Source organism: Tursiops truncatus, chromosome 20 (assembly GCF_011762595.2).
Source record: "Tursiops truncatus isolate mTurTru1 chromosome 20, mTurTru1.mat.Y, whole genome shotgun sequence".
Classification (NCBI taxonomy): Eukaryota; Metazoa; Chordata; class Mammalia; order Artiodactyla; family Delphinidae; genus Tursiops; species Tursiops truncatus.
In genome coordinates, this window is record NC_047053.1 from 41,364,265 (window position 1) to 41,414,864 (window position 50,600).

At 54.8% G+C, this 50,600-nt stretch overlaps 1 protein-coding gene and 2 long non-coding RNA genes across 13 annotated transcripts; 2 read left to right on the forward strand and 1 right to left on the reverse strand.

Moving 5' to 3' along the window:
* The first annotated feature begins 11,649 nt into the window (after positions 1-11,649).
* On the forward strand, positions 11,650-15,883 carry LOC117309472 (uncharacterized). Of its 2 annotated transcripts, none has more exons than XR_004523811.2 (3): positions 11,650-11,768; positions 12,555-12,686; positions 14,957-15,883. It is a non-coding gene; the product is annotated as an uncharacterized lncRNA (long non-coding RNA). The 2 variants fall into 2 exon arrangements; XR_004523810.2 differs by lacking the exon at positions 11,650-11,768 and adding an exon at positions 12,025-12,352.
* A 2,294-nt stretch (positions 15,884-18,177) lies between these two features.
* On the reverse strand, positions 18,178-50,332 carry ARHGAP27 (Rho GTPase activating protein 27). Of its 10 annotated transcripts, none has more exons than XM_033847304.2 (18): positions 50,023-50,316; positions 48,974-49,091; positions 46,995-47,669; positions 27,291-27,698; positions 26,860-27,042; positions 26,561-26,641; positions 26,403-26,486; positions 25,943-26,010; positions 25,547-25,637; positions 24,912-25,016; positions 22,237-22,335; positions 21,162-21,267; positions 20,901-21,023; positions 20,729-20,827; positions 20,461-20,538; positions 20,240-20,374; positions 19,977-20,082; positions 18,178-19,870 (listed from the first exon to the last, which is right to left on the reverse strand). In XM_033847304.2, exons 3-18 carry the CDS (start codon positions 47,649-47,651, stop codon positions 19,693-19,695), a joined length of 2,601 nt encoding a protein of 866 aa, XP_033703195.1. In that variant the 5' UTR covers positions 47,652-47,669; positions 48,974-49,091; positions 50,023-50,316; the 3' UTR covers positions 18,178-19,692. The 10 variants fall into 10 exon arrangements, with proteins under 10 accessions (XP_033703195.1, XP_033703194.1, XP_033703191.1 ...); XM_033847303.2 differs by having other exon boundaries at positions 46,995-47,731; XM_033847300.2 differs by having other exon boundaries at positions 48,959-49,091; positions 50,023-50,315.
* On the forward strand, positions 32,685-35,738 carry LOC117309473 (uncharacterized). The gene is made up of 2 exons (XR_004523812.1): positions 32,685-32,937; positions 35,059-35,738. It is a non-coding gene; the product is annotated as an uncharacterized lncRNA (long non-coding RNA).
* Positions 50,333-50,600: the final 268 nt, after the last annotated feature.

The window sequence follows — 50,600 nt, forward strand, 5'->3', positions numbered from 1 at the left end:
TTTTACTGAACAGGGTCAAGGCTCAGAGTGGTCAGTCAGAGCTGGGCATGGGCTGGTGGGTCTAAGCCTGAGGTGGTGTCTCTCCCAGATGCTGTCCCTGCAAGACTCTGCCACCCTCTCTGTCCCACCCCCTCTTCTGTCCCTCCTCTGGAAAACTTTCCTTGTCCATCCAACCAAAACCTACTGTCCAACTTGGCAAAGGACCTTCCCCTGTTGGGTCCCAGTGCCCACCACTGATGGGCACTTGTTGGGAAGCAAGAGAGTAGAGAGACTCAGCAGGCTGACCCGAGGCTCCAACTACTCAGGACCTAGCTTTGGTTTGGTCACTTTTCAGCTATGTGACCTCAGGCAGGTTACTCATCCCTTCTGTGCCTCCGTTCCCTCCGTAAAGGAACATGATAATAATACCCCTCCCATAGGGCTGGTGTGAGGACTGGAGGGTGGTCTGGCGAAGGGCTGCCAGATAAAGTGCAGGACACCCATATTGCGTGGGACATACTTATGCTAAAAACTCATTCACTGTTTACCTGAAATTCAAATGTAACTGGGTGTCCTGTATTTTTATTTGCTAGATCTGGCAACTTTAGCCTATATGTTAGCTAGTATATTAATAATAAATGTTGAATGACATGGGAGGCTTTTTAAAAAATTTATTGAAGTATAGTTGATTTACAATGTTGTGGTAATTTCTGCTGTACAGCAAAGTGATTCAGTTACACACACACATACACACACACACACACACACACACACACACATATATATATATATATATATATATATATATATATACTATGAAAGGCTTTTTATCATAGTATTTGTATGTGACTAATCTTCCTTACTAGATTAAAAGCTCTTCAAAAGTATTCATTCATTCAATCATTCACTTTATTTATTGAGCACCTACTATATGCAAGTCACAGTTCTAAGCTTTGGGGATAAAGTATCAAACCAGACTTGGTCCTCATGGAACTTCCAGTCTGGCAAGGAAGATGAAGATTAAATACCAATTACCCAAAATGATTAGTAACCATTGCGACAAGCCCTGAGGAGTCCTAGCTGCAGGGACTGTCTGTGATGGGGGCCTGGACTGGTCAGGGATGGGTGCCCAAGCCTCACACTTTTCCATCATTCTCTCAGTGTCCTGCCTGGTGGGTGGCTGGGTGGTGGTGCTAATGGAGAAGGGCTTAGCGAGGATGCTCTCGATCCCTGGGGAAGGAGGGTTGATGTATCCATCCGTGCTCCTGCAGGGGACCCATGGATGGACACACCCTAAACCATCCACGCTCTCTCCCCATCCTCCCTGTGAATGGAGCAGGTTGGGAGGTGGCAGGTTTAGCTGAGGACCCAGTCTGAGATCCAAGTGGATCTGGGCTGAATCCAGGTCCTTATCTTTAGGCGCGTCTCCTTCCTGTGTGTTTTTCCAGTCATCAGGCTCTGGCTGGGGGCTAAGAGAACAGGTTTGGGGTGAATAAGGTCTGTGGAGGCTGGAGAATCAGCTTGTGATGTTACCAGAGGAGAGCGTCTTAAAGATCAACTGACCTGACATTTGATGGATAAGGAAACTGAGCACTCTAGAGGGAAGTGACTTCTGAAGGTCACGCAGATGTCTCCTGGTGGAGCTGCCACCAAAACCCAGGCTGACTCCCAGCCAGGCCAGAACCCACCCCCTGGCCCCACCCCCACCCTCCACTGCGGTGCTGGAGGAAAAGGGCCCTGTGAGTTTACTGCCCTGCCTCCACCCGGGAATCCCCGCGGGGGTCACCTGGGTACTGTGGCCCCCCTTCTCCCACATCCCCCAGGCAAGTTTCGGTACGTTTCAGGTCCCAGACCTTTGCCTGCTGCTCCAAGCAGGGGAGCCACTGAAAGCCAGCCTCACACAACAGATGAGAAAGTTGACCTTGAAAAAGTTTCACTTCCTAAATTTCATGGTGGTGACTACAATCTGGGCAGCGGGATCTGACATCCCTATGGCTCCCTCACCAGCTCCTTAAAAAAACCCTGAGGAGTTTGGCCCGTGACCGTTCCAGGCTCACTGAGTGCAGGAAGGCCCTCTCCCTTTTCTCCCCGGTGCTAGGTACTGATTCAGGCCCCCTGCCCTGGAGAAGGGGCTCCCCGAGCCCCTGGAACCATCCAACCAGCCCAGCAGTCCCTGAGCCTCTGGGCTGGGATGTCCGCGGGTAGACAGGACAGAGCTCTCACCTTCTTAGCATCACTCCTCTCTGTCTCCTCTCCAAGCCCACATCTACTGCCTTCGTGAAGCCCCTTCTCTTTCCTTCTTGGCAGCCTGGAGTCATGTGAGGTCCTATGGCCTAATGCGTAGACACTGCCATCAGACACCCCAAATTCACCTTCTGGCGCTGCTACTCCTAGCGGTACGTGGCAGTCCTAAAACACGTCCACAAATTCTTTGGCCATCAAGAAGTGGGGTCTATGTCTCCTCCCCTTGGAGGAGAGCCAAACTTATAGAGTATGGCAACAACAGGGTATGGCAGAAGTGATGTGATGTGACGTCCAAGGCTAGGTCTTAAGGACAATCCAGCTTCCTTCAAGTTCTCCAGGGATACTCACCTTTGGAGACCTGAGCTGCCGTGTAAACAGTGCGAGGCTGCCATGTTGTGAAGAAGCCCGGACCGTGTATAGGTGTCTGGCCAACAGTCACAGCCAAGGTCTGTGCTGACCAGTATCAACTGCAGACAGTGAGGGGAGCTGTATTTAGAGAGAGAAGAATGAGCCAGAGGTGTCTGCCAGGGATGCTGGGAGCTTCTCAATCAGGACCCACTAAGAGGTGGAACCTTGACTGGCCCCAAATCTGGGCTTACAGCTCGGAAACTCAATGTCAAGGGTCTCCAGAGATGAATGGGCTCAAGGGGAGAGAAGCCCCCCGCCCCGGACTCATAATTAGAGATACTAGCTTTGGGTGCTATTCCCAGCTCTTAAGCTAGCACCCTCCTCCCTATGGGCTCCAGCCCAGGAGGAGCACGCTCATGAGCGGCATGTTGGAAGGGACCGTTGGTCTGGGCTGTTAAACCACACCAGCTCTCAAATCTCTGTTTCCTTTATTTCTTTGTTTCTTACTTAGCTCTCTCTCTATGAAAGCAGGGGCTACAGGAGTTTATCTGTGTTGTAATCTGCAGCATCTCCGGCGCTTACAGCAGTGCCTGGTATATAGGAGGTGCTCAATAAACATTCACTGAATAAGTAAATGAATGGATGCGTGGATGGTGTGTCTGTCACTGTGAGGCCAGACCAGCTGCAGACTAGGTCCTGCTCCCTCCTCTGTGCAATGGGCGCCATGACGGGACTTACCCATCGGGGGTGTTTGTGGGTGACTGGAGAGGATGGACGAGTGCTCATGCCTGACAGATCACTAACCCTCAAGGGGCAATTGCTGGGACTGTTACCATTATCAGTTGTCACCAGGACATTGGTTGGGTTCCCTCTGACCAGAAAGGCACATTCAGGTTTCCTGACGCCCCTTGGCCCAGGCTCCATGAAGACTCGCAACCTGTGAGCATACTACTGCTTCTGACACTCCAAGCAGCTGAGGCACCTTCTTGGGGCTCCCAGAGCCCCATGTGTACCCAAATCCTAGTTGTGGCACACTGATCACTTGTTGGTCTGTGAAATCCCAGCCTCCCTCCGTACACCGTAAGGATTACTGCTCTGTGACAGCCAAGATGGTGGCTCACAGGGCCAATTTCTTCTCATTTCCCTCCCAGAGCAGGAGCTCCATGTGGACCTGTCAAGACAAAGGCGGTGGTAGTGTCAAAGGGGTCCCCCTACACACACGGATAAGGTAGCCATGGCCTCTGAGAGGCAGCTTCTTTCTCCACAGCAAACACAGCAGGGACACCAGGGGACCTGGAGGCTAATCTGGCACCCCAGGTTCCCCACCAAAGCCCCTCATGGTTGAAGAGCAGTTTCTGTGCCTCTCTGGTGCCCACGGAGATTATCCGCAAAGGAGCAGCGGTGAGGAGATGGGGCCTGTCCTCCCTGTGTCCCTCAGCTACTTTCCCCTGGGTCTGCCCAGCCTCGGGGCCCCAGGCCAGGAGGGAACCCCTCTCCCCAGAGTGAGGGAAGGAGGAAGGGGTCTGGGAAAGACCAGTACTGCTGGCCTGGAAAGACCAGTGGTAGAAGCCACAGTTCTGGCAGTTTTGGGGGTTCAAGGCAGTTCTGCAAAAGAATGGATAGTTAACCTGGTCTACAAGCTAGTTAACTTCTCGCCCTCTTTGGGACCTTCCTTCTTCCACAGCGCCCTCTGCCGCCACGACCCATGGCCTCCGCCCTCTCCGTCCCCACCCGGCCTGCCCGGCTGGCCTGTTTGTTCTTCTACTCCAGCTAGTTGGGAAGTCCACCCAGGGTGACCTCAGCCTGGCCCATCTCCGCATCCGGGACTCTCTCTCAACCCCTTTACAGCCCTTCCTGGGGGCCTCGGGGTTCTCAGGGTGTCCCCCCAACCTCCTGGTCAGGGTGGAGACTTCCCAGCAGCCCTTGCAAAAGGAGGCATCTCAGGGCCAGGAAGTGTGTGTAGGGGTGTGTCCTCCTCTTTCCCTATAGTTTCCAGACCATTCCTCCTTCAACCCCCGGCCCCTCTGAACACACACCAACCGCAGCTGTACCGGCCTCTGCCAGCGCTGGCGTCCACCACCTCCCAGCCACCCCCAACACTCTGGGGGACCCGATGCCTGTCACCCAGCCTGGCCTGGTTCCCAGTGACTCCCACATCCACGCAGATGGTCCTCAGCATCCTGACCTCCTGGCCTCCAGCCGTTGCTCTCCGCTCTGCCAGCTGCCCACTGCCAGGGTCACCCCTTGACCTCGTCCTCATTGCTGCCAGTGCGGTGCCCAGGTCTCCACCCTGACCACCCCTCTCATCCTCCCAGCTCACTTTCTCTCGGGTGGGCACTGTCTAAAACCCCCAACCAGGGACTCTCTCACTTTCTCACTGGCCGTCACCCCTGCCCTTTCCCTTCTGTCTCTACCACCTTGGAGCCCATGGTCTACCATCTTGATTATCCTCTCGCAACGACCCCAACTCCCGTTCCCTCCTCCCTTCATCATCCAAGTCTGCTGGAGCCTCCCTGTGGCTGAAGCCTGCTCTCCACTTTCTCCCCAGAGAGGCAGGAAGCTGCTGAGCCAGTCCCACAGCCAGGCTGTCTGGGTGCAGCCCCTCAGATGGGCACTGGCCTGGCCTGGAGACGGTTCTATTTTCCTGGTGTGAACACGGACCGAACTGAACCTGTGTGGAGGGTGAAAGGAAGAAAGGATGTGCAGGAAGGACTTGGAAATTTCTGGCTGGAGCAGTAGGGTACGCCGTGGGGCCGCTTTTCTGAGATGGGACAGATGGGGAGAAGCAGGTTTGGAAGAGAAACCAAGGCTTCCTGCAGTGGGTTCTGCCTGTTTTACCCCACACACAGACCGTCCATCGTTGCTGATCTCCCACCTCTGCTGCCTCCAGCTTAGCCCCGTGGTCTTGTTCAAGCCTCACTCAGGATACAGCAGCTCACTTCCTTAACACCTTTCCATGGATTCACATCTCACTGCAGAATTAATCCAACGTCTACAAATCTTTTCTAATCTGGCTGCTGGCTTCCGCCTCTGTCTCATCACTTCCACTCTCCACTTCACCCTCATCGAATATTCCAGTTTTCCAGCTACGCAGAGTGCCTTCCTTCTGCGCCTTCAATGCCCCCGGCACTGTCCCACCTCAGCACCTTTGCACTTGCTGTGCACTCGGCCTGCCCTGCTCTTTCCACGGCTGCTAACTTCTCAGATGTCACCTTCTCTGAGAGCCTTCCGCGCACGCACCCAGCGCAGCCCCGCCAGTCACTCCTGGTCACGTCACCCCGTTTGCCGTGTCTTTCTCAGAACTTAGCATCACCTAGCATTACCCTGCTGGTTTGTGTACAAATTTACTCTCCGCCACACACGGATGAGGGGTCTTGCTCGACTTACATTCTTGGCAACTGGCACATACTAAGCTGTCAATATATATTTGCGGAGAGTATGAATGGATGGATAGATGGAGGGGTCCCTCTCTCCAGCGTTGCTGTGAGGATGCGCTGTGATCCTGGCTGATCCTGGCTGATCCTGTGAGGATGCGCTGTGATCCTGGCTGGGCCAGGATCACTCTGGAAACTGCCTAATGCTGCACATGGTGGGTGTTCTGCTCCTGCACCACACCTGGCACGAAGTAGGTGCTCAGTAAGCGCTGATGAATGAACTCATGCAACACGAGGCAGGATTTAGGGTGTAGAGGAAGTGCAGATGCAGTGCCCGGGGCAGAGGGAACTCATCAGAGAAAGCAAGTGGGGGGAGGCAGGGGCTCTGTCTGGCCCTCTCCGCCCTGCCTGTCTCTCCGGCCTCATCCCTCGCCAGTCTCCGCCCCTTCCCACCCCAGCTGCATCTCATTCCCCTCACATGTCCTGCCCTTTCCCACCTCCAGCCCTTTGTTCACAAAGTGCCCCCCTCCTAGAAAGCCTGCAGAAAGGTCAGCTTTCACTCATCCCGCACATCTTAGCTCAGCTCTTGCCCGATTCCTTCACCGATACTCCTGGAACACCTGCTCTATGCCTGTCCCTGTCCCGGACTTTCAGGCATTGGAAAAACAGCTGAGGACAAGGTGTGAGGTCCCTGCCCTCGTGGAGCTTACATTCTAGTGGAACAGAAAGCAAACTGATCAGCAACCAACACATCAACCTCCTCCGGGAAGCCTTCCCCTTCCCCAGCCGCCCCTGCCCAAATCTGATGCCTCTTCTCTGGTCCCCTGTACCCCTCCCCCACTGCACTCACCGCCCTCTTCCGTGAATTTCTGTCTGTATCTGTCTACACTTAGGAGATAGGATAGCTGGGATTCCTGTCTTTTCCATTTCTTATTCCCACGGATCTGGTACTTGGTGATAACGGTACCTTTGAGTTGAATTTCAGACGCTGAAAAGGTGAGGCACGTTGTTCTGGGCTGAGGGGCCGGCAGGGTACAGTGTAAGTGGCTGCATGTTTGGGGAGAGCATGGGGTGCAGGAGGTGGGGTGAAGGCGGCATGACCGTTGTCACCAGATCTTGGAGGGCTGCTCAGGTTTCAAATGGGGGTCTTGCCGAGGGAATGTGTCCCGATTTACTAAACCGCCAAGGGAGCCATGGACTCGATCACGTGTGACGTCACATCGGAATGAGTTGCCCCATTCAGTTACTCTCCTCCCGTCCTGCACAGCGACCTGTAAAAGCTGAAAACTAGGTGTCATTGTCTCAATCAGCAAGTTCCTGGCTTAGGGACCCTGTTAGGCTACCAAGAGGTTAAGTAGAAGTTGGAGTCACTCTCGTGGGTGACCTATCCATATAAGGTGGTAAAGGGAACTGGGATGACTTGGGGACATCCTAACCTTTGAGGCTGACGTCATGGTGATAACCACTCGCCCACAACGCATCGTGTGGTACCCGTTCTCCACAGAGATGGATGAGGTCCCTAACACGGGGCTGAGTGTCTGATGCTCTTACAGGCACGCAAAGGGAACCAGCCCCCGCCCCACCCCACCAGGAAACTGCAGAGAAGTTAGAATCGTTTGAAGTTACAATCATTCTTTCGTTCGGCAAATATGTATCGAGGGTCTCCTCCTATAAGAAGGTGCCAACCACTAAAGGAATAAAAAACCACGTATAGGTACACCTTGGAGATATTACAGATTCAGTTCCACACCACCACAGTAAAGCAAATGTCTTGATAAAAGGGGTCACACAAAGTTTTTGGTTTCCCGGTTCATATAAATTTATGTTTATCCTGTACTGTAGCCTACTAAGTGTGCAATAGCGTTATGTCTAAAAAAATACTTTATTGAGCTTCCCTGGTGGTGCAGTGGTTAAGAATCCGCCTGCCAATGCAAGGGACATGGTTGCGAGCCCTGATCTGGGAAGATCCCACATGCCACAGAGCAGCTAAGCCCGTGCACCACAACTACTGAGCCTGCGCTCTAGAGCCCGCAAGCCACAACTACTGAGCCCACACGCCACAACTACTGAGCCCACGTGCCACAACTATTGAAGCCCGTGTGCCTAGAGCCTGTGCTCTGCAACAAGAGAAGCCCCCGCTCACTGCAACTAAAGAAAGCCTGTGTGCAGCAACGAAGACCCAACGCAGCCAAAAAGAAAATAAGTAAAATAAATAAATAAATAAAAAACACTTTATTGTTAAAAAATGCTAACCATCATCTGAGCCTTCAGAGTCCTAATCTATTTGCAATAGTAACATTAAAGATCACCATAAAAATATAATAATGATGAAAAAGTTTGAAATATTGTGAGAATTACCAAAATGTGACACAGACATGAAGTGAGCAAATTTGTTGGAAAAATGGTGCCTGTAGGCTTGCTTCACATAGGGTTGCCACAAAGCTTCAATTAAAAAAAAAAGCAATGTGTGTGAAGTGCAGTAAAACGATGTATGCCTGGATATTGTATGTGTTCATGGGTGGGATGGCGCAGAGAGGGCGGAGCTAGCCTCTTGTGGGGCCTGGCATCAGGTAGGAAGGTAGGTGCTTGAACTGGGCATTGAAGGATGGGCCAGTGTGATCACCAGATAGAAGGGCGTTCCAGGGGAACAGCATGCACAGACACTTGAGGGTGCAAAAAGGTGTGATACAGCAGGGCTTGGGCAGGGACAGTCAGGCAGTGGGTGTGGCTCCATTTATCAAGGCCATCCTATGTGCCCAGCACTGGACCACGTTGTTCCTCTGATCAAGCCCATCACCCTCTAAGGTGATTTATAGATGAAGACGCTGATGCCCAGAGAGGCTAGGTAACTTGTCTGAAGTCCCACAGCCAGTGGCAGAGCTCAGGTTCCAACTCAGGTTTGTCAGGTTCCCAAATCTGTGCTCCTAACCACCATGCTGAACTGCCCCATGACATGATGCAGGACCAGAGGAGCCAGGTATGACCATTCGGACTTGAGTCCTGAGAACTCCCCGCACGTCGGCCATTTGCACTCCATCTTCAAGAGACCTGTCGTGTCCTCAGACGTTCATTGTCTGAATGCTTGTCTTTATTTTTTAAAATTTTTCTTTATTTTTAAATTTCTTAATTGATTTACAATGTTGTGTTAGTTTCAGATGTACAGCAAAGTGATTCAGTTATATATAAAATTTTTTTTCAGATTCTTTTCCCTTACAGGTTATTACAAAATATTCAATATAGTTCCCTGTGCTATAGGTAGGTCCTTGCTGGTTACCTGTTTTATATATAGCAGTGTGTGTATGTTAATCCCAACCTCCTCATTTATCCTTCCCTAAATGCTTGTCTTTAAATGTTTCACTTTTTAAAAACTTAAATTTAAGTAATTTTTTCTTGACATACAACACATATGAAGAAGTACACAAATCAATTAACTTTCACTCACGTTAAAAAAAAGCGCACTGGTTGAGAGTCCGCCTGCCGATGCAGTGGACATAGGTTCGTGCCCCGGTCCGGGAGGATCCCACATGCCGTGGAGCGGCTGAGCCCGTGAGCCATGGCCGCTGAGCCTGCGCGTCCGGAGCCTGTGCTCCGCAATGGGAGGGGCCACAAGAGTGAGAGGCCCGCGTACCGCAAAAAAAAAAGCAATTTTTCACTCAGGTCAATAACAGAATATTATGAGCCCTCAGCAGCCTGTCTTGTGCCACCTGCCAGACATAGCCCTACAGGTAGCCACTCCCTGAGTTGTAACAGCATAGATTAGTTTTGTTTGCTTTTGAACTTCATGTAAATGGAACCATTCATATAAAGGCTGTTCTTTTAATGTGTCTGGCTCAACATTTGTGTAGTTTAATTTATTCATTCTCACTTTTATACAATATTTCATTATGTGTATATACCAGAATGTTATTTCTCCATTCTATTGACATGTAGCTTGTTTTCAGTTTCTGGCTGTTATGAGTAAAGCTGCTATGAACATTCTTGTGCACGACTCTTGGTGAACACATGTGCTCATATCTGTTGGGATCATACCCAGAAGTTGAATTCCTGGGTCAGAGGGTAGTATGGAAATGCCCAACATGAGTGGATATGGCCAATTTCCCAAAGTAGTTGTCATAAATTACATCCTCACTACCAGTGAGTCAGAGTTCCAATTACTCCACAGTCCTGCCAACATGTGATACTGAAAATCTTTTTCTTTTTAGTCCTGGTGCATGTACAGGGATATCAAACTGTGATTTTAATTCATACTTCTCTGATGACTAATGCAGTTGAGCACTTCTCATCTGTTCATTGGTCACTTATATATGGCCTTTTTTTTTTTTTTTTTTTTTTTTTTTGCGTTGGACGCGCAGGCTCAGCGGCCATGGCTCACGGGCCCAGCCGCTCCGCGGCATGTGGGATCTTCCCGGACCGGGGCACGAACCCGTGTCCCCTGCATCGGCAGGCGGACTCGCAACCACCGCGCCACCAGGGAAGCCCCATGGCCTTTTTTTTTGAAGTGTTTAAGTCTTTTGCTCATTTTTCTATTTGATTTTTAATTTCTATTCCTTTTTTCTTATTGATAAGTAAGAGTTCTTTATATATACTGGATGTTAGTCCTTTGATAGATATATGATTTACAATCTTTTCCCAAGTAAATTTATTTTATGGGCCATTACTACTATAACTAAAAACCCAATATCACGTGTCATAGATAGTAGGCAAAATACATAAAATAAAAATAAGACAATGTTATTACATTCTAGCTAAATATCTCATGGCTGGCAGAATGGATAGAATCCTGTTAAGAGATTAGCAAGTGAAAAGGAGGTGTTAAAGACATTTGTGGAGACTTTCTCCTTGATGTCTTCAGGAGGTTGGAAAAAATTAGAAAAGATATAATTTTCTCATTTTGCAGCTCCATGTTAATTATTACCCCAGTGTACCCTTTGTCCTTGAGCCTCCTATAATTATGCCACCCACTGTGTGAAGTCTGCACAATAGTTAGGAGATGGTGCATGCGAGGAGGGTTTTCTTTTGTTTTTTTTTTTTTTGCGGTACGCGGGCCTCTCACTGTTGTGGCCTCTCCCGTTGCGGAGCACAGGCTTCGGACGCGCAGGCTCAGCGGCCGTGGCTCACGGGCCTAGCCGCTCCGCGACATGTAGGACCCTCCCGGACCGGGGCACGAACCCGCGTCCCCTGCATCGGCAGGCGGAATCTCAACCACTGCGCCACCAGGGAAGCCCAGCGAGGAGGGTTTTAACGAAGGAGGTTAAACTAAGGGGTTGACATAATAAAACTGATGTTTTAGAAAATCGTTCAGATAACAATGTGAATAAAAAAACAAAAATAGAGGTGAGGAACCTAAGTTAGGAGAAGTTGAAGAAGTCCAGGTGGTAAGTGTCAAGGGTCTAAACCAGGGGTGAGCCAGGGGCTGGGGGTGAGTGTGGGGACTGGAAAGACAAGAGGTAGAATCTGGGCAACGTAGTGGCTGATTGACGGGTTAAGAGAGAAAAAGAAGATGTCTGGGGGACATCTGTGGGATTTGTGGGATTTCTGTGGGATTTCTAAGTCGGACTGGGAGGAGGGGGATAGCAAAGACTGGAGAAGCCAATCATGGGAGGGAGGAGGTGGTGAAATCTATCTGGAATGCGTTGAATTTGAACTGTTTGCAGGACCTCACAGGGAGAGTCTCCGTTTTTTTATTCATTTCACAAATATTCACTGAACGCTATGGGTGCCAGGGGTACAGCAGTGGATCAGACAGATAAGATTTCTGCTCTGATGGAGTTTAACATTCATGGGAAAGATGGACGGTGGGAAAGACAGATAAGGACCAGCAAAGTATGCACGTGGCTCAGGGCTCTGGGCCATGGGGTGGATTGGGGGCCTGTGGGAGTCAATGGAGCCATTAAAGCTGTCGGCGTGAGTGAGCTTGCCTAGGGAGAGGGACAGAGTGAACTGTGCGGGGGGGAGGGTGGAATGCCAGCGTTTAGAGGCAGCAGGGGAAGGAACACCCTCAAAGTAAACCACGGAGGAGTCATCAGAGGAGGAGGAGGGTGGAAGTGGGTCACAGGAAGAGGGTTTCAAAGATCTTTCAACTGATGCATTCATTCATTTATTCAATCAAACTTTACTTGGTGTCTTCTGAGTACCAGGCTCTGGGGAATCAGAGATGAATGTGAAGTGTCTGGGGGAGGAAGTTGTGTGAACTACAAATGATTAGGCAAGGCTGCACGAGAAATATTCTATTATGGAAGCACAGTTGACGTATGTCGTGGGAGCTCAGAGGATGGGAACTCCCGCTTTTTGAACCTAGTATGCGCTAGGCTTCCTGGAGGGGTGGGCATGGAGCTAGAGAATGGGGCCAAGGGCCTTGACAGAGAAGGACCAGCCTGAGCAAGGGCGAGGAGGTGGAAAGCTGCTTGGTGAGTTGTGGCAGCCAGGATCCACAAGCACAGGAGGGGTGGAGCAAAGCCAGAGGACCAGAAACCCGGGACAGGCTTAAGCTCATGCCGAGACAGTGGGCTGAATTCAGAAGGCGATGGGGCCAGTGCAGATTTCGAGGAGAATGCCTGCCACCAAGCCCGCGGGAGCCAGAGCCCCTGACAACGCCCCTTCTCTTCCCAGCCCCCAGCCGTTAGGAGGCGCCCGCACGCTGCACAGCCAGTGTCCACTCTGCGCACTCCACGCAGCCCGGAGCGCCCTGGACAAGCCCCGGGAGAAGGGGTAGGCATGTGCTGGAAGACATCTTTCAGAGAGGTATGTGAGAGCCGGGTAGAGTATGGGCGCTCCAGGGTCTTGGGAGCGTTCTCGGAAGAGTGGACGGAGAACTGAGGGCATCTGTCAGAGATGGAGAAGGGTGGATGGGGCAGGAAGTGCCAAGGTCCAGCCCGGTGACCTGAGCTCCGAGCCACCTCCTGATGGGGAGCCCTGGGCTGACGAAGGGCCAGAGCTCTCTCCCTCCGCACCTTCTCCTAGTCCAGGCCTCACCTTGCCTCCTCCCCCACTACGGGTCATCAGCCTCATCTCCCAGCCTTGGAACTCAGGGCTGCACTGAAACTTTGGGGCTGAGGGCTGGAGGGGGTCAAGACTCTAGGTTCTCTTGGCACACGCCCACAGCGGCCCACAGCGCTAGCAAATCCTCCCTGGTGTTCGGGGTTGGGAATCGCCCTTTGGGCAAAAGACCTCTGGCGCCCCCTACTGCCAGCTCAGCTTCAACGACCCCATCCCTCCTCTCTGCTGCCGACCCTGACCCACGTGGCCGGAACACACCGAGGGCCAGTTTCAGTGGCAGGAAGTGATGAGGAGCCCCGTCAGGACACAGGTCTGGCTTGTGATGTTTACCTGGACTCCAGCAGCTTCCTAATTGGTCTCCCTCCCTCCCTCCTCCACCCACAGCTGGGAGAATCTCTTTAAAACATATCTGTGGAATACTACTCCGTGATAACAAGTAATGAACTATCCGTACTTGCAGTGACTTAAATGGCTCTTAAGCACATTATGCTGAGTGCAAAAAGCCAACCTCAAAAGGTTACATACTTTATGATTCCATTATGTAACATTCTTGAAATGACACAATGATAGAGATGGAGAACTGACAAGATTGCCAGGCCTTAAGGAAAGGGAGGGAGGGTGTGGCTATAAAAGGGCAGCAGAAGGGATTTCTTTTAAGGTGATGGAACAGTTCTGTATCTTGATTGTGGTGGTGGTTATATGAATCTATACATGTAATAAAATGTCATAGAATTAAACACAAAGACATACCAAAAAATAAGTGCATGCCCAAAATGGTGAAATTGAGTGAGGTCTGTAGTCTAGTTGTGTCTAATGTCAATCACTTTTCTGGTTTTCGTAACACTACAGTTATGTAAGTTGTCACCACTCGGGGAAGCTAGGTGATGGGTACACGGGACCTCTTGGTACTATTCATGTGACTTCCTGTGAGTCAATAATTCTTTCAAAATAAAAAGCTTACGAAAAGAAAAAAAAAGCATACCTGGCCATATCACCTAGCTTTTGCTTTTGTTTTTTTAAATACATTTATTTATTTATTTATTTTTGTGTTGGGTCTTTGTTGCTGTGCGCGGGCTTTCTCAAGTTGTGGTGAACAGGGGCTACTCTTCATTGTAGTGCACAGGCTTCTCATTGCGGTGGCTTCTCTCGTTGCGGAGCATGGGCTCTAGGCACGCGGACTTCAGTAGTTGTGGTGCATGGGGCTTAGTTGCTCCGCGGCATGTGGGATCTTCCCGGACCAGGGCTCGAACCCGTGTCCCCTGCATTGGCAGGTGGATTCTTAACCACTGCGCCACCAGGGAAGCCTCCGCCTACCTGTTTATCTTGTGGCACCTGGTGGGCCACAGAGGATGAAGTTCATGGAAGGAAAAGTGCCCACTCCTTTAGTATACCAAGCCCTCTTCTGAGGCTGGCAACAGAAAAAGAATATTCCCTCTTGGAGGGCACAGGGGACTGGACCTCACAGCCCCGATTCTACCTGGGGGGACTCGCTTGTTAATCCCAGTGCATCCCCTCCTGTACTGGCCTGAGGGGGCGCTCTTCCACCTCTGATGCTCTGGTCGCCAAGTGGACAAAGTACCCTTCCCTTAACACTGCTGGGCCTCACTTTTGTTTGTTTGTTTTATTGTATTTCTCTTTTTTAAAATTTTTTTAACAATCATGTAAAGTTTTAAATCAGGAAATAAACTTTTTTAGCTTAAAAAAATTTTAAGACACACCAAGCTTCCTATCTGGATATAGTCATGTATGAAAATCGTATCTTAGCACTTTTCTGTATCACTTTTAAAAACGGGATCATTTCAATGGCTGTGATCCTCTATATGAGTTAGAAGGCTAATTAAGCATTGAAAGGCAAGTTTTTCACCAGCTAAATATTTAGTCTTATTTCAGTAAGACGTTTCATTTAGACATAAAATTTCACAAAACTACAGCTTGGGAGTGGTATAGCTATCTATTGACAGAGGCTACTTACATGTGTAACACAATAATAAACCTTTATGAAAATGTTTCTGCAGGTGTGCTGGTGTCCTCCTGGGTATCACAAATACATCTGTGGGGATCAGTCTCGGAAAAAAGGCTGCTCTGGAGCTCCGGGAAACAAAAGCTGAAATAAATTATGTTTTCAGACAATGCAAAGTAAGCTTTTAAGCTTCCACGATGTTGGGTGAGGCATTATAATGAGCTGGTTGGTCCCCATTTTTTAAAGTGCAGCGAAGGATAACCAGAATGAATTTTCAAGATGTCTTATTCACTTTCCCCTTAAAATGAAACTGGTGAATGGTAGTCAGTGCTTGGCTACTGTTAAGTTTACCCCCCAAAATGTTGATGAATAAATGAATAAATAATTTTTACTCTAAAAAAAAAAAAAAAGAAGAAAAGAAGAGGGAGAGATGAGCTCCCTCTCTCCCGCTGTGCCGTGTGAGGTCACAGCAAGAAGGCAGCCATCTGCAAGCCAGGATGAGAGCCCTCACCACAACCCCACTCTGCTGCCACACTGATCTCAGACTTCCAGTTTCCAGAACTGTGAGAAATAATTTCTGTTGTTGAAGCTACCGTCTGTGTTATTTTGTTACAGAAGCCCATGCTGACTAAGACAGTATTTCCCATAAAAACTCGCACCTGAATGTTCACAACAGCATTATTCATAACAGCCCCAAAGTGGAAACAATCCAAACATCCATCAGTTAGTGAATGGATAAAAAAATGTGGCATATCCATACAATGGAATGCTATTTGGCCGTAAGAGTGAGTGACGTACCTCCATGGACTACATGGATGAACCTGGAAGACATGTAGCCCTTAGCCTAGCGGGGAAGTGAAGGCTATGAAAGCACAATTCCGTTACAGCCAGGCAAGTGTGATGAGGGAGAGAGGCACGTATGAGAGATCTGAGGAGGGGTGTGGGGGCAGGTGTGAGCTGAGGCTGAGAGGAGAAGGAGGAATTAGCCAGGAGAAAGGGAGGAAGACAGGGGACTGTGAGCTCAAAGGCATGCAGGCAAGGAACATTCCGGAGTGTGCTGGGAGCTACAGGCATGGGCACAGCTGCTGTGCAGAGAGGTGGGAGGCATGGTTGGGGAGGGCCTCAGAGGCCACACACCAGAGTGCCATGGTCAGATGGCTGCTAAGTGGGCGATGGAACTGGAAGTGGAGGAGTCCATCCAGATGAGAGGCTGAGCAGGGGTGGGAGAGGCAGATCCCGGAAATCTTTAGCGGGTAGAAGACAGGGACTTGGAAGCTGACTGGATACGGAAGGGAAGACGCCCTGGGTGCATGGATGTGCTGTGCCCTGAAATAGTGGGAGGGGCTGGCTTCAGTTTTGTTTTAGGCAGTGCGGTGCCTGGCAGCCACCCGTGCAGGTGGACATTTGCACTTGGAACTCGGAAGTGAGCGGTTCAGGCTGGTGACAGAGATCTGAGTGATGCACGTGCAGGCTTGATGACAGTCCCCAGAGTGGAACAGGTGAGCGCCATCAGGGAGGCGGAGAGGAGAGAGCAGTGGGCCGGGGCATCACCATTTACAGGCTGGGCAAAGACCCATGTTGCTGTGAGCAAAGGACAGCTTGTCTAGGAGGATGACAGGCAGTTCACGAGTCCACTCACATGAAGGCTGGGCGCGTCCACAGGACTTAGCAAACAGGTGGACACCGGAAGCCTCTTCTAGGGCAGCGTCAGGGCAGATGCCTGGCTGTCGGAGGACATGGGGTATCTGCTGGGAGGGGGACAGAGGCTGCCCCCTGGGGCAGCCCTTATCAACTGTGTCACTTATTTTTGTCCATCCCCCAACCAGATGGTACTTCAAGAGGGCAGACACTCTTTCTATATATACGAGTATACGTATACTCTTTCTATGTATCTTTGTGTCTCCAGACAAAATCCAATTCACCCCAAACGTGTTCACTGTGCACCTGCAGTGCTCGCCATGCACTGTGCTCGCCATGCACTGTGCTCGCCATGCACTGTGCTCGCCATGCACTGTGCTCGCAGCTGAGGGTTATGGCTGAGCTCAGCCTTCTGGTGGGGCTCATGTAGGTGCTCAGGCCGTGGGCATGAAGCTCTGGGCAGGCTCTGCCGCCAACCTGCCGTGCGACCTCAGGTGAGTTACAGCTCGTCTCTCCAGGAGTTTACTCTCTGGCAGTAGCTGATTTCTGAAGCTCCTCCTGGGAATAGTATGTGATGATTCTGGGACTTCCGTGCCTGCAGCTGCCCACGTTACTTGCTGCCCACCAAGCTCTTGGCAGGGTCAAAAGCTTGGGGTGGGGTGGGGAGCTGACACTTCCCAAGACCTTCCTGCCCAAGGATCCTCCTGCCACAGGTCCCCATTCATCGTGGTCCACAAGGCCCTGTGCATTCTGCCCCGTCAGCCTCTCCAGCATCACCTCCCCCCCAGGCCTGCTGGCTTTGTGGGCTCCAGTCACGATGGTCTTCGCTCAGATTTTGTTCTCCCCACAAGACTTCTTGCCTCAGAGCCTTTGCACATGCTGTTCCCTCTGACTAGACACCTTTCCCTTAATTCCTCACCTTGTTGACTCCTCCTCATTCTTTAGTGCTTGGCTCAAATGTGGCTTCAGCAGAGACATCTTGGCCCCCTGGGGGACAGTCACACGCCAGTGACACACCTTCAGAGCACCCTGTGCTTTTCTCAGCTCCTGTACCAACATGGTTAACCAAGTAGTTGGGTGTTTAATATCCGTCCAGTTCCGCCCTTAGACCTGTGAGAGGGGTCTCTGCCCTGCCATGGGTCCCACTTTAGCTCTGGACCTTCTCTGTCTGTGCTTCTCCCCCCAGGATGAGGAATCTTTGGCGCCCCCTTGGAGCCCAGGCCCATCCCTTTAGACCATGCTCCTGACACGTGGGACCCCAGGCCCATTCCCTCAGTGGGTGGACCATGTGGGGTGACCAAGGGGCAGCAGATTGCACTGCTGTGTCCACCTCCCCTTGGGCCAGGATGCTCTGAGGGTGGGAAGATATGGTGTGCGTGGCTGAGAGCAGAGCCAGCTCTTCTCATGCCAGCCATCTGGGCATGGAATTCGGAAGAGTCAAAGAAGTTTATGTTAGAACCTGGCCTTTGGGGATTCCCTGGCGGTCCAGTGGTTAGGACTCCTTGCTTTCACTGCCTAGGGCGCAGGTTTGATTCCTGGTTGGGGCACTAAGCTCCCACGAGCCGCATGGCAAGGCAAAACGAAAAAACAAAAAAAAACCCTGGCCCCCCAGGTCATCATGAAAGATATTTGTCAAAGTAGGAGAATAGAACACATTTTATTGAACGCTTGTCAGCTTGATTTATAGCTTTACGATATGCTGACGTATGGTATGAGGCCTCCACTTCTACTCTTGCCCCAGCCCCTCTGGCATTAGGGGTGGGCTTCGGTCAGCCCTGCCCGCCGAACCATACGCTCCACCAGGGAGGCCGTGTGCGGTACCCCCGCCCCAGAGCACAGTGCCTGGCACAGAAGAGCAGATAATAAATATCGGCTGTGAGAAACAAGTGAGATGATATGGTGCAAATGTCAATAAATATTAGCTATTATTGTTTGAACACATGAACGGGCCGGTGGGCCAGGGGGCTGAGACCCATATACTGAGGTCGTTTGTGTACAAGAAGGGAAGGGGGGCTGATGACCGCAGCGTCCACGCTTCCTTTTCTGAGGATGTGCCCTCCTTCCCCCTACCCATCGGGTCTCCCTCCCAGCTCTTCATGGCAAGGTGGGCACCAGGGAGGCCTACCTGACAGGGTAGGAGCTCCTGCCAGTGCTACTTCCCCTCCCCGCAGAGAAGAACAGCTGCGGCAGATTCCCTCTTTGCCTCAGGGACCTCCCCAGGCCCCGACAGAACCCACTCAGCTTCGTTTCCCTGCTTTACCAGAAGGCCATGCTGGGGTTGAGGGGTAGCTGAAAGGACTGATTTCACCCTCACAGGAGGCTGTGCTCTGGTGTGAGAGGAGTCCGATCACCCCCCAGACCCTGAACCAGGCACGTTGCCTTTGTACGCCTCAGTCTCGTCATCTGCAAGACGGCATTACTAGTAGAAATGGTGCAAGTCAAGTGGCAGGTGCAGGGCACACATTTAGTGACCAGGAAGAACCCCTGCACAGAGCACAAGTGGATCAGGGAGGGCAGAGGCCCAGAACCCCAACAGGAAAGTCAATGAAGAGGGTCTACAGCCAGCCAGTGATTGGGCCTGGCAGGAGCTTCAGCCCAGAGGCCCGGGGAAAGGTAGCTTCAGCTGCCCGCCGGAGGCCCGGCTCAGTCCTGTTTCCGCAGCAGGGAGGTTGTCGATTGCTGCTTCATGATGGGCACAGTGCCACGCACGGGCCGGGGACCCACAGGGCCTCCCTGAAGGCCTCCACCAGGTGCAGGCCTGACGAAGCCAGGAAGCCCTTCGGCCAAATTCCTCCTCGCGACAGCGGCCGTCCCAGAAAACTCTCCCCCCACCCCTCGTTCTCGCACACGCACAGTAGGTGGCGCTGTGATAAAGAATAGAGCCCAATTAACCCCCAAACCGGCCAAATCAGAGGAAAAAAAAAAAAAAAAAAAATCACATTTTGCGAACTGCCCACCAGGAGTCACCATACCCTCAGAACCGAGAGGTGCAGAACTCGCACGGGCCTGCGGACTGGCGGGAGGCGGAGGGTCTCAGAGATAGAGTCCAGACGCGTGGCTTCCAGCCGCCCCGCTTCTATGCAGGACCACTGTCGCCGCCCCCACTCCCAGGTCCGCAGCGCCATCAGCGGGGGTAGGGGTGCGGGCCCGCGGTCAGTGCGGCGGGAAGACGTCTGCGCACTGCTGCAGGATGAGCTCCACCACCTGGTTCTGGAACACCATGGTCATGGGCATGCTGGTTTCCTCTGTCTCGGGCCGCAGCAGCGTGGGCCCGAACACTATGGCCACGCTCTGCACGGACATGCGGTTCTGTTCTCCGTGCTCGATCACCCTGCGGTGGGGGTGGGGTGGAATCAGGGCCCAGAGCTGGGGGGAGGCGTGCGGGGGAGGGTCCTATCAGGCCCGCCTCCCCATTCCCCTGCGGCTCCCCGGCTCACCTGCACAGGTGCTGGAAGAGCAGCCGCATTGTGTCGTGGTTGGGGGCGGGCAGCGAGCGCACCAGGCTCTGAATACAGCGGCTGCGCTGGGCCTGGTCCTGCAGCTCTGGGCAGGGGAAGGGTCAGAGGCAGAGAGAAGAGAGGGAGGGAAACAGAGGGGGCTGACTTCCAGTATTTTGCGGGGGCGGTCCCAGCCAGACGGGTGCCTGAGGCAGCCCAGCCCCACCCCTACCCCATCCGCCCCACCTCCCTCAGGCGCTCACTGATGGCTGCGATGAACTGGGGGAAGTGCGAGAAGGGGAAGAGGGGCTCGGGCAGCTCTCGAAAGAAGAGCTTCAGGGCGCCGGTGATTACGTGGACGTCCTCCCAGCGTCCGTCGTCCAGGTCCAGACGTTCATCTGCGGAAAGGGCGGAAGGGAGGAAGAGGAGGTCAGCATCCCTTTGCACCCTCGGGCCTGGGGCAGGGACAGGGGACGGGCCTCACCGTGGTCCACCTTATAGCGCAGCTTCTGGATGGTGGCCAGGTTTCCACTGATGCGGTATAGACCGTCGATGTCCAGCCCTGTAGCGGAGGGAGGCGCTGACCGCGGGTTCGGTGGGATGGCGCTAAAGCCCTTGCTATGATTCCTGCTCAGGAACTCCCGTTTTTTCCCCCTCGACCCTGTGCTCCCCGGGGGTTCCGTCTGGGGTCCTGGAAGGAGGCCTTCAGGCTCCCGGAATGCCAGGCCCAGCCGGCCGGCGCACGTACGTACCCCGGGCCTCGACGGCGCGGATGCACTGCTGCACGAAGCGCGGCACCTGGCTCTTCTCGCGCTCACACAGCACGGCCAGCGCGCAGCCGAACACCTGGTCTGGGGGAAAGGCTCGTCAGCGTCGCCTCGCCCCTGCGCCACCGGCGCCCAGCTCTCCGGGTCCCTCCTGTACCTCTGATGTAGCCCTTCTCCCGCAGCGACTGCAGCGTGGGCCGCTTCAGCAGGAACTTGCGGAGCTTGTTCCGGACCTTGCTCAGGTCGCTCTCCAGACCTCCGTGCCCCGGGGTGGGCACGGCTGCCCAACGGGAATGGGAATGCCAGGGCTGGGTCAGTCAGTGGTGCCGGGGTTGGCCCGGCAGCCCTAGCCCGGTCGTCACCACCCCACCCAAAGGATGCCCACCACCCCCTCCACCAGCCTCACCCCCAAGCACACCTGCACCAGGCCGTGCCTCATCGTCCCGCCAGCTTCCTAGGCGCTCACTCGACCCAAAGTCCACGGTGCTGCTCTCACTTTCCTCCTCGGGGGGTAGGTCTGCAGACTAGAATCACACAGCCTCAGAGAGGCAGAGCCTTGGGCCAGCTGCATGTCCTTCTGGGATGGGGTGAGGGACCCGAAGTGCCCTCCCAGCAGGCCTGGACTGGAGACCCCCAGGCAGGGAGTTTGCTGTTTCCTTATCCAGGCCAACCCCCTTCGCCTCCACCAGAGAACCCCAAACGTTCCCCTCCCTTGACTGCATGGAGCCCTCCAGGTGTTGGAGACAGTCATCCTGTCCTCCCCCACCTTTTCTTATCCTGACTACCCCTACCGACCTCCCAGTTCCTGGTCCACTTTCCCCATAATTTTCCTTAGCTCCTCTGTACACACTCCAGTAGGTCAGTGTTCCTCAGTACGAGGCTCCCAGTTCGAGCTGGCAGTTTGAGCTGGGGCCGGAGCGCTGCCAACAACCTCACTGGCATCACCTCCCTGGATCTGGATCCCTACCTCTATTAATACAGCCAGGCAGGGCATCCAGTGTTGCCTGGTCCCTTAATAGGGACTTAAGGATCAAAAAGCCTCAGGTCGTTTCCAGGTGAAGAGCTGTCAGAGCGGGCCTACCCCATCTCTACGTATGCAATTGATATATTGAACTTCCAAAACAATGCTAGACTCATCAATTCAATCCTTTTAAGTTCTGTCTTCTGGTTTCAGCCTGTCTTTCCAGCCTCAGGCTGTTTAGCAGAGTATTTACTTTTCTCTTGCCTCAGTGTGGAATGGGACACTCCTCTAGGATATGCCCACCTGGAGAGTCCTCCTGTGTGGCCAACCCCAGAGGCTGGATTCACTTCCTTAAGAAAGGCTAATTTCTTCAGCAGCCCATCTGCATCTGCAGAGAGGGCTACTTACCCACCGGTGCCATGGAGCTCCCAGTGCCCGAGTGGAGGGCCCCACCCACAGTGGGCACAGCTGCCCTGCATAATGGCTGCCCATCCCCTCCCCACCAGCCTTGGCGGCCCCCAGCTCTGCCTACCAGCTCCTGGATGCCCTGGGCGATGGCCTTGTGCCAGGTGCTGATGATGGCTTCCGAATCATGCTGGATCAGGTACTCTGAGCCATCTCGGCTCCGCAGCTGGTGGGACACAAATCACTCAGTCATCTCTGGTTCGCTGGGTCTGTCCCAGGGGGGATACAGAGGTAGAGGTGACCTGCTCCTGTCCCCAGGAACTCAGAGCCTAACAGAGCAAGGGCCTCACCCCAAGCCAAGGTATTTCACCTCATTAAAGCGGTAGGTAACAGCACCTCCGTGTTACAGATGGGCAAACTGAGGCACAGTGAGTGTAAGCAACTTCCTCGTGGACACACAGCAAGGATCTGAGTGCAGAAGATCTGCACATCTGTCAACGGTCTGGTGTGCTTTTCCCTGCCCCATCCTGTCTCTCCATGAGCCACAGAACACGGCAGGCCTACCCAGAGCACAGGCCAGCAAAAAAGTCAATGAAAGAAACTCCCAGTGGGAGAGCCCAAAGCCACTCTTTTATACTATTGAGGAGCAAGCAGATATTAACAGCCTGGGCTATTTTTCAGCTGACTGCTGTTTCCCTAACAAAGTCTACAAAGAACAAGGTGAGGCAACTTGGATGGATCTCTCCTCAACCTCTGGCTCTGAGACCCAAACATTCAAGGTCGATGGGAATGGTTGGTGGCCACAGCTTTGGGTCACACGAGAGTCAGAGTCAGCAAAAACTGTCTCAGACAACAGGGTACAAACTTCCAGAATCAGAGAGGGCTGTGTTTTGGCTGTCTACCTATCTAACTCAGACTTGAATGCTACTTAAAATGCTTTCCAAGACAAAACCAAACAAACCTGCAAGTTCTACCCCATCCCCCTCCCTGCAAAGACTAGAGAACCTTCGGTGGGCGCACCTCGTGTGTGCCCACAGATAGCACAACCTCGTGCTAACCTGAACTGACAGGAGCCCTGTCTGTTATCCCAGAGAATGGCCTAACAATGCCTCTGAAACAACAGCCATTACTGTTGGCAGCTGTCTCAAAACATATTCAGTTCCTATTTGAGTTTCATACGGAGGCACATCTGTCTAGTTACATTATCAATATACTGCTCAAGACATTCATTCTGTTTAGTGCACAGGCAAGCCGAGCTCAAACCAGCCATTCTCAGGGGACTGTTACTGAAGTTTTCTGTGACTCTGGGGTGACTAGAAAGACCGGCCATCCTCAACGATATAGAATTTGGGGCGGTCTCTTGAGAAACATCCAAAGTCACCTACAGGTCACCCCTGAGTGGAGGAAGGATGGCTGCCAGCCAGTGGGAAGCAGGGGCCTCCAGGATTTCCATTCAAGACTGTCAGCCTTCCCGTCGCCTGGAGGAGCTCTCAAAAGCACCATCTGCCTTCCAGTCCTTGCCAGAAAAGACAACTCAGAAGCGTCTCCTCTGAAGCTTTCATCCAAAGCCCGGTCAGAGAGGTGACATTCAGAGAGCCCTGTTTGAAGGATGTCCCTCCAGATCAGGAAGGAGCATACCTAGCAAATATGATGTCCCTCCTCAACCTGACGTCCACGGCAGACATTGCTAGTCGGTTACAGCGCTAAGCCTGGGGAAGGCTCCAGACCTACTGATCAGAGCGGCTCATGAGACAAAACAGGTTTCCAGCTCTGCTCTGTGGATACTCTGGTTCTAGAACTGAATGAAGCTGGGTGAATCATCACTAAACGACACACTCAAGCTCCTTGCAGAATTGCTTTTTCTGAGCTGAGATGGAGGGTCATGCGTTTGGGGCTTTCATCAGATGTTAGCTGAAGCAGCCCAAGCGTCCCTTTACTAAACTAGAACGGAGCTGCACACTAGAAACTGATTTCCCTCAAAATCCAGGAAGGTTTCCCCCCGCCCCAATAATAAGAGCCGTGTAACTGATTGCCGTTCTCTTTTCACTCTGGCAACCAGGAAGCCTGGAGGTGATTTTTTTCAGCAACGACAACTTTAGCACCTGTACATCATTCCAATCCCTCTCCGCGCTGCCCTCTTCCTCTAACTTGTTTCGTGCGTCCTGGCTTTCAGTGGCTTTTTCCAGCTCACCATATGCCTTGTTACTGTGAGCTGCCTCAAAACATTCGGGGACTGAGGTGAGGGTAAGAGTAGTTTAAAAACAAGACAACACATGGACAGTGAAGGGAAACACAACAGTGAAGATGGTGAAGACAACACATGGACAGTGGCCTGGGGGGGTCTTGCCTGGGCCCCACCTGGCCTCTCTCTTCCTGCTGCAGAGCCTGAGAAACGTGTCCACTACCCTGGTTTATTCACTGCCAGTTGGAAGCTGGGCTCTGACCAGCTAGAGCAGGTGTCCCAGCCTACCAGAGTAAGTAGCTGGGGACCCAGAGCCTCCTGTCTGTCTCAGGCCAAAGCAGCTAGGATGAGGACTGCGCTTCTAGGCGTGACAGTTTCATTCCCCAAGGACCCCCTGCTTAGGACCAAGGACTCCAGTGAACTCCACTCCTGGAGAGGGAGCTGCAGAATCTGTGATGCCGGAAACACTGTGGATGGATCCCCAAGGTGGAGGCAGTTTTGGTTTTGAGCCCCGAGAATTCCAGCCCTAACTCCCCAGGTCCACCTGCTTGGGGCTTGCTTAGTGAGGGTCCCAAGCCATCAGTAAGCCCCTTCTCCTTCTCCCCCACCCCACCACTCACCTCCAGCACATTCTTCTTGCTGGATTTGTCTTTGGGGGCCCAGGCGAGAGAGGCCCCCTTCAGCTCCACCGTGTACTCGGGGGTGGAGAGCTTGGAAGGCTGCCTCTGCGGGAGAGGGAAGAAGGGTTGGAGAGAGCATGGTTACAGCGCATCCTCAGCTCAGCTTGGGCCCGTCACAGCGTCCTGGCTCCAATATACCAGGCTCCCTTGGCTTCAGGGACAAAATGGGGTCACAGCTCTGGGGGCAGGGGGCCCAAGGGTTCCTGGACCCCAGAGATCCTGGTACTTCTTAACCATGGAGCCTGCAGGCTGGCTGGTTGTTTGCTACCTGCCCACCTAGGAGAGGAAAGGAGAAAGGAGTGCAGCCCCATCTCTGCGAGCGGGTGTGTCCAGTCCCCAGTCTCCCTGCCCACCAGGCTGGAGCTGTCCATCCTCAAGGACTGGTCCCCAGGCCCAAGGTGGCTGGAAGTGCTTGTCCTGGGGTGATCTGCTCTCATCACCCCCTGCCAAGGCCCAGCTCCCTTGACACTCATATTCCACGGTCTCAGACCTAGCCTTTGGCAAGGCTGATGAGATGAAGACCCACAGGAGTCAGGAGCAGACGGGGTGGTCCCTGCTGGGCGCCTGGGCCTTACCAGGCCACCTGCAGTCGAGGTCTTCGAGTCCTTGAAGAATGTCAGGATGCCGCCCTCCAGCACTGTCCACGAGGCACTCCAGTTCTTCTTCCTAGGCGGGGCGGTGGTGGCAGGGCTTGGGTTCAGTCCTGGTCTGAGGCCCCCCTCCCACCCCCAGGAGCAGGGCGCAGAGTTTAAGAACACAGCTTGGGGCACCCAACCGTAAGGGGTGGACTCCCAGCGCTAACACCTGGTAGCCAAGGGACCTGGGGCAAGTCACTTCCTCAGTGCCTCAGGGTCCTCACAGGACCTCATAAAGTCGCTCTGAGGGTTAACAAGAGCCTGGCATACGGGAAGTGCTCAGTGAACGGCATCGTTAAGGCCCACCGTGGAGTCTGGGGGCAGACGGGTTCTCACCGGAGCCGCTTTCCTTTGTCCACCGTCTTGGTTCGATGGAGCACGCCTGCCTTGTCCAGGGTCTTGATCTTAGAGAAAGAAGGGGAAGGAGGAGGCAGTTAAGGGGGGAGCCACGGGGGTGGGGCGGGGGGCGAGAGGCTTGCCTCCCTCTCAGCCAGCCACTCCCCACAGGCTGGGCCTGAGTCTCCCCTGAACCCTCTTTGCCGGCACCTGGCCGCTGCTTGGTGGGGTGCCTGCTCCCACAGCAGGAGCAGCAGCAGGAGAGACTTCCTTCCAGCTCCGAGCCTCGCCCAGCTCTGAGCCTGGGATGACCCAGAACCCAGGTTCATTCAGCCCAGGCTAGTGCTCGGGGCTATGGTGGAGACGTGCCTCCAGACCCAATCCCAGCCTCCAGAACCTCCAGAAACACCCCAGTTTTTCTGCGGGGGTCCTGCCTGGTCCTACATGCCCCCTCCCTCACCTTCTCCTCAGGTGGGCTGGCCTGGGCCGGGGTCTCACTGTCCTGGCTGGATTTGCGGATGCTTCGAGGGGCAGGGACAGGGACCTGGGGAGAAAGACACTGTCGTATATAACCGCCCCCCTCCTCTCCCCGGCACTCTCCCTTCCCCACTTGGTTACCTGGGGCAGCTCCCACTGAACGGAGGCATCATCTGGATTGTAGAAGTAAGGCTTCCCGTGTTGGTCCTCCAACCTCATCCACTGTGGGGAGAGGGATGGTCAGGGACCTAGCTCTCCTCATGATGGGGGAGCAAAAGGTTCCCTCCAACCAGAGGCCAACATAGCCCCGAAGAGTTTACACGGGCAGGTGTGGGTGATTCGGTCTTGGGCTGACTTGGAGCCCGCGCGGGAACTTCAGTTTAGAGTGTTAAGGGGAGCGACCCCGCGGCTGTCTGGGACCATCTGCCCACTGCCCCTACCTGTTCTTGGGTGTAGTTGTTAGTGTACAGCGTCTGCCCATCCTGGCTCACGTGGCAAGACCAGCCTGGAGGTGTGACCAAGGGAGAGGCGGGGCCGGGCTCACCGAAGGAGCCCACGGGGGAATAGTCTTCCTCTGGGTAACTGGTCAGCAACTCGGGGTAGTCCGTCTCAGGGGTGGGGGGCTGCAGGGAGCAGAAGAGTCAGAGGCTCTCAGAGCCAGCAGTGACCCCAGGGGCCCGGCCCTTTCGGTCCAGGCCACGCCCCCTCACCCTAGTTCCCCCGAGCTGTGGGAGACAGAGGCGGGGTCAAAGTCTCTCAGAGATAGCCCCGCCCACCCATGACCACGACTCCTCTCTCTCTGAGGCCCTCAGAGCCAGCCCCGCCCACCCTGGCCAGGCCCCGCCCTTTCAGACGAGGCCCCGCCCCTCACCCTCTGGTCCCTGGGGCTGCCGGGGCTCAGGCCAGGCTGCATCTCCTGCTCGTCCTCCGGCTGGTCCTCGGACTCGTCCTCCCAGGCCGTCTCGCCCGTCAGCGGGTTGTAGAAGAACACCCTGCGGCTCTCCTCATCCCAGTACTGGCCCCACTCGGTCTCGAGGCTCTCGTGGCTGCCCACCGAAGCCGGAGACGTGGCCGGGCTGGCGGCGCCCTCGGCAGCCTCGAAGGGCGACTCCCAGGTGGTCACGCCCGTGTCCGGGTTGTAGTAGTAGGGGCGCCCGGTGCCCGCGTCCGTGTGCGTCTCCCACACCGAGCCGGTGCAGTGGGCTGCGGTGGCGCCAGGCGACGTGGCCCGAGGCTGCCTCTCTACGTTCGCGTACACGGGCTCTGGGAGGTCATCCACCTGCGGCGGGAGGAAGGAGACGTGACCTTCAGGGCAGCCCCGCGGTCACATCGTCCCCACTCGGGCACTCGCCACTTGGGCGACTTTCAGCAAGTCACAGCACCTCTCTGCCTCGGTTCCCCCAGCTGCAAAATGTCTGCCCTCCCCACCCCGGAAATTGTAGTGAAGAGAGAATGAGGAAATGTTCTTGAAAGTGCCTTGTAAAGTATGAAGTGCCCCAGATGCATGGGACAATTAGATTAATTATTTATCAACAGTAGTAAAATATCGATAACGAAGTTCTCCAGCTGCACACTCACAGGTGTGAATCAAAGGTTGTGCGCAGGAACAGAGAAATGGCCTGGGCCCAGTTCCTTCTTGCCTCAGGCCCCAGGACACTGGGGGGCGGGGCCCTGCTCCATTCTACAGCCCCCACAAAGAACCCCCAGCCCTCCTTCCTCCTCTGCCAAGAAAGCTCTGAACTGGAACCAGTACTGCCTCCGGTTCCAGATTTGGAGCCGTTACTTCCCCAATACAGGGTTTGCAGGCCTCAGAATCAATCGCAGACAAGAGAAAGAGAAAGAACCAGATGGGAAGGAGGAAGGAGGGCAAAGAAAAGGTGAGCCCCATGTCCCCCTCCAAAGTAAAGTGAGGTGAGCTGGAGGGTACAGTCACACAGAATATAAGCCTGGTCATGCTTAACACCCTCACGGCTCCCTGCTGGGCAAACTCTAAGCCCTTACCAGGGCCCCAGAGGCCTTCCGTCACCTGCCTGTCTTCCCCCCTATTTCCTGCCACTCCTGGCCCTTGCCTTGAACTTCAAGCTCCAGTAGCACCGGCTTGCTGGAGGCCCCCAGCCTCTCTGCTGTGTCTGCTACAGGCCTCTGCTCCCTCACAACCTGCCCCTCCTGGCTGACTCCTATTCCTTCTTTAGGACTCAGCTCAGGTGTCAGGTTCCAGATCTCTCCCGAGATTTCTCCTGTGTGCCCACCACCCCCAGCCTAGCACCCACCAGAAAGATAACTAATGACACTATCAAACCCCAGGCAGCAGAAGAGCACGAGGAGATTAATACTGTTTTCTAAGAATGCATAATGGTACAAGGGAAAAGCAGATTTCAAAAATGTAAACTCAGTACAATTCCAATTTTGTGTTTTTAGAAACTCTCCAAAATGTTAACGGAGGTCATCTCTGGGTAGGGTAATTATAGGACTTGGATTTGGTCTTGTTTAGTATTTTTCTTTTCTGCAGCATCAAAATTTTGTGCAATAAATCTTTTTTAAAAAATCATAGAGGGACTTCCCTGGTGGTGCAGTGGTTAAGAATCCGCCTGCCAATGCCAGGGACACGGGTTCGAGCCCTGGTCCGGGAAGATCCCACATGCCGTGGAGCAACTAAGCCCATGCGCCACAACTACTGAGCCTGTGCTCTAGAGCCTGCGAGCCCCAACTACTGAGCCCACGTGACACAACTACTGAAGCCCGCGTGCTCTGGGGCCTGCATGCCGCAACTGCTGAAGCTTGTGTGCCTAGAGCCCGTGCTCCGCAGCAAGAGAAGCCACCGCAATGAGAAGCCCGCGCACCACAACGAAGAGCGGCCCCCGCTCGCCGCAGCTAGAGAAAGCCCGCGCGCAGCAACGAAGACCCAACGCAGCCAAAAATAAATAAATTAATTTTAAAAAAATCATAGAGGTTCCTCTGTTGCTGTAACACCTTCACTAAGCTATAAACCAGGGGTCCCCAATCCCCTGGCCACGGACCGGTAGTGGTCCCCAGCCTGTTAGGAACTGGGCCGCACAGCCCAAGGTGAGCGGCGGGCGAGCAAGCGAAGCTTCATCTGCTGCGCCCCACCACTCCCCATAGCTGGCATTACAGCCTGAACCATCCCCCACCTCCCCCCCCTCCTGCCCCGGTCTTCCATGAAACTGGTGCCTGGTGCCAAAAAGTTTGGGGACTGCTGCTATAAACTGCTCGAGAGGGGAAGCACCTCCCGCTCAAGGCAGCCTCTCACTGGGCCTTGGGCAGGCGCCTACAAAAACATTCACTTGGCCAGCAAAGATCTGCCTGCTCTGTGCCAGGCACTGTTCTAGGCACTGGGAATGCAGCCGTGGACAAATGGACACAAATCTGCCCTGGCGGAGCTGACACTCTAGCGCATATGTGTGTAAATGGTGGTGGGGTGAGGAGGGCACCAAGCAGGGTGATAGGGAAATGCACCGCACCTCAGTGATGACTGCTGCTAACAAGAAAACGAAAATAGAAGGGGGTGTTGCCATTTGAGACAGTGTGATGGGCCCCAGGCATGGAGGGGACAGGAAGACCTGCGTACACCAGTCCACTCCTCTCCCTCGCTCCACAAGCTCCTGTGTGGCCGAAATGGGACCTTCCGCACCACTTCTCTCTCTGTCCACAACAGCCCTCCTGTGGCATCCTGTATTCCAACCACACTGGCCTGCTGACCCTCCCCCAAACACAAAAGGCATCTTCTTACCCCCATGCCTTTGCTCCAGATGTTCCTGTAGCCTGGAAACCCACCACCCTCCCTCCGCATTCCCTGCTGGTCCAAATCCTGCTCCTCTGCTGGTGCTCAGCCCACAAGCCTCACCTGGGGGAGGCTTTCTCCCTCGGATGAGAAGTCTAACCCGCTGGAACTCTGCTTGTCGCTCTGTTGGGGCCTGATGGCATTCTGCCTTGGTGGTCCGTTCATTGTCCACCCATCTGCCTAACTTCTCTGCCCCCAAAAGGCAAGAGTTTCTTGAGATCAAGACCCAGGATGATGTAACTGACCATAGTTGACCCCCAGGAGATGGTCCAGTGCCCTGAGCCACACAGCCGATCCATCAGAAACACTTACTGAGACCTCCCTGGTGGTCCAGTGGTTAAGACTCCGCGCTCCCAATGCAGGGGGCCCAGATTCAATCCCTGGTCAGGGAACTAGATCCCACATGCCACAACTAAGAGCCCGCGTGACGCAACTAAGGATTCCGAATGCCGCTACTAAAAGGTCCCACGTGCCACAGCAAAGATGTCACGTGCGGCAAGTAAGACCCGGCACAGCCAAGTAAATAGATAAATATTTTTTAAAAAATGCTTTATAACAAACAAACAAACAAAAACAATTACTGCATGAGTACGCAAGTCAATTCCATGCCAAACTTCAGTAACAAACAAAAACCAAACACACCTGATATTGCAGGAGAGACTGGGGTTAGCTTTGAGCAAGAACTTCCTGAAAATGAGAGTTCAGGCACAGGAACCAGGGAAATCCTTGGGAGAACAGGATATGGGCAGCGGGTGGAGGAAAGTGGATGACCGGACACACCTCCTACCCACCCCAGCTGTACCCCAGCGGCCTTGCTCATCCCGGGGACAGGGGCTGGAAGGGTGCCAAGGAAGGAGACAGGCTCTTGGGAGTGGGGAATTCCACGTGGCCAGGCTGCTGGCCCTGGCTCTGAGTCCACGGGGAGCCCCAGGCTGGTCCGGCTGATCGGGGCCTTGTACAAGGAACACGCCCAGCCGGTATAGAGGAGATTTGGGAGGTAGAAGTTGAGGCCCCCCCACGTGACTGTCACCAGGAAGAGAAGACACAGAATTACACTGGGGAGCTCCAGACTGCAAATCAGAGGCCAAACGGGGGCAGGGCAATGCCCCTCGGAGGGAAGCACAGTCTCAGGATTGGAGCTGCCCCAGAGACACAGGCAGCTGTGGAAGGTTGTGAGGGGCCTTTGTCTGAGGTGGGCAAGCAGAGTCGAACCCCTGCTAGGGACGCTGCAGCGCTGTGGAAAGAGCTGGACTGAAGTAGCCCCGAGGCCCTTTCAGACTCTAGAACTCTCTGTAGAGCCCCCGCAGTGCTGAGATAGAGGTACTTCCCTCTCCTGGCAGAGCCTCAGACAGGTTCAGACTGGCTCCTGGAAGCCAGATGGTGAAGCCAGGCCCTCCAGGCCCTCAGGCCTTCAAGGAGGAGCTCTCCCCAGTTAGAGCAGGGCTGCCGCCCCTCCCCCAACTCCTGGAGGCCAAGACTAGATGCAGACACAGCCCGTCAACAGGGGTCTGACTAGGGCACCAGGGGCTCTTGGGCCCCAGATCCCAGTCATGTTAGAGACACAGGGGACACTGAGTGGGAAAGAGAAAGTGGTCTCCCACCTCAGTCCGGAGAACAGAGCCAAGAGGGGCCCGGCTGCCCCCGTGCCCCTCTCAAATCCAGTCCCCTCCCCTTGCCCACAGGCAGGTGACAGGCCTTGCCTCTCCCCTCCCCGCCCCCCAGCCCCGAAGCAGGTCACCACCTCTCAGCATCCCTATGCCACCCCTCTCAGACAGGCGGGGCCTCAGAGAAGGAAAGAGGAAAGAAGGGAGGAGTCCCACCTCCGTGAGGCTCCCTCAGCTCCTAGTGGGGCCAGAGGATGGAGGCCCACTGGCAGCCCCTGACCCCATAGACCCCTCTGCCATCCCCATCAGAGGCTGAGCTCTCCCCGCAATGCCAGGGTCCCCTACCTGTCCCCGCAGGCCCCGACTCTGCCTCCTGGTCAGTTTGGCAATGATGTCCACCATCCTGTGCCCCTGAGCTGCTGGGATGGAGCCCTGGGAAGGCTTTGGGGGTGGAGCTAAGGGGCACAAGCCCAGGGCTGGTACAGGGCAACAGGGAAACAAGAAGTTGTCTTGCGATGGCAGGAGGCTGAGCCTCCAGCCCATTTCCTGTCAGGGCTGCGGAAATGCTGCCTGAGAAGGAAGCCTCCTGAGACAGGGTGGGGTGGAGTCGGGTAGGGGTACCTCGGGGCAGGGGTATTTTATGTCCAGGGAAACCACTGACCACCCCGCTCAGTGCTCTGATTACCAGGGAGTTCTGAAACCCAGGCCCAGACGCAGACGCGGAGCAGGCTACACAGAGGACGGCACTGGGCCCGTGTAGGGGGGAGGGGTGGGCTGCACATATGGGGGCCGGCAGAGGGGGCAGCTGGGTGCTGGGGCCTGGGCTGGTGTAGACAGGACAACGAGTGGCCGTCAACTCCTCCAAGGCCCAGGGAGGATGTGATGGAGAAGAGGAAGCTTGTGTGTGGGGGGGGGATGTCTCAAAGAGGAAGGGGCCTGGGCAGACGTGGTATCGGAGGGAGCTGGTGTCTGGATCCCTCCAGCCACGCGGAGGACAGGCGGGATTCTGGCCACACCACCATCTACCCGCCTGACCGCCTGGGTCCGCCTCCTCCAGCCTTGGTCACCAAGACGCATGCGTGCACCCTCACCTGCGTGCCCACACACACGAGCAGGTACGCCCGGGCCCCTCCCCCGCCCTCCAAGGACCCAGAGACTAGCCCCCCACCCCACCCTACCCTAAGAGCTTTCTTCTGGCCTCTCCTCTCTTCACCTCCTCACCAGGTGGGTGCTCACAGAGGACACAGCAGGTCCTGGATGAGAAGCTGCGGCCTCTCCTCCGAGCCTTTGGGGTCCATCTTGTCTTTATTAATCCCCTCAGAGGTGCTTCCTCCTCAGCCCCAAGTGCCCACCACCCGGCAGCCCGCGGGCTCGCCCGCAGTGGCTGACCAGGACGCTCTGACCCTCACCCTCCCACCTGCATCCCAGGGCCCTCATATCCCATTTCAGCAATCCCTCACCCCACAGCCCTGGCTCTCCTTCCTTCCCGGCCCACATCCCCCAGGCTCTCCTCCCCTGCACCCACTGTGGGCTCAGGACAGGGACACCCAAGTCGAGCCAGGCATGGTGTAGATTTGGGGTGTGGAACACCTGGGGAGACCCCATTCAGAGCAAGTCTGAGGCCTATGCCCTACTCTGCCCTCAGGGCTCTAGTATCACTTCACTACCATCCCCTGTGCCCCAACTCAGAAGCCAGCAGCCCAGGGGCAAGACTAATCCCCCAGAGAGGCCTGGAGTCCTCACTTGTCACACATATGGCGCGTCACCTTGCCCCTACCCTGAGGGCCAGGGAATACACACACACACACACACACACACACACACACACACACACACACACACACACACACAGCCACCAAGAGAGAAGAAGCCAAGCCCCAGAGAAGGGAAGAAGCTCTGCAAATCCCAGAGCAGCTGAGCCACCAGGGAGGAGCTGGGGTGGGGAGGGAAGACAGGAGGACAGGCGCGGGAACCTAGGCCCTCAGCACGGCCCCACAGGAGGAATTGGGGAGCAGGGTCTCCCTGTGGCAGGGACCAGGAGTGACAGTGGGGGGATGGCTGGGACCACAGAAAAGGCAGCGCCCCGGCCACAGCTCCTCCCCTCTAAGAGGCCTGGCTCCCATGCCTGGGGTCTCCCTCTGGACTCCGGCTCCACACTTCAGGGACCGAGCAAAACCCACGCAGCTCTGGCCTGTCCTGGTCACCGAGGCTGGCTCCTCAGGCCTCCTGCCCGGGCTTCCCCTCCCCCGGGGAGAGGAGGTGTTGACCACAGCGGCTCCCCAGCAGGGTCCTCCTCTCTCACCACACCCTCGCGCCTGGAGAGGCACATGCGGGGGGGAAGGGGACACAACAAGCCAGCTGCATATCGCCCATCTCTCCAAAACTCTCACAGAAGTATCGGGCCAGAAGCAGGTGCAACCAGAAAATCCTATCAGCTGTCTGGGACCAGAGGCAAAAGAAATGCCCACAGACCAGCGACTGAGCCCAGGGGCTGGCTAAGGGGGGCCGGGGCAGGGGGGACAGGAACTCCTCGGCTGCCTCTGAGCCTGCTCTGTGCCACCCGGGCTGGGGTGGAGGGGGAAATGAGTCGTGATCTTTGTCCCCAGGGCCTTAGCCGTGTACAGAACCGCCCCTGTTCTGGCGTCCGTCCTTCCTCTGAGCACACCTTCTCCAGCACAGAGTCCAGACCTCACTCCGTATCCACACCTACCACCGTGCAGTGGGGAGTCATGCCTGGCCCCACCCCCTGAGAGGCACTTAGCGTGAGATTCCAAACACAAGGACCTGGGGTGAGGTTCTTCTCCTGGGTTTGGGGCAGAAGCTCCATTCAATTAAAGGGAAAAGAGAATGGAGCCAGAGTCCAGAGACCTGGCTTCTTGTGTAGACTCCGTCTCAGTGTCTCTCTGGGCAACCCCTGGAATCTCTGGACCTCAGTTTCTTTATCCATAGAATGGGCTGTCATTCTCTCCCCCGCTCAAAGGGTTGGCTGGTACAAAAGAGCCAAGCAGGAACCTGAGTTCCCACCCCCACATGGGGACGTGGGGAGGAAAGCAGGGTTGCACTTCTGCTTTTCTGGTTTGGGGTTTCAGTTGGGTGCCCTTGGTTCTGGACTCTGTTCCCAGCCTCTTGGTGTCCATCTCCCGCGTGCTTGGTGTCTCATCTCTGCTTCTCACTCTACTGTCCTGGGAGAGCTCAACCAGCTTTATTAGCTTAACAACTTGCAACTGTGTCTCCAGGTTGAGAAATCCAGCTGCCCCCCTGCCCCCGCCCCAGGACGGCCTTGGTACACTGAAAAGATGCACACACCGAGTTCATCTTCATTCTCCTCCCCATCTCAGCATCACCTCTGCTGCTCAAGCAGAAACCTAGAATCACCCTTGATTCCTTGTATCACCTGCCTCGGAGCCCTGGCGATCCAGCCTGCGGAAACCTTTCAGAATTACCAGTCCCCAGGTAACACCAGGGTTAGAGGAGCATGGGAACATCACCATAGGGAAGCCAACATTCAGATCTGAAACAGACATTCTACAGGACAACTGGTCTGGTATCTTTTACAAGTCCGTGTCAGGGCAGAAGGAAAGGAAGGGGGTTGTCAAGGGAGATTTAAGAGACAACCGAATGCAATGAACGTATAGGATTGGATCCTGGTTTGAACCGGCTGTGAGAGACTTGTCTCAGGATAATGGGGGAAATTTGACTATGGCTTGGATCTTAGAGGATATTAAAGCATTAATGTTAATTTTGTTAGATATAATAATGGTATCATGGTGATAGAGAAAAAGATCATTTTTGATCATTTTTAAGAGGTGCGTGCTGAAGTTTTCAAGGGTGAAATATAATGAACTCTGGCATTTGTAACTTTTATAATTTTATTCTTGGCAAAAAAGATAGAACATGGAAAACGGTAACTGTTGAATCTAGCTAATAAGTATAATTATATTCACTTCAGTATTCTTTTTTCTTTTTTGTATGTTTGAAAAATTTCGTAATAGAAAGAAAAAAAACCCTCAGACTTTTTTTTTTTCTATTCTTCATCCTCAGTGCTACTACTTCACAAGGTATTCATTATTTCTTATCTGCAAACAGACCGGCCCTTCCAGCTCTCCCCTATTCCCAATCTGTCATAGACAAAGGAATTTCTCTCCCTTTAAGATACAGTTCTGGGGCCAGGGATTCTGAAATATAGCAGCTTAAACATGCCCTGCTTCTCTTCTTCTCCCAGCTGCTACCCTCTACTGCCCAAACCAAGTGGGAGCTGGTGCAGGTGAGTGGGCAGGACCTGGCTGGCACAGGTGAGAGGTCCTGAGACAGAAGCTGGGACCCGGGAGACCCTGGTGTAGACTGCCCCTGCCATGGGACTTCACCTAGGGTGAAGGCAGGGGGAGCCTTGTCCAGACCCCTTGCCCCCAGGAGCTGATGGGGAGCCAAGCAGGTGGGCTAAACACCCTCTGTCCTTAAGGCTGGGCCTGCCAAGGAGGCAGGGAGAATTCACACTGGCAGAGACCACCGCTGCTCTAGGGACCCCCCACCAAGCTCACCCCCAGCCCTGATGAGCAAAGACTCATAATAAACTCCACTCCTCTGATGGCCCAGGGGCTGGAGAGAGGTGGAACAAACAAAGCCACCAAACTGGCCACTGCTATCAGACCCCAGTACGACTGGGATGCAGGACACGCTAAAGACGCCATCACAAATCATGGCAGGAAGGAGAACTTGTCAATAAAGGGGGATGGGACAACTGGAGGACCATCTGGAAAGAAAAGGTAATTAAAGGTGAGTCGACATCTCACTCTGTCCACTCAGACATACCCCCGAAGGATCAAAGATTCAGATGTTAAAAGTGAAGCCATAGGGCTTCCCTGGCGGCGCAGTGGTTGAGAGTCCGCCTGCCGATGCAGGGGACGCGGGTTCGTGCCCGGGTTCGGGAGGATCCCACATGCCGCGGAGCGGCTGGGCCCGTGAGCCATGGCCGCTGAGCCTGCGCGTCCGGAGCCTGTGCTCCGCAACGGAAGAGGCCCCAGCAGCGAGAGGCCCGCGTACCGCAAAAAAAAAAAAAAAAGTGAAGCCATAACAACAATACTCAGAGAGGAAAATATAAGCAAAATTCTCTTTTAAAAAAAAGCCTTTGTGGGATTTCCCTGGAGGTCCAGTGGTTAAGACTCCGCACTTCCAATGCAGGGGGCGCGGGTTCGATCCCTGTTGGGGAACTAAGATCCCACATGCCGCGTAGTGCAGCCAAAGGTGTGTGTGTGTGGGGGGGGGGAAGCCTTAGTAACAAAGACTCTAAATATAAATGCCATAAAATAAGTGAGTTATACATTTGACTACATAAATGTATTTTAAGAAAACTTGTGTGGCCAAAAATTACCATTAGCAAAGTCAAAAGACAAACTTTGACAAGGGATTACAACTCATGTAATAGACAAGGGGTGATTTTCCCTACAGAAAGACCTCCTGGAAATCAACAAAGAAAAAGACCAATAATTCAACAGATAAATGAGGAAAGGATAGGAACAGGCCATTCACAGAGAAAGAGAAGCAAACAGTCCTCAAATATGTAAAAAGATGCTCATTCTCACTGGAAAGAGAAATGCAAATTCAAGCTCCCTTAAGATAATACATTTTCCTGTCAGATTGGCAGAAACCAAAATTTTGATGACACTCAGTCGGCAAGGCCGTGGAGAAATAGTCGTGCTCATTTGCATTGGTGGGAGAGCAAATTGGTATAAGCCCCACCCACAGCAATTTGGCAACATCTAACGAATACCTACTGTTTACCCTTCAACCCAGCAACTGTACTTCTGGGATTTATCCTCGATTTACCTGTACAGCTGTAAAAGATGATTTATTATAGTGTTGTTTGTAATAGCAAAAGATAGGACACAATCCAAGTGTCCATCAACAGTGGACTGGTTAAATGAATTATGATACCTCCCTACAATGGGAAACCATGTAGCTATAAGGAAGGATACTTTCTGTGTACAATCTCCAAGATACACTGTTAAATCAAAAAGGCAAAAAATAACAAGATATAGGACCCTGTGTCCTGCATACTATCTTTGTGTAAGAGAGACAGAAAACAGTCAAATATATATTGATACCAGTTTGTGTTTGTATAAAGAAACTCTGGAAGAATAGAAAAAGAATTAATAAAAGTGGTGACTTTTGAGCCAATGGAGAACAGGGCATGGAAACAACGGTGTGAGAATTATTGCTATATACTTTTTTTTTTTTTGCCGTACGCGGGCCTCTCACTGCTGTGGCCTCTCCCGTTGCGGAGCACAGGCTCCGGACGCGCAGGCTCAGCGGCCATGGCTCACGGGCCCAGCCGCTCCACGACACGTGGGATCCTCCCGGACCGGGGCACGAACCCGTGTCCCCTGCATCGGCAGGCGGACTCTCAACCACTGCACCACCAGGGAAGCCCTGCTATATACTTTTTAATATTGCTTTGATTTTTTTTTAACCCATGTAAGTATACTACCTGGTTTAAGAAAACAAAAACAAAAAATGCCTTGAGGCTATTCGAAAGATAGAGGGCTGGAAAATATAATTACAACATGAACAAAAAATAAAAACTCTTAAGGAGATTCAAGTAAGGCACAAAAGAAGGAAAAAAAGGACTATTTTAGAACTTAAAATATATTGTTGTACTACTAATTGAAGGAGAAGAGAGTCACTCTTGAGATTCAAATGTGTGGCCTGGGAGACCAAGCAGAAAAATACCTCAAACCTCAGAGCAAAAGCACATAGAGATGGAAGTAAAGAGGGAAAAGATAAGAAACTGGTGGGATCCAGCCAGGAGCGCTAACATGCAAAGGAAAGAAAAAGTAAAAGAAACAATAATCATGTAACAAAAAGATTCCCTAAGCTGGAAAAAGACCCAAGTCTACCGACTGACAGTGCTCTGAGAGCTCCAGATGGGCTGCTGAGAAAGAGTTCTCATCACACACATCCTCTACAACACACTGGATTAGGAACCCCAGGGAAAAGCAGAAGCCACTAATGACGAGCAAAGTGCAGCAGGACAACAGATTAACAGGGAGAGAAAAAGGGAATCGAGAGCAACCTGACTGAAGGGGAAAAGAAAACCACAAGGTAAACCAATAAATGTAAACTAAACCATTAGTGGGACTTCCCTGATGGTCCAGTGGTTAAGACTCCACGCTCCCAATGCAGGGGGTCCGGGTTTGATCTCCGGTCAGGGAACTAGATCCTGCATGCCGCAACAACTAAAGACACCACGCGGCAACGAAGATCCCCGCGTGCCGCAACTAAGACCTGGCGCAGCCAAATAAATAAATAAGTAACAAAATAAAATAAACCATTAGTAATAAAATCAAGGACAGTGTATCAATTGTTAAATGAAATGTGAACAGATTGAATTATCCCATTAAGAGACAGCTTGGGTTTTAAAAAAACAGTGATATGATATGTACAAGAAATACACTTAAAAAAATGATAATGGTTGAAAATAAAAGGATACTGAGAGACCAGCAAGTGCAAAAAATAAAATAAAATGAAATAAAAAGGAAGCATGGCCATATTAATAACAGAAAGGTGGAATTTCAGGTTTAAGCACTAAGCAGGATAAAAAGGGACATGGCAGAATGATAGAAAGGCACGATTTGTGAAGATGGGACGGTCAAAACCTGTATGCTCCCAATAGCATTATAGTTAAACAGAAAAAGCAAAAACTATTAAAAGTACAAGAAGAGGGCTTCCCTGGTGGTGAAGTGGTTAGGAATCCGCCTGCCAATGCATGGGACACGGGTTCGAGCCCTGGTCCGGGAAGATCCCACATGCCGCGGAGCAACTCAGCCCGTGCGCCACAACTACTGAGCCTGCGCTCTAGAGCCCGTGAGCCACAACTACTGAGCCCGCGAGCCTAGAGCCCGTGCTCCGCAACAAGAGAAGCCACCGCAATGAGAAACCTGCGCACCGCAGCGAAGAGTAGCCCCCGCTCACCGCAACTAGAGAAAGCCCGCGCGCAGCAACGAAGACCCAACACAGCCAAAAATAAATAAGTTTTTTTAAAAAAGTACAAGAATAAATTTACAGAGAGAATTTGAGTGGGAGATTTAATAAACCTCTATCAGAATCAGAACAAAAGACAAAAAAAGAAGCGTACAAAGGAAATGTATCTGAATAATATAATCAATAAACTTGATTTGATACATATGGACCCTTACATCCCTTAAACAGAAAATATATACAGTTTTTGTAGGTCTATGGAGAACTTTGAAAACTTAAAAAGGAATACTTTCCCGGTAAAATATGAAAAGGACAAAATTAATTAGAGAACCAGTGGGAAAATTGAAAAGACTAATTACCACTGATGAGAAGAAGAAAAAAAAATCTGTCACTGCAAAAGCACCAGGTCCAGAAGGTTCTGCAGGAGGCTGAACTGTAGAAACCGTTAGGATTCACCTCTGACATCCCCTCCCTGGACAGGAGGATTGTAGATTTCCCTTTCGCCTGAGAGATCCCGGGAGGGGGGCTTCTCGGACGTGCCCCCCACAGCACCGTGCAGTGACATTCGCCACAAAATACTGTAACTGTCATTTACTTGTCAATCTCTCCCCCTGGACAGTAAGCTACCTGAGGGCAGGGACCACCTCTGATTTTTCATTGTCTCCCAGAGCCTGGTAACATCACCTGCCATTTACTGAATCAAGGAACGTGGAAGTGAAAAAGTACAGCATAATCGTCAGCACACTGGGATGCCTGTAAAACTCCCCAACATGTAAGCCTAGGAAAGCAGAATGGATGGAGAGAAACCCAAATCCTAAATCTTTAGATTGAAGTTCCCCCTCCCACCCCTTTATCCAAATATTTGCAATGGGGTTAAATTATTTTTATAGGGAAACAGGCATTTACAAGTTCAGACAAGGCGAGGAGCACTCCAGTGTATAATGAGGAGTGAAGACGGCTGGCAGGGTCTGGAGGCAGGCCTCTTCTGGGCTTCCTCTCTCCCGCCCAAGTGGGCCCAGCCTCCAGGACAGACATGAAGCCTAGACATGGAGTCCTGGCCCACTCACCTTCATGCTCACGATGGACCTGCAGGCAGGGCAAGGAGAGGATGCAGGGCGGCACCATGGAGCCCAGAGCCTGGGCTGGACAAAGGGTCCTGCAGGCCTCATCTTGCCTAGGCAGTAGCTCTGGAAATCCCCTCAACACCACAATCCTTCCTCAATTTGGAAACAGTCTCCGAATTTTAGCAAGCACCCCTTCGCGGGACCCAGCGCTGGGAGCCCCATTTCCCTCAACACCAACCAACATCAACTGTCCCCTTGCGGATCCACTTAGATCCAGCTCCAAAGCTCCCCAACTCTCTGCCGTGGAACCTTGACCATGTTCTGACCATCAGCTACCTCCGGTCATGATCATGGGCTCTCCCATGCCCAGGACCTGGCACTGACTGGCCATCGGGGCTGGCATTCAGTACCAACTGCCCGACCCCTCCCACTGTTGGACCGACGGCTCTAGGAAGGGCAGAGAAAATAGATACAGAGTGAGGCCAGCTGCCGGAGCCCAGGAAGGAAGTGGGGAGGCAGGTGGGCTTGCCGCGGGGTTGTCTCAGGAGGCCTGGGGGCTGAAGGGAACCGGGTGAAATGAGGCCCAGGCTGGGGGAGCGGGGGAATCACCGAGTGACAACAGTCTGCAGGGTGGGAGGTTGCTCCTTTCTGCCTTGGGGGCAGTGGGCGGGGGGGCTCTCAGTGGGCAGGAATGTGGGGTGAGGATGGAAGGGAGCTCCCCAAGAACCTGCTCTTTCACAAACCAGGTCATAGGTTGGGCAGTGGGGCTCCCGGGCCAGCCTGGGGCTGCAGGTGAGTCATGGGGAGGGTAAGTTCAGGCCAGGTGTCAAGAAAGCAGCTGGGCCACCCCAGGGCAGCTGCCCTTCCTGGGTCGGGGTGGGCTGAGGTGTTGGAAGGAGGGCGTATGGACAAGGGGACTCATTAGGTCCTTCGCTTGGCCTCGGCTCCCCTGTTCTTACCAGCCCCCCGTTTTAGAAGGCCCCCTGGCTGGTCCCAAAGGGGGATCCAGGTGGGTCAGCCCAAGGCCAGTTCCCTTATCTCCATCACAGCTGCCTGGGGCTGCCCCTGGAGTCTGTCCCAGGGAGTGCGTGCCAGGGCTGGGATCCAGAGAGGAGAGTGGGGCACCTGGCAGCAGGGGTCACCGGGTGGGTTCTAGGGTACAGGGAAAGGCCGGGAGGGGAGTCGGGGAGAGAGTGGGAAAACCGCTGTGGCACGCCCCTCCTCCCCCCAGGGTCCCAGCTCCTTGGGAGGCGAAAGGTCACTCACGGTTCCTGGCAGAGGAGGAGGGAGCAACGAGGGCCCTGGGGTTCCTTCCAGTCCAGAACCCGCTCAGGTGCGGTGCCTCCTGGGCTGTTTGCATAAGCAGCTGCAGAGGCCAGGGCTGTAACGCCTTCCTCCCTGGGGCCAATGCCCCGGCAGCAGGGGCGGGCTCCAGTCCGGGTGGCCGGCCTGGGCCTTCCCACCTCTGAGTCAGCTTGGGGCAGCGATGGTGACCACACCCTGAAATCCCAGAGTCAGGACGGCCCATCGCCCAGGGGCGACCCCGCAGCAGCCACCGGGGAGGAGTCTCAGAGGCCCCTTCCTCACCGGGCCTCCCTGGGCCCTCAGGGCGCCTCCCGGCGGGTGTGCATGGCTGGCGGGGATACAGTCCTCCAGCTCACCTCCCGCCCGCCTCAGAAGGGTGTGCTTCTGCCCCCTCCCGGGGCATCTCATTCTCAAGGGGAGCGTTTGGAATCCCTGCCTCCTCCGTGCCCCCATGCCCACGGCTGGGCACATACGGAGCACACAGAAAAGTGAACACTTGGGAATCCCCTGGCGGTCCAGGGGTTAGGACTCGGCGCTTCCACTGCCGGGGCCCAGGTTCAATCCCTGGTCAGGGAACTAAGATCCCGCGAGCCACGCGGTGCCGCCAAAAAGTACCCCAAAGTGAGCCCTTGCTTGCCTTGGGCTTGTACTGTCCTTGCTGAGCACAGTGGCCAAGCCCGAAAGCCGCCTGGCTGAGACTGGGCCTGGTAAGGGTGGGGTTTGGGGTCTGGAGGCCTGCAGCTGATCTGGAAGCAGCCACCCCCTGGCCGTGTGGCCTTTGGCCAGTCACTAAAGCTCTTTGAACCTCTGTTTGCACTCGGGACAAACATGGGGGGGTACCCATGCCTGCTCCCGGGCTGCTGGGAGGATGAGTGTTTGAGAGCCCACAGGACCGTTAGCCCCTTTGGGACAGGGACCGTCATGTCTTACCATGCTTTGTGGCCCGGTGGCCAGCACACGCTAGACGCTCACTGTGTGCTTCCCCAGCCAAGTGAGTGGTTAATGACGAGGCTATGAAATGCCCCACGTGGTACAGGCTCCTCTCCTGTGGCGGGGACAGTCCCTGCCTCTGCCAATTGTCCTGCCCTCCTCGCCACCATCTCCCCCTGTCCAATGGCCCATCAAGTGGACACTGTTCCTACCCCGCCAATGACCCCATGTCACCTCCATGCACACATCCTTGCTCCTCCTCAGAGGAAGTAGGTCCCTTCCCCTCTGCTCTGGGTCCCTCCCTCACTCCTTTCTCCTGGGATCTCATCCCTTCAACGACCTCCGCACCATCCTCAGCCTCCCCCTCTTCCTGCCCTTTCACTGAGATTTGGGGGAGTCTCCACCCTAGATCTGCACCCGCATCTGACCACACGGGTCCCCCTCCCTGCTAAGCTTCTGAGAGTTGTCTACATGCTACCTGTGTCCTCACCCTCATTTCTCTGGCCCTTTGCTCTCTGCCTTCAGCAACCCCTTGACCCCTTGACCAGCTTCTGATAAGGTGGCCGCTGACCTTCTGGTGGCCACTACCGATAAATGTTCGATGGCCTTCATCTAACTTCCCTTTTCTCTGGACACTTCCCCTCGGCTTCTGGGTCAGCACTCTCCTGCTTTTTCTCTTTGTTCCCTGACTGTTCTTTCCCCTTATGATCCTCTCTCCTCCCTCTGTCAGTCACCCAAATGCAATAGCCCCAAGGCTGTTCAGGTGCTCCATTCCCCAAGTCCACATTCTCTCCACACCCATGGCTCCTCCATCACAGACTGAAGGTCTCCTCCTGGATGGCAGCCCCAGCTATCCGACTGCCTACTGGACCAGGCAGGGCCAAAGTGGGCACCGCGTCTTTCCTCCACCCCTTCCTCCCCAGTTATCCCAGCTGTGAACAGCACCACTGTCTGCCCCAGAGTGCAGACTGGGAGACTGGAGCTCCTCCTGATTTCCCACCACCCCCCGCCGACCCATCAGCCACCAGGTCCCGCCAAGTCTACCTCCCAAATCTCCCATTATCACTGCGTGCCTGGGAGACCATGAAGGTCCTCGTCATTCTCCAAGGCCCAGCCACAGGGGTTTTTCCTCAATCCCCCTCCCTTCTCTGCTGAAAGCCTTCCAACAGCTGCAGGATAAAGTCCAAATTCCTGGCGAGAGCCCATGAGCCCCGGCTCGGCAAGACACCATCCACTCCCGACCCCAAGCCCCCATTCCTGAGCCCCAGCTGTAAGGCCCCAGAGGTGCCGCATCTTCCCGCACCTCCACCTCTGCCCATGCACCCCGAGTGTAGCTCCATTACAGGTGGCCTGTGTCAGGCACTGAAGTCCCCTCCTCCCAATCTCCCATCCCAGACAGCGAACCCCTCAGAGCTGGATCTGTGCCTCAGTCACCTTTAGATCCAAAGGCCCACCTGGTGCTTGGCAGGTGTTCAGTCAATTCACATGTAGTGAATGGAGGGGAAAGGTAGGACCTGCTTCTCCTGCATCCTCCAAGGAGAAAACAGGCAGGCTCACCTTTCAGGAAACTACTTCTCTAAATGCTATCTTGAACAACTGAGAGCAGGGTGGGATTTCCTTCCCAGGAGGGAACCATCTGCCCACCCCTGGAGTTTGTCAGGGATGGGGTGTCAAGGGAAGCCCACAGCTGACACTCGAATAAAGCACAGTCACAGGGAGTGTGGTATTATACCCATTACACAGGGGAGGAAACAGGACCAGAGATGCTAAGTGACTTGTTGAGGTCACACAGTGAATTAGGGCCAGAAGTGGGACTGGGCAGAGCCTCTCTGCCAAAACCCAGGTGTCTGGGAGACACCCCAGTTCCTCCCTGTACAAGCGCTACCCCCATCATCACCTGTGTCCACATACTCCTAATACACCACTGCAGCTGCCGCAGCTAGAGAAAGAAAGGGCAGTGACCCTGGCTCCTGGGGTGATTTCTCTTCTCAGGAGGTACCAGGATGCGGGGAGTGGGGTGGGGTGGTGGTGTCTCCTCTCCCTCTTTCTCCCATCTTGGTCCTGGGCTCATGGGTGGAGCCCCTTGGGCAGACCTGCAGAGCCCCGGTTCATGGTAAGGGGGCTGGCTCTCCTCGTCCCTCTTCAACACATTCGGCAAGGCTCTGGGCCAGGCCCTATGCCAGGTGCTGGGGTTCAGAGAGAAAGGCCAGTCCCCCACCTCAAGGATCGAGGAGTGCACCTCCAAGGGCCAGACAGACATTCCCACCATCACAAGGACAGAGAATGTGGAAAGGCCCCGGAGTGTGCCGCCGAGAGCCTGCTCAGTAAACGGAGGGGCGCCAGGGAAGGGGTGCTGGCATCCAGCCATGTATTCCAGAGGAGCTTGGCTGAAGGACTCGCCCCATCCCTGCTCCGCCCTCGCAACTCTCCCAGCTCCGGGTCTGGGTCCCGATCTCCTTTCCCACCCACCGCATGCTGTTCTCCGCTCTGGCCACCAGGGGGCGGGTTGGTCCTTGCAGAAACCTTAGCAAAGGTGGCGTGCACCCGGAGGAAAAGACACCCAGTGGGACCTCAGCCGGTCTTGGCTGACCGCCTACTACGTGCCAAGCACTTCCACACTTCACCTCGTTTAAGGCTCTCAACGCCTCGAATCCTTTGGTATTGTTCTGCATGTACACAAGAGGGCATCGTGGCCAGGGGAATGAAGCGGCTTGTCAGGAGCTGGCAGGTGACCCAGCAGAGTCAAATTCGAGTCTCTGCCTCAAATCCTGAACACTGCACCATAACGAGACCGGGCGGAGGGAAGACCCAGGAACTCACAGATGGGGACGGTGCCTCTTTCTTCCCAGACTCAGTCCCTGAACGTGGCAGGCATCAATATTTATTGTAATCATACTGGGTCCAAAGAAGGAAATCAGAGACTCACAAGCTTCAGGGGTCATCCATCCCCTACCCCCTTGATCTAAACACGAACTGAGACCCTGAGAGAGGAAGTGGATTGCCCATAATTACACAGCTGTCAGATGTGGCACATGTCAGAGGGGGCCTGTGCCCTCCACGCCCCCACCTCTCCCTGAAAAGTCCGTAAACTTGAAGAAGTCCAGGCCGCCGAAGTATTCTGAGGATGTAAGAGTTTTTAAAAGGTGCTCTTATTTTAAATGATATTTAAATAAAAATTTTAAATTTCCCAAATTTACATAACCGAATTCTGAGGCAAAAAGAACATCCTCGCGATAACTGGACTTCTTTCTGAAACAAAACCATCAAAATTACAAAAAAAAAAAAAAAAAGGAACTAAAATGTTGGAACCAGTCAAAAAAGGAAGGAAGCAGACCCCTGACTTTCACATCCATTATCTCCTCCGACGCCCAAGCTCATGTGAGAAAGGCGAGGCAGGTAGAGCCGGCGGCGGCAGGTCCACAGTCCCCTATTTCATTCTGGATACGTTTTGGAATGGTTCGGATTTTAGAAGGATAACCGGCGCACACACCTGCCACAGGTGACATAACTCTCCCTGCAAGGCTTGGGCAGCAGCCTGTAATCGGGTTTATTTGCACTTCTGCAGCAAAACTTGAATATTCACACTAAATGGGATAAATTAAGACCGTCCACGGCCGCACATGGTTCAAGTCAAAGTTTGCCATCAGCTGAGTTACAAAAACCCTTTGGGCTCCAGGGAGCTTTGACATTTGGGAATTGCAGCTAAGAGATCGTTAGTAAGCCTGTACCCCTCTCGTTTCGTAGTTGAGTAAAGTTAGGCTCGGCGTGAGCGGTCCAAAGCCGGCGGACACTGCTGCTCCGTGGAGCCCGATGCAAGACTGAGCGGGTCTCCTAGGGCCGCCACTCGCGGCGCGCGTAACTCCCGCCCGTCTGCCCGCTCCCGGCTCCCCATGGCGTACCTGCTCCGGGTGCTGCTCCAGCGGCTGGCCGCGCACGTCCTGGATGGCCTCGTAGACGTTTTCGGAGTTGCTGCCCGCCAGAGGCCGCGGGCACAACCAAGAGCCCGCCACGCTGCAGGCCTTGAGGCTGCCCCCGCTCCCGAGGAGACCGGCAGGGGGCGCGGCGGTGCGGGCCAGGTCGTCCAAAGACTGCGCGGGCCGCACAGGTGCCATGGGCCTCGTGTACAGGCAGGCGGGCAGGCAGGGCGCCAGGCTTCGGCGCTGGCTTGCTGCGCCGCGCCGAGCTAGGCCGCACATGGAGCCCGCGCGGCCCCGGGGCTCGGCGGGCGCGCCGTCGGGACCGGCGGGCGCCGACGCTCTCACGAAGCGGTAGTCATAGGAGAGCGGTTCGGGGTCTGCGGGACCCGGAAGGCGCGCGGGCGGCTGCGGGGCGGGGGCAGGGTGGCCGAGGGCAGGCAGCTCGCGCACGTACTGCGCCGGCAGGTAGAAGGGGCGGCCGCCGGGCTCGCTGCGCACGTGCCACCAGTGCTCCGTGCTGCGGCGCAGCAGGCGGTAGCGCTCGTTGGGCTGGATGGCAACGCGGCGCCCGTCCTTGCCCGTGTACTCGAAGGGATGCTCCACCAGCACGTACACGTCCCCCTCGACGTCCGCCGCCATCGTGGCCGCGGCGTGTCCCTGTGGGCAACGAGGAGGAGGGGCGCGGAGGTCAGGGCCGCCGAGCCGGGAAGCGCACCGCACTAGGGAGACGGAAAACTTGGGTTCGAGTACCGAAGCTACAATCGTTTGTGTACGTTCAGGCCTCAGTTTTCCTATCTCTAAAACGGGGGACTTGGATAAAATAACCTCTAAGGTTCTCATTCTTACACTCAGTGATGGAATTAAGACAGCCCTTTCATTCTCTTGGTTGATAGTAAAATTCTATCCCTTGGTGGGGAGATTGTGAGTAATACTGGTTCAGCTTTACAGCCAGGGAAGCTTTGGCTCAAAGAGATGGGGGTGATTGCCCGCGATAAAGTCGACACCACGTTTGCCTAAAAGTTGACTAGGCCTCAGTTTCCGCGTCTGTGAAGTGGGAAGAATAGCTCATTCCATTACCCCCGTCCCACCCCTCCCCGACGCTTCTAGCCCTCAGGGAATCGCGTCCTTGGCACCCCACTCCCCAGGCGTGTGCGCCCAAGGCCGCGGGAACAGGGTTGGGGCGCGGGCTCCAGGAGCGGCCCCCGCTTTGCTCTAGTCTGGGAGTGTCCCTGCCCCGCTTAGTCCAAGGGCCTTGGCGTAAGGGGCCGCAACTGCCAAGGCCGGGGGAACCGGTTCTCTCGGTTGCTCTTTCCTTCCCCGGCGGCTTTGCCGCAGACGTGAACCCGGAGTCCGGCCAGCCCAGACCGACCGGCACCGCCCCCTGCTCTCTGGCTCCCATCTCCACCTCCCGAGAGAGGCTCGGCCTTGCGGCCTGCCCCCCTGCCCTGTGATCTCTACTTTGCCCCATGAGAATGGCCCCTAGGGAATGCACTTTGGGACAGTGACTACCCGTGAGGTGTAACCAGGGACCTCCAAAGCTCTCCTGGAGTGATCACCACAACACGACCCCCTCCACGCCAGCTCAGTCTGGCCCTTGGTATGTTGGGGGAGGGAGTCAGAGCCCAGTTGTAAGCCTGCCTGTGTGGCTGGTCCCTCCAAGCCTTTACATCGACCACACCTACTGACCCACAAAGGTGACCTGGGACCAGCAGCTGGGAGCTCGGCCTCTTGCTGAGGCTGAGGGATCCAAGGCACAAGGTCTGGTCTGGTGTAGCGCTCCTTCTCCTTCTCAAGCTTTCCCCGATGGGGAAGGGGTGTAAACTGAGTCATTAAGCACACTGGGCCCTGGAGGCGGGGTCCTTGAGCTGACGGGAGCTAAGCCACCAAACCCTAGGGGGGGGACACCACTTCTCACCACCTTCCCCTGGACCCCCGCGCTCACTCACGTCGGCAGGGCTGACCTCAAGGAGCCCATGGGCTGGCTGGGCGGAGCCGGCGGATGCATGCAGGTTAGGCCCCTGCCATCTCCTTGGGCGGGGCTTCAAAGAGCTAGGCTGGAGAGACCTCGGGAAGGAGGAGCTGGCGAGGAGAGCAAAGAAGGAGAGGGCTGCCTTCAGTTCCCAAAGCGGCTGTGTCTGGGAGGGGCGAGGAGGAGCCTAAAGAAATCTGCCTGGGCCGGTGGGGACTTTGGGGGCGGGGCCCGGGGCAGGAGAAGGCCAGAGGGAGGGGCAGGGGCAGGGAGGGCTGCGACCGAAGGGGCGCTGGAGGGTCGCGAGCGGATCCAAGGGAGGGTAGGGTCCCGACCCTGCCCCGCTCCACCCCTACGCGCGACATTCGTTGTCCGCGAGCCTCTGCGTCCCGCGGGCGCGCTGCTTAGGGGCTGTTCGACCCGGGCTTGCAGTCTTGCCGGGGCGTTCCCAATCCGAGCAAGGCCATTTGCATCCTGAACTGTGCGGATTGCAGGCACTACCCGCTCCCGTCCCATCTACGTCCTCCCCAGGCTCTTTCCGAACGCAACTCGGCCGGGCCTGGCAAAACTTGGAGCGGGGTTCCCACCGCAGGGACGCTCCCCGGAACGCAGGGTCACTGGCTGGGTGGGGAGGGGACCCAACCCTCGGCTCCTTCCCCGACCCTGGGGGAGCTAAGAGAACGGAAGGGATGGGGGAGCTGGGAGGATCCCTGGAGCGCGAGGACGGACCCATCACCAGGAGGTGCACTGCGTCCACTGCCCGGGAGACAGACAAGAGCCACAGCGGCGCCAACGCCTGGGTCGAAGCTGGGGGCCTGGGCCTGCGCCCCTCCTGCCCCGGGACGGAGGGCAGCCCTTCGCCTCCCACCTCCTCCCGGGGGAGGGGAAGATCCGTCCCGCGCGGCCCTCCTTCCGAGCCCGCGCAGCTCAGGCTCCAGCGCAGTGCGAAGGGGCTGGCTCGCGATGCTCCCGGGTGAGGACCCGCCACCTGCGGTCCCCTTCCCCGCCCCAGATCAGCACCCCCGCCCAGTCCGGCCCTACCCTGGCACCTCGGGGTGTCCGACCGCTGGCCTCGCCTCCACTTGTCCTGGCAGCCGCGCGGGGGCTCGGCGTCCGGCGCTCCCTCCTCCACCGCCCTGCTCCCACGCTGCCCTGTTTCCTGTTCAACAATATAGCGAGGGAGGCACCGGCGGAGAGCACCCGGCAGAACTTCCTCCCGGACTGGGGTTGCGGCTCCGAGAGACAATCCCCGGTGTCCTGGCTTCCTGTCCCCTCTGGGACGGGCCAGCGCCCGAGGAGCAGAGGCGCCACCCCTTCCCCTGCACCTCCCGGGATCCTGGGCCACACCTGGCGGTCTCCCGGAGGTGGAGACAGCAGAACCAGGATGGTGGGATGAGAGGGGAGGAGGCCTTCTCACCAACTGCTGGCCAGATTTCCCTCCACTGCTCTACCCCACCCCGTTCCCCCACTGCCCTGCCTTGATCCTTGTGGGGGAGGAGGGCCTCCTCCAATCTGTCCGTAGGATAAGCTCAGAGCAGGCTCCTGGGGCTTGAACGCAAGATGCTCACCTTATCTCTGCATCTCAGTTTTCTTTCCTATAAACTGGGGATTATAACACC

Coding starts and splice junctions, on each gene's coding strand:
- ARHGAP27 (XM_033847304.2), bottom strand. CDS start 47,651: ATGGCGGCGGACGTCGAGGGGGACGTGTACGTGCTGGTGGAGCATCCC. Junction 26,642..26,859: donor ACAACTACACCCAAGAACAG/GTAGGGGCAGTG, acceptor CTCTCCCCACAG/TGGATGAGGTTGGAGGACCA. Junction 19,871..19,976: donor CTCTTCCAGCACCTGTGCAG/GTGAGCCGGGGA, acceptor CCCCCACCGCAG/GGTGATCGAGCACGGAGAAC.